The 72,089-nt window shown below is 38.6% G+C and overlaps 1 long non-coding RNA gene across 1 annotated transcript; it reads right to left on the bottom strand.

The window, feature by feature from the left end:
- Positions 1-22,839: 22,839 nt before the first annotated feature.
- LOC122703054 lies at positions 22,840-35,840 on the bottom strand. Its single transcript, XR_006343406.1, has 3 exons — positions 35,826-35,840; positions 29,530-29,532; positions 22,840-22,908 (listed from the first exon to the last, which is right to left on the bottom strand). It is a non-coding gene; the product is annotated as an uncharacterized LOC122703054 (long non-coding RNA).
- Positions 35,841-72,089: the final 36,249 nt, after the last annotated feature.

Genomic DNA, 72,089 nt, shown 5'->3' with positions numbered 1-72,089 from the left:
TGTCAGTGTAACCTCATGGCACAGAAAGTATTACAAATCCATTTTAAAACATATTAAATGTTCATATTAATGAGGATAATAGAGAACAAGTACCAGCAAACTAAATATTGTTAATGATTTTGAGCTATTAAATTCATTACCATTTTCTTTCATAATAAAGTGGTTACTTGCTAATTAGACCTTTTTTAACTCATCATTATTGAATTCATTACATTGTGTGCAGTTAACCCTTGGAGGTCTGTGGGTGTGTGTGCACAATTAAAATCACTTTAATACTATATTAAGGCAATATGGGAAGTTCTTATAGCTTTTCTAACAGTCATTCCATATACTTTCCTTATGTACATTTTCTTGGCAGGGTATGTCTGGCAGCTTCATAGCTGTCACTGCACTTTCACCAACATATAATACAGAAGCAGCCGGAATTCATTAGAGTTATTACTATTAGTATTTAAAATAAAAGTATATCCCACTTGCTTCATTATAAAAATGAGATGTACAAAGAATACACTAGAGCAAGTAGGCAATAATTTAAACTAGTTTTAGCGTAGCTTATGAGGTAAAGACCACAAGACAATTTTCTACCAATCTAAAGTCAACTAAAAATTAATATTGATCTGGGGAGAATTATAATCTCAGAAGTTTAGAACTTACTTTTCTGTTTAAAGACAATTTTACTACTCTTTTGCATATTACCCTTGTATAGTCTGAAAGATATATTTGTGTATATGTGTACATATATATGCACACATGTATAAATACCATATATATATACACCTACATGCACACATAAAAGATAAAGAATATACATACATATATCATAGGTATGATATACATATAAACATTGTATATATATACACATGCATGCATACACACACACATACCCTCACCTACCTATTAACTTCCTAGATGTGGTCATATTGATCCAGTTGCCTGAACTCTTTTATTGGTTTCTCTTGTGATCAAACATGCATATTTTATCCTGGCTGGTAACCTGAGGAGGACAAGTATAATCAAAGAACAAATTTTTTTTGTCTGTATATGCACTCAATGAAAGTTGCTTAGTTGTGTCAGACTGTTTGTGAGCCCATGGACTATACAGTCTGTGGAATTCTTTAGGCCAGAATACTGGAGTGGGTAGCCTTTCCCTTCTCCAGGGGATCTTCCCAACCCAGGGATCAAACCCAGTTCTCCCGCACTGGGTGGATTCTTACCAGCTAAGCTACAAGGGGAGCCCAAGAATACTGGAAAGAATCTGCTTGTGATGCAGGAGACCCCAGTTTGGTTCCTGGGTCAGGAATATCTGCTGGAGAAGGGAAAGGCTACCCACTGCAGTATTCACGCCTAGAGAATTCCATGGACTATATAGTCCATAGGGTGGCAAAGAGTCGGACATGACTGAACAACTTTCAATCATGCACTCAGCACTAAAATGTAAACTGTAATCCTCAGTACCAATAAGCTAAGTCTGAAAACAAAAGTTCTGTTGGGTGGATAGGTGTACGAATGAGGTAGATACTTAGTAACAGATAAACCTGTGTGTGTGTGTGTAATACAGATGAGCAAGGTGTAGTGATGAGTGAGGTTGTTGGGGTGAGTGGCACTGGCAGTGTGGTAACACACATTTTGAGACGTTGGTCAACCAACAGACTAGAGGTCAGGTGACAGAGCTCACTCTGGTAGCTTGTCTCTATGATGACTGCCATCAATTCCTCTGCTCACTAAACATACAGGCCACTCATTCATTGAGAAGGGGAGTTTACTCCTCCCCTTTCCTTGAATCTGGGCTGGCATTTGTAGTTTGCTTGACCAACAAACAGAATGCAGCAGATATGTGGTTCTAGGACTCCAAATCTAGGTCACAAGAAGCTTCTCAGTTTCCCCTTCAGCTTTTTGGAATACTTACTCTGGGGAAGTCAGCCTCCCAAAAAAAAAGAAGTCTGACTACCTTTAGTCTACAATCTGTAAGAAGATCCCAGGTCTCCACTTGAGGAGGTTCCTGGGAGAGATCAATGACAAATCAGCCTGAAACTCTTCCAGCCACCTCAGCAGCCCTGGTTCTGAGTGGAGAAGCCTTTGGATTACTCCAGCCTCAGCTGCTGTCTGACTGAAACCATATGGAAGGCCCCCAAATGAGAACCCCAGAGCTATAAGATAATAGTAAGTTGTTGCTTTAAGTCATGAATCAATAGATGACACAGCAATAACCATAGCATCACCCACTGTCCAGGTGGGTACTTCAAGCAAATTATTCTGTGAATATCTTATTTTCTTTTTCTCCTTTTGAAAATTTAAACAACAACAACAAACAGTGTGCAGAACCACCGGAATTGCACAACTCCCCTGGAATACAACTGAAATGTAATACCGTATGATTAGACCCTGGAGCATTTCATTCTCTGTGAATGGTGCCTTCTGAAGTCACAAAACACAATAGTCCTATCATGTCTGATATTTTTACAGAGCTGTACTATTAACAGATAACTTTATCCTTGCATCTCATTTCCTTTCATGACAAGCACTGGGAGTACTTTGGATAGAAAACAGAAGGTCAAAATGGACTAGTGATCTGCTCAAAGTCACATAGCTGGTAAGTTTCAGAGCTCAGACATAGACCAAGATCCAAAACACTTTGGCCTGCATAGCCTTGAAAGCCTGCCTGGAGTGAATTTCAGAGTTTTCTGTGAATCCCAGTGTGGTAACACCTTCCTTTCCCAGCTCTGTTCTTAAATCAATAGTTGATTGACGTTGGATAGTCTCTTAATCACATTTCACTTTCTATATCCCTATCATTAAAAGAGGTCTGGTAATACCTTTCTCAAAACCAATGAAATGAAAGCACACTCTATATTTTAAACCATTACACAAAGGTTGGATGATGCTACCAAGTAGACTCTTAAGCGCTGGAGTGAATCAGACGAGACGCTAGCCTAAGGGATAGTCACGTATCGTCATATTGGGTTTAGTGAGCAAATACTTAAACAAGGCCTGATTTCAGAGGAAGTCTTGCATGACAGCTAAACACACACATGTCCACACACAGATATACACCATCACCATCACTACCACCATCATTTCTACAAATTACTGAGAATAAAATGAGTAATCAAAACTACAGTGAAGTATCACCTCACACTGGTCAGAATGGCCTTCATCAAAAAATCTACAAACAATAAATGCTGGAGAGGTTGTGCAGAAAAGGGAACCCTCTACACTTTTGGTGGGAATGTAAATTGGTACAGCCACCATGAAGAACAGAATGGTGGTTCCTTAAAAATCTAAAAATAGAGTTACCATACAATCCAGCTATCCCACTCCTGGACATCTACCTGGAGAAAACCATAATTCGAAAAGATACAAGCACTCCTCCAATATTCACTGCAGCACTATTTATAATAGCCAGGACATGGAAGCAACTTAAATGTCTATCAACAGAGGAATGGATAAAATAGACATGGTACATGTTCAATGGAGTATTACTCAGCCATTAAAAAAGAACAAAGTAATGCCATTTGTAGAAACACGGATGGACCTAGTGATTGAATTAATCCAGAGAAAAACAAATATCATATGATATCACTTCTATTTGTTATCTAAAATATGGTACAAATGCACTTTTGTACACAACAGAAATAGAGTCACAGATGTAGAAAATAAATAGGGGAAAAAGGAGGAGAGGGATAAATGAGGAGATTGGGATTGAGCTATACATGCTGCTAATGGGAATACTCTAATATGGGAAAAGAATCCAAAAAGGAGTAGATATATGAGATATGTTTATGTATAACTGATTCACTTTGCTGTACAACAGAAACTAACAACATTGTAAATCAAATATACTCTAAGAAAAATTAATTAAAAATTAAATGAGTAATATCTTGTCTTATGTTTCATCATAGTAGACACTGTGTCCATCTTGTTGATCAGTTGTATTTGTTAAACAGTTTATAACGCTGCTGCTGCTAAGTCACTTCAGTCGTGTCTGACTCTGTGCGACCCCATAGACGGCAGCCCACCAGGCTCCCCCGTCCCTGGGATTCTACAGGCAAGAACACTCTTTTTAATAATACAACAATGTACAAGAATGACTGATTAGAGGAAAGTATACATTTTTATTCTGCACACTAAGAACAAATAAGTAAAAATACACTTTAGTACAGTCTTACCTTCTTCGTCCAAGAATATGTAATTTTTATTGAAGCACAACTATATAAACAATATATACCTGCTGAGAAGAATACATCCTTCTCAAAAATATTCCTTTTTATTTAAAAAAACTCTAGTGGGTGGAAACCCCAAGACTGATATGTATTCTCTTGTTATACATGTTTAGCAAAAAATATTGTTGCATACTCTCTCCATGTTTATGATGCTTGGAGAGTTAAGAGTAAATGTTGATACAATTAATGGCAAATAGAGGCTGTTTTTTCCTTCTTAAAGAACTGAAGCACAGAAAATATGAAAGTAAAGAAAGACTTGGGTTTTGCAAATCAATATACTGAAAGAATGTAGGTCAGGTTGCTAGTCTTCTGAACGTGCTAAATGCCTCTCAAAATTACTTTTTAAAGGATCTGGGGCATGAGTTCTGTCCCTCTGTGGCTGCCCTGATAAAAGGTTATCAACTCTGAATCAAGATGGCTGACTGAACAAACGACTTTCTTCTCCTCCCTCCTCAAATCCCACTGAAATGACAGAAGAAATATAAAAATAAATCTATATCAGTTCTAGGAAGCCCACTGGGGGGTCCTAGACGAATGATCAGTTAGGAAATCTGGAAGTTATTTAGCAGAAGGAAACGGATAGACCACAAAAGCCCCTAGAAAAGGGAATATGCACCATCCACTGACAAAAGGGCTCCAATAAGGAGTTTTTTCCAGTTTTATCCCCAACAAAATTTGAGATTGGAGGTTAGAATAAGGGGCAAATTGATAACTTACTACAGAGCAGGCAGCTATTCTTAAAGTGTCTGATTTCAGCACTTGCTCTTAGTTAAGACTTTGGGTGCAATCTTTTAAAGTTAGATTTTCTTGCACAGGAAAAGGGTTATTTGGGGGCCTCAGCTCAGTTTCTTAATAGGTAGTGCCATTAATGAGGTCAAGACTTTAAGTTATGAACCTAGTCAACTGGTGTTTACTTGCTAATATTTCAATCATTAAATAATTTGGCATGTGCCAGATATTGTGCATAAATCCATGGTCCAAACTATTGTCCTAATCTCTAAGGATTGACACAAATTATGTTTCAAGTTCCAGCTGCCACTTTTCATGTATAATGTTCACCATGGGAGTGACTGTGGTGTGGTTCCAATTGGAATACATGAGACCCACATCATCTTAAAGAACAGAGTGTCATTATGCAGAAGTCAGCTGGTACAAACAGAACCAGAGTCATGTATTTTTATAATCTCTGTTCGAAGAGTTAACAAGTCAGTTTTCAAAACATAAATTTTAACTAGCTCAAGATTTCTGAGACAACATCAACAATGAAGAGAACAATATGGTAGGGTGGGACTAGGGGATCTGTTGTCTAGTCGATCAATACATGTATCAAGAATAAATTTATCTCAGAACATACACACACACACATGCCTGCACCCCCACACACATAACCAGGTGTCTCTTCATTAAATGTGTAAATCTGCATTGGATTAAGAGCATTTCCATCCTATGGCAAGTTCAGATCTCATATCATAAAAATATGATAGTTTTATTAAAAATAGTTAGTTTTATTAAAAAATGTTAGTTTTATTAAAACTAACAACAAAAAAATCAACAATAAAGTCATCCTTATCAAAAGTTATAATTTGGGTAAATTTTACTGTTATTTCAGTGATAACAATCTCTTTGAACATTACATATTTGGAGTATGTCTTTAGATTTACTGCCAGAGCCCAGGGTGTTCTATTTAAACATTCTCAACAGTAACACATTTTTCCTTTTTAGAATGAATTTGATTCCTGGATATAGCAAAACATCATTTGGTAAAAAATCTGGTGAATAATATTGTTAGCTAAGCTGGGAATAATATTTTTGGTAAAAAGTGAGACAGATTTTACATGTGGATTAAAAAATGATTCTAGAGGAAAGGTTATTGTTGGTACCCACCTCTCCATCATGACTGCTGATACTCTAGACCTTTCTTTTTATTAATTTTATTTTTAAAATTAATGTATGTATTTTAATTGGAGGCTAATTACTTTACAATACTGTAGTGGTTTTTGCCATACATTGACATGAATCAGCCATGGGTGTACATGTGTTCCCCATCCTGAACCCCCGTCCTACCTCCCTCCCCATCCCATTCTTCAGTTGCCATTCACAATCTATGGTAGAGAGATGAGGAACTCTCAGATGGATCAGAGGACACAGTAATAAAGATGCCTTCATAATCAGAAGCTGGAAGGACTGTGTGACATTATTATTCTATTACAGAATTATATGTATTCAGGACTTTTAAGAATCTTGTCTTACAGCTATATGATATTAAAACAAAATCAAGGAACTTAAATCCCAGAGTCTCCCACTTCCAGCCTCCCAGTAGTGTTTGTGAAGAAGAATGTATCTTTCCAATGTTTTATCATAAATTCAGGACTTAATCACTTGTTTTCTTTCTCTCTGAATGTCATTCTCTTTAAATGTCTCTCTCTCCCACTTCCCCATCCCAACCATCTCTCTCTTTCACACACGTACTCACAGATATAAACAAACATACCTCATAGATATGCACACATTTCTACCAATTGTCTTCTTTTTTGCATTTTACTTGTTACTCACAAAGAAAGACATAAAGTTAGTTTTCTTTTATTCCTACTGCCCATTTCAGTGTTAATTTGCCTCTTTTAAATTTAATCTCCCATTTGAAGATGTTTAATGTGGACTTTTCTTTAAAACAGCAGCTTTTCCTTTAGTCATTGTATTCCAAAAAGTCTGTTTGGGGAAGCAAGTTATCTCCCTTTACAAGATATAGGAATAGAAATAGTGTATTTCAGCTTGGTTTTGTTTATCCTGAATATTTTTGTCTATAAGAACCTGTGAATCAAGTTCAAAATCTTTTGTTTGCATGTTTCCAAAGATTTAACCAAGTGCGCATGTTCACATTTTTGTGTTTATTTGTTTTGCTTCGTGATAAAATCTTTGGGCGGTAGGTGGCAGAGATCCTGGAAGATAATACAGGATTTTGATGCTTATTCTTGGTGTTCTTATAGCCTTTCCAACTTCTATAAATTCCTTCAGCCTTTTAAAAACTGAAACCCACCCTTTGAAAACACTGCCTATATAAGAACGGTGCTATCTAAGAGACCCTGTTCAAGAAAGTTCCTCTCTTTTAGGATCTTTTGTGTAAAAGTCCTATAAAGCAAGCAATGCAGCTTCCCACTAGCTGCAGCAGAAACCTACAAATGATTGTAAAGCAATTATTCTCCAATTAAAAACAGAAAAACAAAAAATTAAGCATACGCATTTAAATATAAATAAATATAGGATGAAGGCACCCAAGTTATTTACTATGGTAGACAACAGTTTTAAATTTGTACACTCGGTGTGTTATTTGAAACATTTAAATAAGCATGTATTACTTCCCTAATAAAAAAGTAATTATTCGTTGAAAAAAAGAGAAGACAAAGACCAAGGGGAAAAATAAGGGGTAGATGTTCATCTGGCTACAAATACCAAGCTTTCCAAGAGCTATTGCTGAGGGTTTATCTTTGAGAGAGAGCATACTTACATAAATCTAGTTACTCATCCTAGTGGGGGTGGGATTTATGTGGGCAATTCTTTCTGTGCAACATTAGAAACATAGCCTATTACCTCCTGACTTTCCAATTCCTTGTTCTTTTATTCCTAATGAATGATTCATGTATTAATAATGGTAAAAATAATAGCTTGCAATTATAGTATGCTCTTTTTCTCTCCAGGGTACTCAATGGACATTAAGTACATAATTATTTTTTCATTCAGACTGTCCTGGGGTGTGGTGGGAAGGCTTACTACTGGAAATACTAGCTTTATATTATCCTTTTTCTGCAAACATACATTTCTGTGCAAATGCCAATTTTTGCATCTTTAGGAAAAAGCTAAGATGGTTCTTTTCAAGATTCCAGAAAGCTGTGGCAATGCACATTGTTCAAGACCATTAGCTCATTAAAATTTTAGGTTAACAGGAACATGGGACTGACTTGTTAACTCCCCATGCTATCTGGTCTTGTACCTAACATATAAATACAAGAGTACCTTAAGCTTCAGTCCCAGGCCCTATTTCCTCTCTGTCTACACTCTGTGTTTTGATGATGTCATATAATACCAAAGCTTTACATGCAGTCTCTAGGCTGATTCAGTTCAGTTCAGTCACTCAGTCATGTCTGACTTTTTGTGACCCCTTGGACTGCAGCATGCCTGGCTTGCCTGTCCATTGCCAACTCTCAGAGCTTACTCAGACTCATGTTCATCGAGTCGATGATGCCATCCAACCGTCTCATCCTCTGTCATCCCTTTCTCCTCCTGCCTTCAATCTTTCCCAGCACCAGGGTCTTTTTCAATGAGTTAGTTCTTCGCATCAGGTGGTCAAAGTTTTGGAGTTTCAGCTTCATCCCCAAATTAACATTCTATAGTTCAATTTTTCCCCAGACTTAAACATCTAGCTTTCTGAATCACATCTCTTCTTGGCTGTGTGTAGGGCATCTCTCAACTTACCTGCATAATTCCACACTCCCACCCTTATATCTCCATATATATCCTTCATTTGTTCCTCCCCCAGTCTTCCTCATCCTAGGAAAAGGTACTAACATCTGCTTAAACTTAGGCATTCCTTACTCTTCCTTCTCCTCACTTGCCCTGCATTTTCTCCATCACAAGTTCTATCAGGTCTACTGCTAGCCTTCCACCCACTGTGGTTTACTCCATCACCTTTTAGCTTTACATCATCAGTTATTTAACTGGCCTCCTTGATCTATTCTTGCCATGATTCAGCCCATTTCCACAATAGTCACATTATATGTCCAAAGTGTGAAACTTTTCAATTTGACTCCTTTCTTAAGACTACTCTCTTGTAGGTACTCAGTTCCCCGTGAACACAGAAGACCATGAGCTGAAGAGTATAGTCAATAATATATAAACTTTGTAAGGTGACTGATAGTAACTAAACTTATTGTGGTGACCATTTCCCAGTGTATACACATGTTTAATCACTTCGCTGTATACCTGAAATTAATAAAGTATCATATGCCAGTTATATAGTCAGAAAGAGAGAGAAGAGCATAAGGACTGTTGAACCTCCTGTGTACTGGCCCCTGGCCCTTCTGATCTGACCTTGTGCTAACCTGCCCCTTGCTCACTGTGCTCAGCCACACCCACCACCTCTCTGTTTCTGAAGTTTAAAAACAAATCTCTTTCTGCCTCAGAGCATATGCACTTTCTATTTCCTTTACTTGGAATTCTCTACCTCCATGTCTTGATAAGAGTGACTTCTTCATATATTCTCATTTTTTAAATCCCGAATATCATCTCACAAAGACTTTCCTGCTGACCTCATCTGAAGTAACCTCATTTCCTTCATATATTCTTTCTCATCAACTTCTCATCAACTTCTTCATTTCCTTCAGTTTGATAATTCCTGTCTAAAATTAACTATTTTCTCTGCCTTCCCTCAAGGTCCCATGGGGCCTGTGAACTTTTGTACATTAATCTTCTCCCTATTTATATTTTCTCAAGTAGTTTATGGGTTATTGTAGGTGATGAACAAATATTAGATAAATAATATTTAATGAATGAATGTAGGTGATGGTAAAAATTCTTTATATTTCAATAATCTCTTTTTCTGTGAATTGACTACTCCCTTCTACAGGATGGGATCCTAGTAACTACACACACACACACACACACACACACACACACACCCACACACACACACACACACACACACACACACACACACACACACACCCCCACACACACACACACACACACACACACCCACCCACCCACACACCCACACACACCTTGATACCTTACTTATAGCCTAGTGGTTCTGGAATGGTCACCTGATCTAATTCAGGTCAGACTCTCTTTCCCTGAAATTTGGAATTGGAACTGATGAAAACCTAGTTTCTGGATCTGCCTAGAATTGAAGGAACATAAATTCTCAAACTTTGGGGCTGTTCCTCTTTAATAGCAACAGAGAATGTCCGTTTATATACTAAGAGAGTGAAAGTCAGGTATGCAGACAGAAACAGAAAAATGAAGAAAAATGAAGACTGCCTACTTTTCTGAAAACTATTCAGTTTTTTCTTAAAATACCCCAGATGCCTAGATGCCTTTCATTTCCTAGATATACTCTAGAACCCAGTAATCCAATATTCTTCCAACAAATTTCTCTTCTAATTTGTTTTCTACAACCTACAAAGAAAAAAAATGTACATATGATTTATACACACTTATAAAAATATAATATCAGAGAATTTATCCTATTTTTCTTATAAATAAATGATATGATTCACTGTTCTTGCCCGAGTACTTTAAATCAATAAATACTTACTGAGACAAAACCTGATATGTACCAAGGAAAATTCAAAGATTGTATAACATTTGGTACATGCCACAAAAAAGTATTAGAAACTGAGATCTAAAAAGTTAAATCACATAAATTTAATAATGATGTAATACAGAAGATGCCACAAGCCAGTGGTATACATGAGTCATTACAGAATAGTTCAGACAATAATACATTGAGTTCAGAGGCCAAGGAGAGCCCAGGGCTGAGTGGACAGGTAAACTTCAGTAAAGAATGAGGAGAGGGGTCACAGCTTGAAGAATGGTGAGAGTTTGCACAGCTGGACAGGAATGAGATGGGAGTGAGATTTCCTCCACTGAGAGTCCTCCCATCATCAAGAGCTGTTAGATAGGGGAATTACAGAGCCCAGAAGCCCGCTAATCTTGATCTAAGGAGGACGCAGGGTGAGTAGAAGTGACAGCAATGAATGCTCTGGTCTACAGGAAATAATTCAGCATTTTCTCCCAAATGAAAATGCCCTTTGGCTCCCCAAAAGAAAAGACATTTCATATGAACCTCTTTTTCACCTGCCTGTCTTTAAATTTACAAAGGCTTCCCTGGTGGCACAGTTGGTAAAGAATCTGACTGCAATGCAGGAGACCTGGGTTCGATCCCTGGGTCAGGAAGATCCCCTGGAGAAGGGAATGGCAACCCACTCCAGTATTCTTGCCTGGAGAATCCCATGGACAGAGGAGCCTGGCGGGCTACAGTCCATGGGGTCCCAAAGAGTCAGACACGACTGAGCAACTAACTCTTTCTTTCTTTCTGGCCAAAGGAGTTCTTAATCCAGTGTCAGTGACTGGTGACAACTCCCAGGTAAATTCCCAGTTCCCAGAAATGTTTTTGTTGTTTCCATGTAACTAACCATGAAAGAAACCACCTCCTCTCAATACACACTGCTAACGGAGGAGTGTGAACACTGGGAACTGTGCTGCACTTTCTGTACGCAGGACTGAACAGCTTGGAGAGCAGGAAGGAGCAAGCCAGGGACTTGGCAGCTCAGCCCCGTGAGGGTAAGCAGACCGGGAATGTGAACCATGTGGAGTACATCAGGGCCAAGATGGCTAAATCTGCGCTGGCCGGTGTCTGACCCTGGAAGAAGGAAACCTTCATAAGCTGAAGCCCAGCTTAGCTCCCAGACACATGTGTAAGCAATACCACCCCCAACCTGCTCCTCCAACACACAGGGTCAGTGTTCTCCTAACAGAATACAGATGGGGGAGTCTCCATTTCTTCAGCCAGGACATACCAGCTTGGGCCTCTGCTTCCTCTTTTGAAAAAGCAACACATTTTCTAATGAATCTTTTAAGACACCAACTGTAAACACAAACAAACCCCCAGTCTTGATCTGCTGCTGGAAGTTAGCATGCTTAAAACAAAAGAAAAAAAAAAGTCAGGCCTTCAAGATGGGTGTTTTAATTTCTACTCCCTACGTGTAATGTAACGCTCATTTTTAAAAGTTTTTTTTCCACCTACTTTGCAGAAGAAAAAGTTCTAATACTTAAGTGCATTTATTCAAACCAAACTCTAGTGTGAAAAGAATCTGCTTTGTCAGCATTTTTCTTCTTTTAGACACTTGGGTCATGTTTTATAGATACTTAAGACACACAATCACCAATTGTCCATGTCTTATCCAGACATCGGCACTGCTATTTCCATATGAATCTAGGTCAAGGCAATGTGAAATGTTTAAAAACCTGGAATGCCTGGAAAAAAGGCAAAGCAGCACAACTCAGACTCAGTTCCTGGCACAGCTCCCCAGCATCATGTTGGGAAAGTTAGATGTGACCCCAGAGTGAGTCCTCGCTGTGATGGGGCTGGCATTTAAAGAACACATGGACAGGTGGAAAGTCCGAATTCAAGTCAAGTTCCACTCTTCCAAATGCCATGAGTCTTTTCCTTCTCTTCTTTATACCCATTTACACATGGAAGGAACAAATGGAGAAAGAAAGAGACTCAGGCAAAGCTTTTTAGTACATAAAAATCAATGGAGCTACAAATTCTATTCCATATAATGAAAAATTAATATATCTAATTAATTTTGAACCTTAATTAATTAATGTTTGTAAAGCACTTTGAGATTCTCAGATGAAAGATGGCATAAGTGTATTTGGGTATTGTTTAATGATGTCATTCTGGCACTTTGAGCTAAGGTGCCATATGGTAATATTATTAACACAAATAATATAGCCACTGTCAGTAAAAGAATCTCAGATATAGTAAGGTCATTTAAATTTTTACATGTCAGTTTACATTCCACAGAATACAGTAGTTGTGTAGAGGTTAGGAAGCTGGGTACACTCTACAGTGCCCTAGTGGGAGCAAACTTATTATCATATCCAGGTACCTTTGAAATAACAGGAAATTTGTTAGCATATGAATCACTCTAGCTTAATTATCAGCTAATCCCATTACCTATTTCTCTTCCAGGTATACAAAATCATTCATTCTTTTTCATAACGCCCCATCCTTTCCTACTTGTGTGCCTTTGCTCTGGTTTTTCCCTGCATCCGGACTGACCTTGTTCCCATCTCCCCTTATCTAATCTAAGTCCTGTCCATTCATCAATGTCCATCTGAAGTGACACCCTGCCATGAAGCATCTCCCAAATCCCAGATATTAAGCTTCTTCAATTTTTTGAAGTACCTTAACTCTACATTCAGGTCATTGTATCCATCAGGATGGTCATGCTTATCCTGCAGTGACACCTCAAAATCTTTGTGACATAAAACAATGTTTATTTTCACTCATGGCAGGTCAACAAGGGAGATGAAGTAACTTGTCTAAGGTAGAAGCTAATATGCCACTAGTGTAAAGCTGGAACTGATTGGTGTTAGGTCTTTTGAGAATATTCTGTATTGACCAAATATGAAACCAAAATGCAGTCTGCAAGTTTAATTTCTCTGGGCTTATAACAGGAAAGTTATTTTTTTCTGCTTTGGAATTCTCCACTTTACTTCATCTTTTCTTCCTCTTTATTTGCTTTTATATTTAAAGATAACAACAATTATTTAAAGAAAATAATTACCCTTAAAAATTTCATATGGAGATTACTTTTTGTCTTAATAAAACTTTAATGCATAGAAATATACCTTAGGAAGTCGGCACATAAAACTATCTCTCTTAGTGGATTAAAAGATACAAATGGCAAATGAATGTTTTGTATGTTTGATTTGGCTCTTTATTTGCATTTCATGGATTTTAAAAAATAATCATCAGTGTAACCTTAGATTGTTGAACACTATTATGTGAAAACAGAAATGCATCCAGAAGGAAATTCATCACATGTGACCCTAATACAGAGTGATACCGTCTCCATCTCACTGGTATCATGACCCTTTCTCTGAATGCACACATCCCCAGTGACTTTTTCTTTTAAAGAACAACAGTCTTATAGTTTAGGGACCCTAAACTCATTTTAATTTAATTACTCCTTCAAAGATCCTATCTCAATTGGTTACATTCTGAAGTACTAGGATTTAGGACTTCCATCCTAAAGGAAATCAGTCCTGAATGTTCATGGGAAGGACCGATGGTGAAGCTGAAACTCCAATACTTTGGCCACCTGATGTGAAGAATTGACTCATTTGAAAAGACCCTGATGCTGGGAAAGATTGCAGGCTGGAGGAGAAGGGGACGACAGAGGATGAGATGGGTGGATGGCATCACCGACTCAATGGGCATGAGTTTAAGTAAACTCTGGGAGTTGGTGATGGACAGGGAAGCCTGGTGTGCTGCAGTCCATGGGATCACAGAGTCGGACACAACTGAGTGACTAAACTGAACTGATATAGATTTGGTGCAAACACAATTCAGTAGATAACAACTATGTAGCCCACTTCCAAAAATAATTTCAGGAACTCCTTTTTATGGAATTCCTTCCTTCCCTCTGTCTTCTCTTTTCTTTTTCTCCTGTTTGTCCTATCCCTCCTCTCTCCCTTCCTCCCCACCACCCCCCCCACCATCTATCTTTATGTAGAACCTAAATTAAAACAATAACAACAAGAGCAAGTACATGGAATGACATCTTCCACACTACAGGTGTGAAGACATAGAAGCACAGAGATCCACAGATTCTAAGTACCTTTCAAATTTGCTTGAGGAGCTTCTATTGCTGGTTGCTGTTTAAGAACAGAGAAAGTGAAAGGGGACAGTGAGCAGGCACAGTGTGGGGCACATGCTGGTCTTTGGAAACCTAACTGCAAGTACAGTTCTCATTTCCAAGATCATCCCAGCCTCAAGCACAATAACAGAATCAGTGACATTTCTGGAACCCAAATCCACACATTTGAATCAAGGAGCACTGGAAGTTTCTCCTAAGTGCTCTTCCATAATGGTCATTTTCATGCTCACCTCTTAGAATCTTTGTCTTGTACTCTGCCTCGTGAGATTAATACTTGAGTAACTGGGACACTGTGTATACCTTTGCAAAGTGATGAGAACAAAGAGAACTGGACTTCTTTTGGAGGAGGCTTTGAGGTAGTACAAGATGAAGATTCTAAGAGATGAGCATGAGAATGGCCATTATGGAAGAGCACTCAGGAGAAACCTCCAGTGCTAGTGGTAAAGAACCTGCTTGCCAATACAGGAGATGTAAAAGACTCGGGTTTGATCCCTGGGTTGAGAAGATCCCCTGGAGGAGGACATGGCAACCCACTCCAGTATTCTTGCCTGGAGAATCCCAAAGACAGAGAATCCTGGCAGGCTACAGTCCATAGTGTCATAAAGAACTGGACATGACTGAATCAACTTAGCATGCACACACTCATAAGATTATGATTATCATAGAATTCCTCTTTTCTGCTCAGATAGGCATCACAAGGAAGTGAGAGGAAATATACTCTCCCTAACTGATTAGACCACAAACAGAGGTGCTGGGGATCTCTGATTCTTGCAGATACAATTTGTATTTGACTGGCTGTTAATCACCATCACCACTCTATGTAGCAAAGTTCCTAGGAGTTTGGGCTTGAAAACAAAAGATTTATGTGAAACTGTACAATACCAGAATTGTTCTCCATCCAGCTACTCTCCCTTTTGCAAGTTTCAGGTAATCTGATGTCCTTCTCTCAGGATTGGGGGTGGTGGGTATCATTCCCTAAAGTCCCATCATCTTGGTTCTAAGAGGAGTTGTTGAATTTTGTTATTGTCCTCTCTGAAGACTATTAGGGGCTATGCAAACATGGTTTCATCCCTGAAAACATGTCTCTAAAAAAACTGAATTTGCAATTGAATCACATGTGGGACAGCACTGGAATCTTTCTATGCAAAGCCATTTATGGGCCACATCTCCATCTAGTACAAGGATAAACATGTGTAACCTAAAATATAGCTACCCTACATCATATCCAAGAAAGGTGGCAAAACACCCCAAAACACTGTTGAAACTTAGCTTCAGATATGTTGAGTGTTCAAGTTATTTATCCAGGTATTAATGTATACTTGTGAAATGTATATAACTCAATTAGGGTGCTTGGCTAACCATCATGAATACGAGCTCAAAATGCCATCATAGCATGGATTTCCTACTTGTATTTAACTGCACTGAGAACTTCATTCAACTACTTGTTATCTATGTGATTCAGATTGAAGCCCCCACCATCCCATAAATATGCCCTCTGGTGTGCTTCTGTCATAGTCTCTTCTTGCTGTGTCTGGTCCAGTTTTGAGAGTCAACCTGGCTGCTGGTTCAGTGGCTTGTTCATAGTACATGTTTAATTATATGTATGGAATAAATAACATGAGTGCAAGAGGAATACCAGGTTCAAAATAACATGACACCTCTTTATCTTGGAATACAATCAGTTATAAAGATATTACACCAGCCAGCTAACAGTATAAGACGGGATTTTCAATCTACCCAACTCCCACTAGAGTTAAAAAGGTATCCTAGTTCCTAATTTTATCTTCAGTTAAAGATGATGAATGAGATGGACTGGACTCCTCCAAAAGTCACATCCTTCACCTAGTTCTAAGGTACATCTGAGCCACTGTGGGTGGGGCTGAAGTCTGGAGGAGTAAGGCCAGGTGATGGGGGACAATGCAGAGGCGGGTCTCCATCACCTTTCTCTTTCCACCTTGAACCCCGGAGAGAGGGTTGTCAGCCTAGATGTTATGAACCCTTTGATTCATAGCTTTCTCATCTGACTGCACAATACTTTGGTGCTTTAATAAGACTCAGGTGAAAAGAGACTTCCTTCTTTTCACAAATTGAAAGAGAAAATCTGTTTGGACACTTTTAAGGGAAAGGGGGAAACTTCTAAGTTTTCTTGCTTTTTTTTTCTCTTTTAAAGTTGTTTCTGTCTCTTAGTAGCTCTCTACCTTGTATGTTTGTGTCAATTTACTGAATCTTTGGGGAATAAATAAGGAAAATAATGAGAAAATATTTATATTTCAGATTTTTAGGCTTGAAGGTCCAAGTGGAACACCACTGAACAGACATTTTTCAGCATGTATTTTTTTAAAATTAGGAAGAAGTTAACATTGCCTTTATGCTATTAGGGAAATCTCACCAAATGTTTACATATTTCTAAACTTTGTTTTGTTATGTTTAGATTATAGCTCAATTTTAAAAAGACAAAATAACTTTTTTTTTAATAGATCTTAACTTTTCAGTCCCATGATTTCTGACAGTTTTCTAAACCAATAAAAACTATCATCGAAACCAAGATATAGAACATTTTTATCACTGGAAAAAGAGCCCTTTCTATTCCTTCCTACTCAGTTTTCCCCATCCCTGAGTGGGACTTTCTTATCTCTATTAGTTTAGATTAGCTTTACCTGTTCCTTTTCTCATTAAAATGTAATACATCTTGTACTCTTCTATATTTGGCTTCTTTTGTTCAATAAACTGTTTTAGTGATCCATCCACTTTGCTATATCAATAGCATATTCATTTTCCTTGCTAAGTAGTACTCCATTGTGGGAATGCACCACAGTTTATCTAACTGTCTTCTTAGGGTGGTTTGCTCAGGTTTTGGCATTTATGAATGAGGCTGATTTGTATATTCTTAAGCTGTTCTTTGGTGAACACATCTATACTTCTCTGAATAAATATCTGGGAGTAAAATTGGTGAGACATAAGGAATGTGTATATTTAAATTAAAAAAAAAAAAACTGCCAAACAATTTTGAAAGTGGTATTACCTTTGATACACACTCCATTAGCAGTGTATGAGCATTCCAGTTTCTCCATATCTTCACCAACTTTTGGTATAGCCAGTATTTCTTATTAAAAAAAAAAAAAAAAACTACTTTCAAAGATATAAAATAATAGACTACTATAGTTTTGATTTATATTTCTCCAATGACTAATGATAGTGAGCAACAATTCCATATGTTAATCATTGTGTATTTTCTTTTGTAAAGTGTTCAAGTAGTTTACCCAATTTTTAAAATTAGCTGACTTGTATTTTTATTATTTAATGATAGGAGTTTTTATATATTCTGAATAAGGTTTTCCTTGAGATATATGTATTGGGAAAAATTGTTCCAAGTTTATGGCTTGCATTTCATTTTCTTAATGGTCTGTATATTGATTTACAGAAAGGTTTTAATTTTAATAATGTTCAATCTATAATTTTTATGGTTATGGTTTGTTGTGTTATGTTTAAATAGTATTTGGCTAACCCAACATCATGAACATACTCTCCTATTGGCTTTTAGAGGCTTTATAATCTTACCTTTTACACTTACAACTATATATCTCAATTTAATTTTTGTGTATGAATTAGATGTGTCTAGGTTCTATTTGTAGCCTTATGCATTGATATATATGCTGTTGTTCTACCACATTTCTTGTGATGGCTTCTTTCCTATATTTAAGATTTTATTTTGAGATAACTACAGTTTTAAATAACTATAGATTCACTTACAAAAGGATAGAGAGGGATCCATGTACTCTCTGCCATATTTCCCCTGATGGTAATATCTTACAAAGCTGTACTACAATATCACAATCAGAATGCTGACACTGATACAGTCAAGATTCAGAATACTTCCATTGTCACAGGATTCCACATTTTGCCTTCCTAGGGACACAGTCACTTCCACTCAGCACACTTATTCCCTGGAAACCACTCATCTGTTCTCCATTTCTACAACTGTGTCACTCCAGGAATGATATATACATAAAATCATGCAGTTTATAATCTTGGGATTGTCTTTTCCCTCTGCGTAATTCTCTGCAGATTCATCCAAGTTCAACCGTCACTTCTTGAGAGCCTCTGCTCTGAATATCCCCATCTCCAATGTCCACTTCAAGATCTTTTGTTAAATGTCATAAAGCTACTTCCCAATAATGTCCTCAGAAAATTCATTGAATAAAACATAATTCTCAACAACAACAAAACTACTTCTCAATAATGATTTATTTCAGCCTTTCTGTTCCCTCTTCCTGAAATTATCTTTTCCAGATTTTCATCTAGCTAACGTCTTCTCTGCTCAAAGGCTTTCTTCACCTTCTTCTATAAAATAGCTTTCTTATCCCCACACTTGCCACTCTGGATCCCATTCACTAATCTGCTTTCTTTGTAGCACTCATTTATATCTGAAATTATTTATTTTCTGTTACCTCTTATAGAGTAATGTTGATCAGACAGCATCCTTTTCTTCTTTGGGTCTCAGAACTTAAAACAGTCTTCATTTTTCTTAGGATCTCAATCAGTCCAATTCTGCAGACCCCTTAGTAAATAAGCCAATAGCAAAATTTATGCTATGAGAATTTTCATGTTCCTCCAAATTAATGATTGAGGAACATGAGTTCAAAGGGTTTTCTGACCCAAAGTCTGATGATAAACATTCTGAGTCAAAGAACATTAGAATCCAGATCTATGGTGTTCATCTCTAAAACATGCCTGAGGGAGCCAGAAAACTGGATTCAAACTATCACAGTTTGGTAATATATTGACTCATAGAGAAATGTGTATATTCCTAAATACAGATATTCAAGAAATGTGGGATAACTCTAAGAAACACATTAATAAATATGATAAATGTGATCATTTTTGATAAATAATAATTTATACAACAGAATATTGGGTCTATACTATCTAATTGAGCAAATTGGCAATGTGTCCAACCAGGATGGAAGTAATTTTGAGATCCTGATCTTTGTTATTTTCCATGATGTTAACTTTATTCTTCTCCTTAAGTATGAAAACAGAAAATTTGATTTCAAAAAATATAATTATGAAGTGACACTATAATTGAGGATAATAATTTTCCAATCTAAGCAGTGTGCTGGGAGCTTAGAGGCTGAGAGTCCTAGGCAACTTCAAAGCTTTCAGCTCCTTTCCTCGGTTTATCAGACTCCAATAAGGGACAGTTTATCAGCTGAATCAAGAAGAAGAATGGGTGTGGCACTGGCAACATGTAGTTTCAATGATAGATTTCAAGCTGAGTGCCTGACAAGCATTGACATTAGAGAGTCACCTCATCTTTAACTTTCAGATAAAGATTCTTGATTCTGAAAAGAAATGTGGTCTTAAGAGTACCTGCTGATCCCTAGGAAGTTTTTTTTTTTTTTTTTTTTTTAACTGTTAATACCTCAGATATGACAGGACCAAATGATACCTTACTCAACTACTTCATTATAACGATGACCAGTTAGTTTTGTCAAATGTAGACTCTCTGAACTCCAAGTTTCCCACTTGAGAAATGCAGCTCTTGCACATAGCCTCTTTTCCACATTTAATCTATGTTACAGAATTTCCACAAGAGCCAAGGAAATCCTGATATTCAACTGCAAGTCTCGGGTGTGCATCAGAATTCCAGGAATTTCTATTGCATTTGCTCTAGGGCTGTCTTAAAAATAACAAAGCACTAAGATACTTTTGCCACCTAATGCTAAGAGTTGACTCATTGGAAAGACCCTGATGCTGGGAGGGATTGGGGGCAGGAGGAGAATCGGATGACAGAGGATGAGATGGCTGGATGGCATCACTGACACGATGGACATAAGTTTGAGTAAACTCCGGGAGTTGGTGATGGACAGGGAGGCCTGGCGTGCTGCGATTCATGGGGTCGCAAAGAGTCGGAAATGACTGAGTGACTGAACTGAACTGAAGAGAAAAAAGAGAAACTTAGAATAATCCATACAGTCACTTCCTGTGAAGAGGAAAAGGAAGGAGGAAAAGGAGCAAAGAAGGAAGGGAAAGAGGAGAAAACCACTTATAGATACTTAGGACTTAAAGGGCCATTTGCTTGTGGAGAGTTATTGCCTTCCCCTTGCCTCTCTTGTATGTAGGTCAGGAAGCAACAGTTAGAACTGGACATGGAACAACAGACTGGCTCCAAATAGGAAAAGGAGTATATAAAGGCTGTATATTGTCACCCTGCTTATTTAACTTATATGCACAGTACATCATGAGAAACGCTGGGCTGGATGAAGCACAAGCTGGAATCAAGATTGCCAGGAGAAATATCAATCACCTCAGATATGCAGATGACACCACCCTTATGGCAGAAAGTGGAGAGGAACGAAAAAGCCTCTTGGTGAAAGTGAAAGAGGAGAGTGAAAAAGTTGGCTTAAAGCTTAACATTCAGAAAACTAAGATCATGGCATCTGGTCCCATCATCTCATGGGAAATAGATGGGGAAACACTGGAAACAGTGTCAGACTTTATTTTTCTGGGCTCCAAAATCACTGAAGATGGTGACTGCAGCCATGAAATTAAAAGACACTTACTCCTTGGAAGGAAAGTTATGACCAACCTAGATAGCATATTAAAAAGCAGACATTACTTTGCCAACAAAGGTCTGTCTGGTCAAGACTATGGTTTTTCCAGTGGTCATGTATGGATGTGAGAGTTGGACTGTGAAGAAAGCTGAGTACTGAAAAATTGATGCTTTTGAACTGTGGTTTTGGAGAAGACTCTGACTTCTCCTTGACTGCAAGGAGATCCAACCAGTCAATCCTGAAGGAGATAAGTCCTGGGTGTTCATTGGAAGGACTGATGCTGAAGCTGAAACTCCAATACTTTGGCCACCTCATGTGAAGAGTTGACTCATTGGAAAAGACCCTGATGCTGGGAGGGATTGGGGGCAGGAGGAGAAGGGGACGACAGAGGATGAGATGGCTGGATGGCATCACTGACTTGATGGCCATGAGTTTGAGTACACTCTGGGAGTTTGTGATGGACAGGGAGGCCTGGCGTGCTGCGATTCATGAGGTCGCAAAGAGTCCGACACGACTGAGTGACTGAACTGAACTTCCTCTCTTCTAAGATAAATAGGACTAAAGCCTAATTCGTATGTTTCTTACTTCAAGTGTCCTTGCCGCCCTCCAAACTTAGTAAATGTCTTGTGTGGTCCCTTATACTATTTATTATTACAGGAATTTTCTATTATTGAATCTCATTCTTTTCTGTTTTTTCTCCACTACTAGACATATTTGCACTGTCTTTCCTACAGTGGCGTGTAAAATGGTTCTGGGATGACAAAATGTTCTTCATAAAGATTTTCCTGTTCATTGTTGGATTAACTGATTGCCTTTCACACTGTGCATCCTATTATAGGATGTAGAGCCACTTTTGTTTCTAGGTGTTCTACTGCTGCACACCTCTTCTCCCAAGTCTCACTGAACTTAGATTCCCATTTAGACATCTCAGGAAAGGGTAGCCAAAAAAGTCTTTGTGTGTTTTTGATATACTGAAATATGTTCTCTAGAAATGTTTACCCAGCAAATCAAAATGCCCAAAATTCCCTCATTTAGTTTCAATGCTGAAGCTGTGAGGAAAAATTAAATTTTCCCCTAGTCATATACTTGTAATTCTTTTGAGGGGACTCTCGGTGTTCTAGGGAGACTTGTTTTAAGAAAGACACCTGTAGCTAGGTAAACTGTTTTCCTGTTGTTGTTATCAACATTCTTTAATCAGATCTTCTAGCTCTAATTTTTTGAGGCAAGAAAGGAAAAAGAAAGACTCCAGGTTGGGAGGAAGTTGAAAAGTACACATGTTTTTTCACAAGGGTTTGACTGCCTGACTCAGAAACTCGGTTTAAATCATACTTTCTCAATGAAAGTTTTTGACTGAAATAGATAGCCATACTATTTGTTTTTGGTGAAAGCATCTTAGTACTTTAAGAGCAAAGATTTATGATTGTCTATACTAATGACTGCTTTTTATTTTTCTTTTATTTTCAAACTTTAAACTTGTTATTTTGTATTGGAATATAACTGATTAACAATGTTGTGATAGTTTCAGGTGAACAGCAAGGGGACTCAGCCATGCATGTACATGTGTCCATCCAGGCTAGCACATAACATTGAGCAGAGTTCCCTGTGCTATACAATAGGTCTTTGTTGGTTATCCATTTTAAATATAGCAGTATGTACATGTCTTTCCTAAACTCCCTATCTATCCCTTCCCTGGTACTCATAAGTTCATTTTCTAATATGTGGAATCTAAAGAGAAATTATAAAAATGAGCTTACTCACAAAACAGAGACTCACAGACGTGGCTGCTTTTTAAATCAATCCATTATTCAGAATACTATGACATCCTTTCAATAAGCTGAAGTTGGCATCCTTGGGGTTTTTTTGTTTTTTTTTTTTTAATTTTTTTATTAGTTGGAGGCTAATTACTTCAAAACATTTCAGTGGGTTTTGTCATACATTGATATGAATCAGCCATAGATTTACACTTATTCCCCATCCCGATCCCCCCTCCCATCTCCCTCTCCACCCGATTCCTCTGGGTCTTCCCAGTGCACCAGGCCCGAGCACTTGTCTCATGCATCCTACCTGGGCTGGTGATCTGTTTCACCATAGATAGTATACATGCTGTTCTTTTGAAACATCCCACCCTCACCTTCTCCCACAGAGTTCAAAAGTCTGTTCTGTATTTCTGTGTCTCCTTTTCTGTTTTGCCTATAGGGTTATCATTACCATCTTTCTAAATTCCATATATATGTGTTAGTATGCTGTAATGTTCTTTATCTTTCTGGCTTACTTCACTCTGTATAAGGGGCTCCAGTTTCATCCATCTCATTAGGACTGGTTCAAATGAATTCTTTTTGACGGCTGAGTAAAATTCCATGGTGTATATGTACCACAGCTTCCTTATCCATTCATCTGCTGATGGGCATCTAGGTTCCTTGGGGGTATTTTGTGGTACCAAAATTTCAGTCTCCATCCTTAATCCTGTATATTTTTGTGACCCTCAGTTTACATAATTGCCCATGAATGGTTAGGCATGTTTGGTACAGCTCTTTTAATGAAAGGCCATGTGAATATCCAGTTTCTATCTTACTGAAATCAGTGAGGCAAAGCCCAGGTAAGGATGGCCTCAGAGGACATGTTACAAATAAGCACTCCTGGCAGTAGTGGAAGGACATAAAGGTATACAAATGACTTGTCTTCCTCTCCTGGGAATCCTGCCTATAGATCCTATATGACTGGGCTCTTCCAGGTTGGTTTATGACTTCTAGCCTTTGGAAGAAAGAACTGAGAAGTGAATCCCTATTTACCATATCTATAATTCTCAGCATTTCAGTGGTCCACTTTTTCCAGTTGTCCAAATCTTCACTCTTATGGTTCAGTTCAGTTCAGTCGCTCAGTTGTGTCCGACTCTTTGCAACCCTATGAATCGCAGCACGCCAGGCCTCCCTGTCCATCACAAACTCCCAGAGTGTACTCAAACTCATGCCCATCGAGTCGATGATGCCATCAAGCCATCTCATCCTCTGTCATCCCCTTCTCCTCCTGCCCCCAATCCCTCCCAGCATCAGGGTCTTTTCCAATGAGTCAACTCTACACATGAGGTGGCCAAAGTATTGGAGTTTCAGCTTCAGCATCAGTCCTTCCAATGAACACCCAGGGCTGATCTCCTTTAGGATGGACTGGTTGGCTCTCCTTGCAGTCCAGGGGACTCTCAAGAGCCTTCTCCAACACCATAGTTCAAAAGCATCAATTTTCTGGCACTCAGCTTTCCTTACAGTCCAACTCTCACATACACACATGACCACTGGATGTGGAAAAACCATAGCCTTGACCAGACGGACCTTTGTTGGCAAAGTAATGTCTCTGCTTTTTAATATGCTATCTAGGTTGGTCATAACTTTCCTTCCAAGGAGTAAGCCTCTTATTTTCATGGCTGCAGTCACCATCTTCAGTGATTTTGGAGCCCCTCAAAATAAAGTCTGACACTGTTTCCAGTGTTTCCTCATCTATTTCCCATGAGGTGATGGGACCAGATGCCATGATCTTAGTTTTCTGAATGTTAAGCTTTAAGCCAACTTTTTCACTCTCCTCTTTCACTTTCATCAGGAGGCTCTTTAGTTCCTCTTCACTTTCTGCCATAAGGGTGGTGTCATCAGCATTATCTGAGGTGATTGATATTTCTCCTGGCAATCTTGATTCTAGCTTGTGCTTCATCCAGCCCAGCGTTTCTCATGATGTACTGTGCATATAAGTTAAATAAGCAGGGTGACAATATACTGCCTTGACATACTCCTTTTCCTATTTGGAACCAGTCTGTTGTTCCATGTCCAGTCCCTAAAAAAGGCAATCCCAAAGAATGCTCAAACTACCTCTTAATTGCACTCATCTCACACGCTAGTAAAGTAATACTCAAAATTCTCCAAGCCAGGCTTTAGCAATATGTGAGCCGTGAACGTCCAGATGTTCAAGCTGGTTTTAAAAAAGGCAGAGGAACCAGATATGAAATTGCCAACATCCGCTGGATCATCTAAAAAGCAAGAGAGTTCCAGAAAAACATCTATTTCTGCTTTATTGACTATGCCAAAGCCTACAACTGTGTGGATCACAATAAACTGTGGAAAATTATTCAAGAGATGGGAATACCAGACCACCTGACCTGCCTCTTGAGAAACCTGTATGCAGGTCAGGAAGCAACAGTTAGAACTGGACATGGAACAACAACTCTTATGGTCATTTTTCCCTTGATGCGCAGTTATCTTTCTCCTCAGGTTGCTTATCAAGCCCAGGACACCTACCCTTCTCTCTCTGAGATCACCTCAAAGAGTAGTTTCAATTCTAACAATATGAAGCATTTGACTCACATTTAGCCTTCTCAACTTTCAAAAGGGTGTGTGCATTGTATGTGTAAAATTTGGTGTTGCTTTTACTTCAAAAGTAGCCTGAAAATGATGGCAGCCTAGCCCCACCTGTCTTCACAGACATAGTGTATTTATATAAAGGACATTATTATGTTAGTCACTGTGTTATCCACTTCTAAACTGCCTCCATTTTAAAAACACAACATAAATCTATGTGTGTGTGCTAAGACATGTCTGACTGTTTGCGACCCTATGGACTGTAGTCTGCCAGGCTCCTTTGTTCATGGGATTCTCCAGGGAAAAATAATGAGTGGGTTGCCATTTCCTTCACCAGGGTGTCCTTCTGACCCAGGGATCAAACCAGACCAAGCCTCCAGGATTATCAGGCAGATTCTTTACCACTAGCACTGCCTGGGAAGTCCAAACATAAATCTGACCTCTCCAATTTGTCTCTGGAAAAAAAAGAAAAAAATCTCTCTCAGCGTTTCTTACATTTTCATTTCCTCTATAAGATTTTGTCACCCTTGTTCCTAAAGGTCCCACCTCTCCTCCCTCACCAGGGTTCCCTGCTTCCTCTTCTCCCTGACTCAAGCATACATAAAGATTCTTGGATATTCTTCTCAGAAGAGAGGCATCCTCAGGCTGACCACAAAACTTTACCAGTACATGAATTATAAAACAGAAAAGAACATAATGACATAAAATACAGATAACCTAAAAAATAATCACATTTTAAGTTGCAGGATATAAAATTAACACACAGAAATCCCTTGCATTCCTATACACTAACAATGAGAAAACAGAAAGAGAAATTAAGGAAACAATACCATTCACCACTGCAACAAAAAGAATAAAATACTTAGGAGTATATCTATCTAAAGAAACAAAAGACCTATATATAGAGAACTATAAAACACTGATGAAAGAAATCAAAGAGGACACAAGAAATATACCGTGTTCATGGATTGGAAGAATCAATATTGTCAAAATGGCTATTCTACCCAAAGCAATCTATAGATTCAATGCAATCCCTATCAAGCTACCAACGGTATTCTTCACAGAACTAGAACAAATAATTTCACAATTTGTATGGAAATACAAAAAACCTCGAATAGCCAAAGTAATCTTGAGAAAGAAGAATGGAACTGGAGGAATCAACCTGCCTGACTTCAGACTCTACTACAAAGCCACAGTCATCAAGACAGTATGGTACTGGCACAAAGACAGAAATATAGATCAATGGAACAGAATAGATAGCCCAGAGATAAATCCATGAACCTATGGACACCTTATCTTCAACAAAGGAAGCAAGAATATGCAATGGAAAAAAGACAACCTCTTTAACAATTGGTGCTGGGAAATCTGGTCAACCACTTGTAAAAGAATGAAACTAGAACGCTTTCTAACACCATACACAAAAATAAACTCAAAATGGATTAAAGATCTAAATGTAAGACCAGAAACTATAAAACTCCCAGAGGAGAACATAGGCAAAACACTCTCAAACATAAATCACAGAAGATCCTCTATGACCCACCTCCCAGTATATTGGAAATAAGAGCAAAAATAAACAAATGGGACCTAATTAAACTTAATAGCTTGTTCGATGTGTAAGTTTTTTATTTCAAGGATTCCAATAAAAGGAGAGCAGGGCCTTATATCCTGGGTATAAGGAGCTCCTCCTTAGATAAAAATACATCATCTGGGGAATTGATGGTGTAACTCCAGAGTTGGATTATTCTTCCCTCTAAATTCCTGGGCCAATTGCCTTTAAATTTTATTTTATTTTCTGATCTTTTAGGGTGAGTCTATTTAAACTCTTCAAAATGGGACATTGTCCTGGTTCAGCCCTCCTGAATGGAATGTTACATATACCTTTTCCAATTGCCAGTCTGAAAAAAAACTCACCTTTAAATATAGCATAGTCTTTACTGATAATACAGGGATATAGGATAATGCCATAATTCAATTCCTAGCCATGTTATGTATTGGCTGTGTGGCTTTGAGTGTATTTACCTTTCTGTGCCTTGGTTTCCTATGTTATAAAATAAGAAAAATAACAGTATCTACTTCATAGTACTTTAAAAGAATTAAGTGAATTATTTCAAGTGGGTACTTAGAAAAGGCTTAGAGTCTTGTTATTGTTGTTATTGACACCCCAGAACACAGAAGAATGATCTATTCATCCCTAGCTCATTTTTAGACTTAAATGGAATAATTAATCATATTCTATCATATTTAACTCAGATGTATCCAAACTCATTGTCAGGGGAATTATCTTGCAATCAGGAACCTATGGTAGTTACATAACACAATGATTCCAGATCAGTCAAAACAGTTCATTCAGAAAACATTGGTTGGTCACATACTATGTTCCAAATACTGTGTCAGGTAAAGGTAAGGAGAAAAAAAACTGTAGGCACAAGCCCTACTCTCATGAAGAAGCAAGCATCAGTGTAGATGCTTAATGAAAATGTTTCTGCTTTATTGACTATGCCCAAGCCTTTGACTGTGTGGATCACAATAAACTGTGGAAAATTCTGAATACCAGATCACCTGACCTGCCTCTTGGGAAATCTGTATGCAGGTCAGGAAGCAACAGTCAGAACTGGACATGGAACAACAGACTGGTTCCAAATAGGAAAAGGAGTATATTAAGGCTGTATATCTTCACCCTGCTTATTTAACTTATATGCAGAGTACATCATGAGAAACACTGGGCTGGATGATGCACAAGCTGGAATCAAGATTGCCGGGAGAAATATCAATCACCTCAGATATGCTGATGACACCACCCTTATGGCAGAAAGTGGAGAGGAACGAAAAAGCCTCTTGATGAAAGTGAAAGAGGAGAGTGAAAAAGTTGGCTTAAAGCTTAACATTCAGAAAACTAAGATCATGGCATCTGGTCCCATCACTTCATGGCAAATAGATGGGGAAACAGTGTCAACAGTGGCTGACTTTATTTTTCTGGGCTCCAAAATCACTGAAGATGGTGACTGCAGCCATGAAATTAAAAGACAATTACTCCTTGGAAGGAAAGTTATTACCAAACTAGACAGCTTATTAAAAAGCAGAGACATTACTTTGTCCACAAAGGTCCATCTAGTCAAGGCTATTGTTTTTCCAGTGGTCATGTATGGATGTAAGAGTTGGACTATAAAGAAAGCTGAGCACCGAAGAATTGATGCTTTTGAACTGTGGTGTTGGAGAAGACTCTTGAGAGTCCCTTGGACTGCAAGGAGATCCAACCAGTCCATCTTAAAGGAGATCAGTCCTAGGTGTTCATTGGTAGGACTGATTTTGAAGCTGAAACTCCAATACTTTGGCCACCTGATGCGTAGAGCTGACTCGTTTGAAAAGACCGTGATGCTGGGAAAGATTGAGGGCAGGAGGAGAAGGGGATGACAGAGGATGAGATGGTTGGATGCCATCACCAACTTGATGATCATGGGTTTGGGTGGACTCCGGGATTTGGTGATGAACAGGGAGACCTGGCCTGCTGCAGTTCATGGGGTCGCAAAGAGTCAGATACAACTGAGCAACTGAACTGAACTGAATGAAAATGTTGTCTGCCTTGGAATCATACAGGATAGTAGTTACTTTCCAAAGATTGCCCCCATCCAAATGTGCCCTTAGGTATTTATGCCCTTGTGCAGGCATCCCATTCACCATATTGGGTCTAGGGGTGGCCATGTTTTGTTTTTTGTTTCTGTTTCAGGGGGATTTTAATTTATTTTTAAGTGAAGGATAATTGCTTTACACTATTGTGTTGGTTTCTACCATACATCAACATGAATCAGCCATAGGTAAACTTATGTCCCCTCCCTCTCGAACCTCCCTCCCACCCCTCAAGGTTGTTACAGAGTTCTGCTTTGAGTTTCATGAGTCATACAGCAAATTCCCATTGGCTGTCTGTTTGACATATGGTAGTGTATATGTTTCCATGCTACTCTCTCAATTCGCCCACCCTCTCCTTCCCCCCTCCCCCACCATGTCCATAAGTCTGTTCTACATGTCTGTATCTCCATTGCTGGGGTGGCCACGTTTTAACCAATAGGATGTGGTAGGTATAATACAATGCCAGTTTCAGGTCTAAGCCTTACAAAGGCCTGACAGGTTCTCTTTTGTGCTTTTGGGGAGTCTTGAGCTACTGCATTAGTGATCCAGCTACCCTGCTAGAGATATCCCATGGAAAGGGGATGTGGAGAGGAAGAGGTTCTGCAGTGATGTGGAGGGAGAATCACAGTCATTCTCATAGCCCAGCTGAGTTCAGCCTTCTAGTCAACCCTACCGAAACCCTGGATGAGTGAGGGAGGGGTCCTGAATGTTCCTATTCAACTTGCCTGTGGATTCACCTAATGTCAGTGGAGCCCAGGCAACTCACAGAATCATGACGGGCTATAAAATTGTTTTTCATTTAAGACATAGATTTTCAGGATAGTTTGTTAGAAAGACTATGTCAGAACATTTTCTTTGCCATTTATAGAGGGATAAACTTGGTGAAATTATTTAACTTTTATGAGGTTTAGATTTCTCAACTCTAAAATGGAACAACAGTAATACTTCACAGAGGGGCCATAAGTGTCAGATATAATACATGTAAAACTTCTGGCAACTAGTGTTGATAAAAGGTAGCAATTATAAGTGATCAGATGCTGTTAGTTTTATGACCCCTCCCAGGAACATTTTCATTTTAAGTCAGGATACTGAAGACCATGTGTCTACCCTCAAGTTGCTATTCATATTTGACTAAAGACTGCTTCTTCCCTGTATGTGGATAAAGTCAGGGCTGCATGGGAACAGCTTTCACTCCATACATGCAAGTCAGGAGATAAATGCCTGTGTGGAATAAAAGTTGTATTTTTAAAATAACCTTCTGGCTTACTTTTATATAAGCAAGATATGCATTCAGTTGTTGTGCCAAAATAAAGTAATTAAAATTATTGCTAAACATGGCAACACAAAGTTGTCACCCTTGCCTCCAAGTTAATGCTTCCTGAGAATGTTTGAAGACTTGTAAAATATAGGATGTTTGAGGTTTGGCAAATCTTCTATATTTTTCCCATCATCACTCACCTGGTATATAATACCTGCTCCATGAATACTGAAATATTAAAGATGTTTTCAAAATAATATTAGCTATGGAAAGACCTCTTGAATTTCTCATCTGATTAGTTTCAGTCTATATCCCCATCCACAGAGTTTCTGTATATGTGTATTTTTTAATCTTGAGCTTCTTGTACCCTTGTTTCTGCCACGAGTTGCCCATCCAGTATACAGCCACAGAGAACTTGAAAAGAGTTCCTGGCATTCTAAGAGACACATAGGATTAAAGAACAAGGAGGCAAAAGATAAAAGTAGTTGTAACTATTCATTAGTTTTTGGTACATCAGATAATTTGTGCAATGACTCTGGGGCTTTAATTGAATCATTTTCCCACCTTGTCTTAATTTTAATTATGCAGCAATCATTTTTACCAACCTGTGCAAAGGAACCATATAAAAATATGACATATGACAATATACATTTATCTAAGCTCCAGAACTACAGTGACCTATAGGTAATTAGCTACTGCCTCCAGCACTGAAGTGACCAATTAAAGAGTTAACGAAATGCCCTCCAAATAACCTACATGTTCAGGATTTTTGGACTGCCAGGAACATTGCACTTCAACTGATATAATTTTTGACTGACTGATTTAGTAAGTCTACATCTGCTAAAATTCCAGACTCATGCCTGTAAAACTGAAGAGTCAGGTTTTATAAGGTGCTTTCACTGTCATTAAAGATGATCCCACCTTAGCCCTTTTCCTAACAAGACAATCTTGCAGCCATCATTAAGAGGTGTGATCCTAGCTTGTCATCATGGGAAAAAAATGGCTTCCTAGGTCAATGAAAATGGTACTGAGTTCATCTCAAGGGTGTAAGACATTCATTCTTGTGGCTATAAGAAATTAAATATAAAGAAGGAAGAAAGGAAGGAAAGTTAGTAGAAAAGAAAGGAGGGAGGGGAGGGAAGAAAGGAATCTGATATTTCAAAATATCTCTTAAAATTTAATGTTTAGATTTAAATATTTTTAAGGTTTAGCAGCAGCTCTTCTATAATTCAGATATTGAATAAACTAATCAGAAATGGAAGCAACCATCACTATTGTGACTAATTTTTAATTGTACCAGGCTTTGCCTGTGATTCTCTCTCTCTAAATGCAGAATTCATACTGAGTTTTGTAGGTTATAGTCTCCTGAAACTAAAGCATGATATAAGGATTCATTCAATATGTGATTCCACAAAGATATGCAAGTGGAGTGAAGACACAGACAGGAAGGGAAGGATGCTAATGTGGTGTAGATTTCCACTGTGGTCAACTGTGTGGTCAACTGGAGTTCAGTCCTACTGGAGACAACTGGATGCCAGTGTGGACCATGCTGAGCTGTCCCACCTGAGGGCTAAAAGAGCCACTGTGCTTATCTACCAACTCATGTTGGTCACTGGCCAAGAGTGCACTTAGGTATTGGCTCCACAGCATTCTTGCCTTCCCCATAAAGAAGGCTGGACATACTCCAACAGCCAAAGAAAGCCCCCCAGTCAAGTTGGGGTGCTTACAGCAGAAAGCCCTCAGCATGCACAGAATAGTGAGTACTGAGCATAGAGTGGTTGCTTTAAAAGATGATCCAAAATTAACTGAGTCTGAGCAATACCAAGTTTGTTGTGGGGCTTACTTCATCTAGTCAAGTCCATACAGTGCATTTGTTATATCTTGCACGTAAAAGTGATTGTATCTGCCCATTGTTATCCAATTTAATCTCTAAGAGCTGTTCTTGGTGTCGTACACCTCTGAGCATCACCTTTGCCCTCTGGAACCCACAATGTGAGTGGAAAAGTGAGGCACAAGAAGCAACATATGCTCTATCGGAGAGCTCATTAATTCTCTACATCACATATTTGATTTGGCTGGGGCACCTGACTGGGGTAACAATACGGGAAATATGCTTGTCAGATTAAACTGGGACAGAAGATCTATTAACTAAATACGCTTATAAGAGGCAAGGAACATAACAGAAAAAGCTGAAATTTACGAAAACTAGACCAAATGAAACCAGTGACCAAAATCTTTCTCTAAACTACTTTTGCTGGGACCTAGACATGCACATTAAACACCACAAGGATAAAGACAGAAAAATTGAGAACCACATGGACTATGCTGTATCTTGCTTTTGGATGAAAGCCCAAATCATGCAACCTAAAAGGAGCTCTCGACTCCTGTTGTTATTCTTAGCTGAAGAGTCAGTTCTAAAGAGAGATCCAGATACCACAGGAAGAGAAAGATCCTTTTCCAGAAGGCTTCTCCTTCCTGATTTCTTGGCTGTACCCCCCTGGGATGCTGTCCATCAGTTCGTCAAAATGTATGGAGCACTTGTAGCAATTCAATGCATATCGCTTCAGTACCTACTACATGAAAGCAGTAGGCCCCAGTCTGAGGTCTAGAGGAGCTTAATGAACTGCAGGGTTCTGAGTTCCACACCTGCTGGAGATGGACTGATGGACAGATTGGTTAAGTGACTGAACTAAGTGAATAAGTGGAGTTCCACAGCCCAGCTCCTTTGTGGACAGTAACCTTGTCTTCTCTACCCTGTAAAACCCATACCACCTCTGATGCTTCACGCAGGCTGTGGACACTCCATAAATGATTGCTGATGTTGATGGCATGAAATTAAAACAGTGCAAAGATTTGTCAGTATGCCATGGTAAGATCTGTAGCTCTTAAAGTGCTGCAACAGTTTTCTGGGTTAAGGGAACACACAGATGAACAGAACTCCTTACCACTCCCTAGGGCCACTCTTTGGATAGGGGCTGAAGTCCTGACTTATAAAGCTTAGATAGTTCCACCTCACTGGGAAGACTTTCTAGATTATGAAAAAAGTAGTTTTTCTCTCACTTTTATTTCCTCTCCCTTGTTTCCCTCCTGTCATTCCAGGTAATCTTCTGCTCACAAGAGGAAGTTTTGACTTCTTTCTTCAAATTTTCTTCATATTTACCTCCATACTTTAATATTCTGATTATTATATTTTTGCTAATAAAGTCTTCTCACTGTACTTCTGTTGTCTTTTATACATCTTAAGATGTGAGTCTTGAGAGTATTCACTCAGGTCCAAATTGGTGCAATCAACAGGTATATGCATTAGGCATATTACTGATCAGTTATATTTTAGATCTGAAATTTTGAAATAACTTAGAATTTAGTACATTCTTTGAACTTGAACAAATATAAATAATTTCATGAATAGGTCCACATCTATATAGTTGTTATGGATTGAGAACATAGTTTACCATTAGAGTAAAAGTCTGTTACCATGTCTCAAGGTCAGAAGGCTTTGAAGTTACACTGCCCAGGTGCCCTGTGACACAGCCACATCTCCTCTAATTAACAATGAGAACAAACTGGTTTAACATCATGTAAGAGCTTGCACCACAGTTGGAAAATATGCTTAAACTATTAATACCTTGTGATTAAATAATATATTAACATTTATTTGTAAGTATAAAGTTGTCAGACAGCTCTCTTAGACTCCATGAAACTGTTTTTGTGTAACAGTCCTTCAGTGCTTAGAATAAGCTAGAAAATAAGGAAAATTTAAAGCACCAATGCCACACGGTTATTTATATGTGCTTGTGATTGTGTGCACGTGAATGCATGTGATTATGCCTCAGTGTGTATGTGGGTAATAGGGCATTAACACCATCTCACAGAAGCTGCTCTGCTTTATGAGTTGGGATTTGTTTTTTAAGAAAATCAAGCCATATTTTTTTTCTTCCCATTCTCAAAGATGAAGCAGTTTACAGATGCTGAGTCCTTTTTTAGGAATAATTCTCAAAGCATCATTCAAATATCCTTTGAGCTGAGCACACGATATGCACATCATGAATACATATAATCACTGCATGGTCCTTTGTGAAGATTTTGAAAATAGCATCTAAAAGAGCCAACCGTGGGGCTTCATCTGAGGACATGCACTTGGTGAATGTGGCCAAGCCAATTCTGGCCACTTATTTCCTCTTTCATGGGCCCTGCTCCATTCCTATGGTCCTTGTAGAACATTTCAGTGGTCCTGATAGTTAAACAGTAAGTCACAATTTCTGGACCGCTGTATGAATTGTATGCATTAGCCTGATCAATGCAGATGACAGTTGTCAATTTGCAACACATGCCATACACATAGATGCTTTTTTTTTTTTTTTAACACATTGTCACCTTGAAACTAACTACTTTCATTCTCTTCTGCTGGCTTGGGGCTGATGGGACTAAAATTCCAGACCCTAATGTTGTGGGCTTTAGAACTGCTATTTATCTACCAAAAACATTTATAAATAGCCAACATACAATTTAACAAAAGCAATTCAATAATAAAAATCCTTTCATGCTTTCACTGTTATTCATCACTGACATGTTTTTAAACTTCTTCTTCAGAAGGATAAAACAAAGATTTTAGGAAATTCGTGGTTGAAACTATGAAATTCATAGTTTGAAACTCAGAAAACTTAGCCTAGAAGGCCATGTAACCTTTTCTCTTTTCCCATTTGAGATATGGGAAGATCTGAAACTATTTGCTTCTTTCTCCCATTTTTACTCTTTTATTGCATCTCCCTATCATGAAAATCTAGGATAAAAAACACCAGATCCATAAGGTAAAAATCTTACTTTCTTCAGTTTTGGGGCACCTAAGATTTTTGGGTAAACTCTTTCATGTGAACCTGAAGCTCCCTTACCCAAGGTGGCACCCCAAATGACTTTAACTACTCCCAATCCCTTTTTCAGACCTGATGGTTTTCAGGTGAAGTAACAGATATCCAAAGTCATGTTTTATTTGAAATATAAAGGAGAACATGAAATGTTTGCATCTTATTACCATTTTATAAACATTGTCTTTGAGATTCAGTTTCCATGGGGGATTGGTTCAAGATTTGCATGGCTACCAAATCTAGAGATGCTCAACTCCTTAGACTGCCCTCCAAATCCATGGGTCTCACCTTGGATTCTGCCAAACAAGAATCATAAACATAGGACTACATGACTGATGGCTGGTTGAATCTGTACGTGTGGAGCTCACAGATATGGAGGGTCAACTGTATCATGCTCTGGGTCACTGCAATATAGCTATATAGGATTCTCTGCCTGGACAGTGCTTCTCAACATTTTGGGGACTGATTAATTGCCACTTTGGATTTAATCTTTAATGTGGCACCTTCAGTGTTCCCAAGTTGGACTAGTCATTCCCCAACTATGCACCTCCATTTCAACCTATATTGACCATTCCAAGTATATATAACCTTTCTTTAAGAAAATTAATCAGCACATGGGAAACACTTAGAGTAGTGTCTAGCATATCACACTCAAGATACATTAGCCATTATTATTCTCAGTATTAAATTTTCTGATTCCTCAATAGTCTTCCTCAGCAAAATCTGAACTAGTTTCTGTCTTGCTCCACCATGCTGCCCTTTACCTATGGCTGTGCCAGGCACATGGTGAGTGGCAATGGACACTGGATGAAAGAAAATATCATAGCTATTACACATATGCATTGATATTTAGATTCCATACTTTCTACCCTTCTCAATATAATTTCCCAGCAAACCCCAATAAAGATTCTCTTTTTCAAAAAATTTTTTAAACAATTGAAAATGAAGGAATAGGAGAGAGAGGGTAAGAGAAAACCTGGTGCAAATAAAGAACTATCAGACATTCCATTACTATAAGTGATGGCTGGATAGTTAGGATTATGCAGGGCCTCTAATGGGTTTTTTGTGTGTATGTGACTTTTTAAAAACTGCTGCAGCTTTTAGAATATTGCCAGGATCTGAGTACTTGTTGGTGTTTCGCAAAAGGGAATATCATACTTTAAAAACACATTTAGGCCTATAATTTAGATAGAATGCTCTTCATTTTCCTTTAGAATTACTGTTTAAGAGTTTCCTATCATGTTGTAGGACTGATCTGTAGACTAGGAAAATGGGGGCAAGAAAGGGAGTTCACTCTAAGGAAATTACACTGTGAGTTTACACAGCATTCTGTTACAAGGTGAGTTTCATTATCATTGAATTTCTGGCTTTTCTGTTGGTACTCATGCTTTTCTTGTTCTGGTGAAACACACATACATAATCATATTTCTACTCGTATCCACATTCTAAAGTTCACATCTTCCTGTCCTCACTAACCCATACTTCCAGTGTAATCCCAAATTTGTCCCCATGGAGAACAAACCCTAAAGCTTGGTAGGGAATATCCTTGGTCCAGTGATTAAGACTTCACCTTCCAATGCAGGAGGTGGGAGTTCGATCTGTGATCTGGGAGTTAAGATCCCATATGTCTTGTGGCCAAAAAACAAACAAGCAAAAAACCCATAAAACATAAAGCTTGCAGATATAAAGGGGTTACCACTCACTCCAAAGCATCTGTAGCCTTTCTCTCAACAGCAAAGTAAGTAGACTTCCTTCTAATTATGCTCAGTCTCTCTGCGTTCATTTGCTATCGTTTGCCAACTGGCTATAAGTACATGATCCATCTTGTTCACACTTTAATTTTTAACTTAATTTTCAGCTTCTCTAGAACATATAAGTGGCTCCCTCCCTTGGGAAAGAGCAAAAAGTTTAGTAATTTTATGATGATAACACCTTTGTTGGCAATATCTGATGATCTACAACCCATGTAAAGAAGGTTATTTTCCTGAAGGAAGATTTTCTCAAGTTCAGCTATGACAGAAAGTAAGAAACAAACTTTTCAACACTTATAGCCCCTATAGCTTGAACATAATATTTTTCCCAAATAGAATTGAAATTTTGAGAACCAATAATATCCATATCATATATCATTGAGATATATGTGTCTTGTTCTTTCATTTTCTAAGCTAATTCTTTACTTTTATAAAGTAAATTTTTCATCATCAGTTTCTTCTACTACTATATTTTGTAAAGATCCCAAGAAGAGACATTTCTTTCAGGAAGTGACTGTTAGGACAGAATTATAAACAGCCAAATACACTCAGATTAATATAAATGTCCTGCATAGGAGAGTTTGCCCTCACCACAAGTGATTCTTTAATAAGATTGAGCAATTTACCTGAGAAAAGCACTTGACAGAGACAGAACCTGTGTCACTTGTCCAAAGGGGGACTCAGACAAATATTTTCATCTGACTGTTGCTCATTACCTGACTCGAAGCTACACATCATCCATATTTTTATCTGCCACACTTTAAGCATTGCTGTAATTTGAGCAGACTACAAAGTTCAAGAGCATGTGTGCCATTCCACCTAGTGGACAGTTGATTAGATGGACTTCCAAGGCATGGATGAATGAATTAATCTGGTTCCAGAAGAAAAGGAGTCAGAAGAAAAGTAATGCTATCAAGTACCAGGAGTACTAGGATGAGTAGCACAGTCTTTTTCTAAATCTTGGAATCAGGCCGGGGTCACTAATTCTGATTAGCCACAGACCAGCTCCTTATCCCACACAGGTCCTATGGAGCTGAAGAAGATGAACCTGATCTGCCAAGACAGAGCTTGCATTTAATCTAGGGAGGGAAATGGGGACACCTACACTCAGCCAAACCTTCCTCTGGGTTCTCTCTTGGGAACCAAACAGAGGGCAAGAGTAGGGGAAATAAAACACAATGAGAAAGACAGAAGATAAATTATGAAGATAGACAAGACTGCAGGAGAGCAGATGAGGAAACCAAGGAAGAAGGAGGTAGGGGTGTATCAGAAAGCCCAAAGTGATGAAATTAAAGACAACTTTTCAAGGTACATCAGTTTGTTCCATCTCATTTTCCTGGGCCTACTTATTTAATGGCAATCTAAAAATCATTTAATCACTACATATTTACTAAGACCTACAATAGACCAGGCACTGTATGACAAACTTTGCTTACACAATTTTGTTTAATCTTCGTAGCAATATTGTGTGGTGGGCTATTTTACACATAATGATTATAAGGTTTAGAAAAAAATTAAATTCCTCCTCTACTTTGTGGCAAAGTCATAATTCAGTTCCAGGTTTGCCCAACTCCAAAGCTTAGGCACTTTCTGTTACTCCAGTAGAGTAAAAATAGTAAGAGGGGCTCATTAACTTCTGCAAGGGGGTATTTCTTTTAAATCAATAATTTTAATAGAAAGACCAGTGCTGGAACAATGTATTGCTTTAGGGAAAAAACCCCACAGAGATGAAGGTCCAGGAAAAGACATTGCTCATTTTAATATTTCTCGTGAAAACTTCCAACAGGGGAAGCTTTGGGACTATATTTCTTAAAAGTTTCATGTGATAAAGCACCTGGAAATAGAAACTTTCGTTGTAAAGCAACCATGAAAAACTGACATAGAAAATGTAAAGTAAGTGTGTAAAATGCATACTGTGTGCCAAATTAGACATCATTACATATCATGCCCTAGCTAGCAAGCACCCTTTCTAATGAACATTTGCAAAAGAAAAACTTAAAATTGAGAAAGTAATGTGTTGAGTATTATTTTCCTGTAGTGTCTCCATGAATATCTTCTCTGTGCCATTTTGGGATGCCAGGTTTCCATGCAGAATTTGAGAACCCACACTTTGGGCAATGGGTTGTCTCATAATGGGCTTGGAGTTTTGAAATATAATTCAAATATGATTTGAAATATATACGGTTATAAAAATTGTGAAACCTCTCAGAGGGTTTGTCAAAGTTACTGATTTTATCACTTTGGGCTTTCTGGTACACTCCTATCTCCTTCTTCCTTTTTTCCCCACCTGCTCACCTGCAGCCTTGTGTTTTTCATACTTTACTCCCATCCTTATCTGATTACAAGTATAAGAAGCTTGAGATTCTCATAGAGAAGCTCAAATCCTAACTTGGTTGGACAGATAGAAATCTAGGTGTACAAGAAGTCATAGAGGGTACTTCCCTGGTGGCCCAGTGGCTAAGACTCCATGCTCCCAATGCAGAGAGCCAAGATTTGTTTGCTGATCAGGAAACTGGATCCCACATGCTGCAACTAAGGGTTCACATCCTACAATTAAAGATTCCACATGCTGCCAGGATGATCTAAGATCCCACATACTGCAATTAAGACTTGGCGCAGCCAAATAAAATAAATACTAAAAAAAAATCATAGATGATTCACTAGAAGCAGAATATAATAGAGCATGGAAAGAATGGAGTGGAACAACTAGAAAAATTCATTTTGCTTATATCTCTTATATTCCATATTTGCTTGGAGTTCCCCGTATATTTCAGAGACTCGTTTTATCTCACCCTTTTAAAACACATTCCTTTTGGTGTACCTAAACATGCTAATTCCAACTTTAACCCAGCCCCCAACATTCATGACAACCATCACCTTCCTTTCAGCGCATGCTCCCTCAAATCAGTAATAACTGAAGTTTGAGTTTTCTTTCTGAGCATCTCTGTGTGCAGTGAGACATTATAAAGGCTTCTCTTTTGCAGATTGAGTTACAAAGGCATATCTATTGTATCGTCATTGTGCCCAATGGACTCCATTTCCCTCTAAACCTTTCTCGCCTCTGTTCCACATCCCAAAGCCTGGCCTCCTTGGACCATCTCACTGGGCTGTCTCACCCATTCTCTGATGCACTTTGGCCAATGGGAGACAGCAGTGAGAGACAGCAGGCAGGAGGACAGGTTATGTGTTCTGTTGTCCCTGCTCCCTCCCCATGAGCTGTGTTGGCCACAGTGCTGGCAGTGGCTGTCACCTGGAAGCCCACATCCAGTGAGGTGTTAGTTTCCTAGTGGTGCCATCACAAATCGCCTCAAACTGGAAGGCTAACAACAACAGAGATTGATTCTCTCCCAGCTCTGGGAGGTCAGAAGTCCAAAATCAAAATGTCAGCAGTGCATGTTCCCTCTGATGGCTCTAGGAGAGAATTCTTTGCTTCTCTCAACTTCTCGTGACTCCAGGCATTCCTTGGTCTGTGGCTGCCAAGAAGTTCAGTCTATTCCTCTGTCTTCACATGGCTTTCTCTGCTTCTCCCCTCTGTTTGTGTCTCCTCTTCTGTAAGAAGCCCTACTATTAGATTTGGGTATAACTGGACCATCTAGCATGATCTCATCTTGAACTCTGTAATTACATCTGCAAAGACCTTTTCTAAGTAAGGTTACATGAACAGGTTCAGGTGGGCACACATGAGGGACCATCTTTCAGCTCAAACAGATGAATCTAGCTCTGAGACGTTCTGCTCCTCCTTTTCTCCTTCAGGCTTCACCATCCCTTGAGGGGATCCTCTTAACCCTGCCCAAGCTACCATTGCACTTGCTTCCATTATCCTTTTAAACATGCATGGACCCTAAGATAGTTATATAAATTACATATCATAGTGTGTAGGATGCTTTAAAAAGAAACCTAAACATGACCTTATCAACCAAGATTCTGATGTGAATTCCCGACCTCAGCTAGATTCCTTTACCCTCGGTGGAATCTATCTTCCCTGATTCATTCAGCAAGATTAACCACTGAAAACTTGGAAACACACTTGCATAGAGCCATATGGGCAGAAGAGCTAATTCTCCATGATTCTGCCAGGTTACAGTTAGATATTGTCTAATTTTGGAACTCGGTATGCAGAAAGGAGTAATCCTTATAATGAAACTCTCCCCACTCTCCACTAAAACATAATGAACTTCCCTGAACATGTTGATACATTTAAAAAATTCCCCCAAATAACAATAGTTCAGTGAACCAGACTGTAGTAAAACTGATTGATGTCTTATAAATCAATCACCTAATTTATAATAACCTAGTGGCCTTGACAATTTTTAAACAATTTCTTCAATAGTATACAAACAGCAACCTCCTTTCTGATGTTTAAACATTATTCTCTCTCACTGCTTGTCCATCTCTATATGAACAGATTAAATCACAACTTTGTCAAATTAAAGAGAATTCTGGCAAAATATCTGGAGATAAATTCTTTTAAATACCCATTTTCTTATTTGTAGAATAATTGTGTTGCCCGGAGATGGTATGATCTTTAAGGCTGCTTTCTGGAGTGTCCTGGAATTTGCATAAAATGGGCTGTGGAACTCAGGCACTCTATCATGTCATCACCATGATGTCACAAGGAATTGTAAGGCCCTGAGGGCGTTCATTGAATAAAGCAAAGTTGTTTAACTTTCCAACTAAATTTGGAAAGTGTTCTACGGGTCTGGATTAAATTCTATTCATGGAATCTGCCTCCTGCTGATAAAGGCCAAAACTAGTCTAAAACTCCCTGCAGCCACTGCCTTCAGCAAGTTCAACTGAAACATCTGACCACACGAGTACAACAAAGAGCAAACACATGGAAATAGGTCCTATTGCTTCCCCTGATCTCCCCTGTTCTATGGGGTGTCTAACCCTAGCAAAGTTTGTTTGCTTCACAAGTCAGTACAGGAGTCTTCCTGCCAGAAGTGTATACCTAAAGAAACTGAAGGCAGGTAGTATATTTAAACCACACTGTTAACAGAAGGTCTAAGTCATCATTCATTCATTCATTCATTCTTTTGTTCATGACAAATCTCCCATTTATATCTTCAAAAACAAAGCCTGCTATTGGCTAGACAAACTGCAAATATGAGATCATCTCTTAAAAATACCTGAAGTGACTCTTCCCTGCATGGTGTTCACATAACAGTTTAAGGGAAGTAGTGAAAGAAAAATGATATTTAGCAAGTGGAGGAAATGCATATACAAATGTGCATAGATGCATATACATATGCATATGTGAAATATGTGTGTATATGTTTAAAATTATGGTTTGAAAGGCGTTTGCCAAAACTCAGGACTTCGTGTAAAAATAGCTCCATGTCTGTATCAGTTAGTTTCTCTTGGAAACTTTAAAAAAATATAATATTTTTTGATGGCTTTACCCTGCGCTGCCCAGCTATATTAAGATAACAGTAAACTACATTCTTATGGCTGTCATAACATTTAGCTTGGTGCTGCCTGCAATGTGAGTAATCTATTAAGATATATAAGGTGCAAAATGCTGCCTTTGTGTCTTGGAGTTCCAGCTATCAGCTGTAACAACCCAGGGCAATTACTGCCAGTGTGGGGCCTGGCTGCTTCCCACCAAGGCCCTCATCGGCCTGAGAGTTTGCAGCAGTGACCCTTGGCAGCCTCAGCCACTGCCCCTGGGGCTGCCCAGGGCTCCTTCTCCGGGTCTCTGTTCCCTTGACTCTCTCTCCTCTTCTCTTTCTTGCCTGCCATCAATCTTACTAAAATGACAGCAGACAGATGTTAGCCTTTGCAAAGATCAAATGAAATCCATGGTTCTGGGGTTGTTCACCAAGGAGCAGATCGGTCTACACCCGATGCAGGCACACACACTGGCAACAGTCCACCTAGAAGCCGTTTGCCAGCCACTGCAAGTATCTCTCAAAAGGCATGGGCCACTCAGACAGGGATTTTGACAAAATTTAATCCTTCATTATTTTTCAGAGAGGTCTGCTGATATTGTGTGGGGGAATTTCTCACGAGTGGGTATGTGTGTGTAAATGGGTATGCATTTGAAAACAATTACTAATGTTCAACTTAGGGGAGATAGTATTTACTTTGGCCACAAACTTATGATTTTTAACCCCTTCTTCCAAAAATTGAGTTGCACCAATGGCCTCCCCTCCCTGCCCCCTGCCCTTCAATTTTCAGATTTTTCTCACTGAACAAACATTACTCCACAGCATAACTATGCTGAATATGCCCTTGTCTCATACAATTTCTTTACATCAATGTACAGGACTATTTATCCCCCATAGAAATGTTTACTTAATCTGGAAAACGTCAGGCCATATGGTGTACATTGTATGAATTTCATCCATCCTTTTTAACTCTTTCTGAAAGTCTTTCCCCCTCCCCTGCTACCCATTTGCTGTGGACCAGGCAGAAATGATTAAAGGGGATGGAAATCAGAAGAGAGGGGCAGCTTGGGGAGGAAGCAGAAAGCAGCACAGATGGGGTACGGGAGAGACTTCTTTGCTGAACACGACATCCTATAAACCAAAGGCCAAAGAAATCTCAGGATCAAGGCAACCTTTGTACAAAGTTAGAATAAATCCAGAATTAAAAGAAGCAAACCATATGAACAATGACCTAAAGATGAATATGATGCATTATTAATAATATCCCCATGGGCTACCTGAAGTGCAGAAAGACCAAATCACCTTTAGGCTCTTATTTCCCTCATCACTTCCTAGAAATAATGAAGTCTTAACTGCATGAAGAAAAGAGCAACCAACCCTCCGGTACTTTGAGCTGAAGCAAATGTTTCTGTAATGTATCTTTCTACAGTATCTTAGTAAAAGATAGATAGCTATTTAAAATAAGCAGTATCAAGGAAGAATAAACTATTATGTTTGTGCCAATGCTTATTCATGGTTTTATAACAAGACATATCTGTTTTCTTCATATAAATCTTGACTCTATATTTAGAGTTTGCAAACAATGATTCTAGTTTTTGGCTGCCTGCCACTTCTGATGGAAAGCTGCGATAGCCGTGCTACATTACTATAACATTAAAAAAAAAAAAATTCCCAAAATTCCATGTGGAGAACTTCCTAACAGGCAAGAGAAAAATACAAAGTGTTCATATATGAACAGAAGAGAAAAGAGGGCAAAGGCTTACCAATTTCAGAGAGGGGCCTGAGCCAATACTACATTTTTGGTCAATCTCCCTAAATTAAAGGTATCTAATGTGGCTGTAGAAATGGTACCATCTTAGGGCTTTTCTGGTGTTTTTGCTTCTAATCCAAAAACTCCCACTCTGTCTTAGCCACCCAGTCAATTCTTAAACAATGTCTGAGCAACCACCAAATGCTTTAGCTAATGGTAATATTTTTAACAGTATCAATAGACAGCATCGGGTCACTGATACATTTGGGAAGCTCAAGCTCCCAGAAGAAAGGTTCTTGTTTTTTATCTCTTTTTATAATATCTAAAGAGTGCTGAAAACACTAGTGGGTACCGGAAAATTGTCATTAGCTTAATTTATTTTGGTCCTAGAGAAATGAGAAAAGAAAGCAACAATCTCTAACACAAGCAATTCCATGGAATCTATAATCTAGTAGTATTTTGGAAGTTGAGGCATTTGCTCAGAAGGATTCATTCATTCAATTATAGTATGTTCATTCATACATTCACTCAACCAAAAAACACATCCAACTGTTTCCAAGCACTCTGCTTGGAAGTACTGAGTAGTGGAAGCTCAGGACAGGCTCATTCCAATAAAGGTCTTGCAATCCAGTGCAGAAGGCTGCCAAGGAAACAGGTCATTACAGTTCAGTGTGATAGGGACACACAGACTCTATGCTCTCAGTGAGCGAGGAAACCCATCTCTGCCCTGGGGTATCAGGGAAGGATACCAGAAGGAGACATCTCAGTTCACAGACAGAGGCTTGAGAGAACACATGAGTACTTTAATATGGTCACAAGCTACAAAAGCTGGTTTGTGTGTGTTTGGAGCAGAGAAGGGACAGAGGAATGTAGCAGATGAGGCCAAAGAGGCAGGTGGTTAAATCCTAAAGAGCACGGGGCATTCAGAATACTGTGACCTCTGGGGAAAGACTTCAATAGTTGTGAGGCTGCCACTAAATTCCAAGTGTTGTTATTGTTGTTTTTTAGTCTCTAAGGCCTGTCCAACTCTTTTGAGACCCTATAGATTGTAGCCCACCAGGCTCCTCTGTCCATGGGATTTCCCAGGCAAGAATATTGGAGTGGGTTGCCATTTCCTTCTCCAGGGACTCTTCCTCACCAAGAGATCAAACCAGCTTTTCCTGCATCTCCTGCATTGCAGGTGGATTCTTTAACACTGCGCCACCAGGGAAGCCCCAAAATTCCAAGTAGGAAAAGATATGGAAAGCATTGAAAGATCTTTCTTAACCTAAAAAAGGGATATATATAGAGTGGGGGGGGGGGCAGTGAGGGAGAGGGAAGGAGAGAGAGGAGAAGCAAGGGAAATAAGATGGGGGGAAAGGGGGAAGAAAAGCAAAGGGAGACAGAGTGAGAGAACAAACTAAATAAATGTAAGTGACTAAAATGTAGCACAGTTCCAAGACTCAAAACTATGCCCATAATTCTGACACTACATAAAAGGGAAAGATGCCCAGCAGCTCAGAGTCCTAAGATTAATTCAGGAAAACATCACTGATCCAGCAAAAGAGAAAGATTTTAGAAAAGTAAGCAAAAAGGAAAGGGGCACGGGGGTGGGGGAGATAAGAGGTCATGGTGAGCCAGATTTTGGTAAAACTGTTATATCAATCTAAATGAATTTTGGTCACTAAATTGAATATATTACTAGCAAACTGTTTCTTACAGGAAAAGAAAAGGGAAGCAAGGACAGCTGACATAGACATAGACACTCTAGCTAGAGTTTGAATAACCAACTTAGGTAATTTCAGGCATCACAATTTAAAAATCACATCTAGAAAATAAAATCAATTGCATTAGTTCCATTTACAACCAACGTTATTCAGCATATCAATTAAAAACACAAAGTGCTTTTTCCACATTGCTTCTACCCAGTTTTCAAATATTTATCAGTGTATTATATTGAACATTTCATCACAGTTAGTGTAGAAGTGATACAAGTGATACAAAGAACACACTGAACTTTTCATTATAAAAGAGGTTTAAGCAGGACAAAGATTAAATTGTTAATATCTTAAAAGCAAGAAAATTAATTATTAAACAGAAGTTGTAATATATAGAGTTATCTATGAGAAGCAAAGCATGCTATTTAGCCAGTTTTTTAAATTCCTCTATTTGTAAATTTCTAATAATAGCCTTATTATGTTTTATCGATAGTTGAGAAATATATTGGTAAGTCAGATGTCATAAACAAACATAATTGACAATAAGCCTGTAAAACTTGGAATCAGAACCCCACTTGGGTTACCCTGATCTCTATTTTATACAAGTCAAATTGAGGCACAGTTGAAAATAAAGGATAATCTGTAGTATGCTTTTAAATGCTCATCTTAATAGACAGGTAGAATCAAAAGATACATGGTAGGGGGATTTCCTTGGTGGTCCAGTGGCTGCGACACCATGCTCCAGAGGCAGGGGGCCCACGTTTGATCCCTGGACAGGGGACTAGGTCCCACATGCCACAACTTGGAGTTCACATGCTGCAGTGAAGATCCTGCATGCCACAAATGAGACTTGGTACAGCCAAATAACAAATTAAATACTGTTTTTTAGATCTTAAAAAAGAGATACATAGTAAGGAGGTAGAAAGACGAAAGAAAGAAGAAAAGGAGAGAGAAAGGGACAGAAAGACGGAGGGAGGGGGTAGGAAGGAAGGAAGGCTCTATATTTGGATACTCTCAGCTCACAAATCAACTTGCCATGAAAATGTCTATTATAGAACCATCAAAATAGACAAAAAGACTCATAGGATTTCCCCCCCCTAAAGTTCAGTGATGCTGTTCTTCATCTCTTAGATGAATATTTAAGGACCACATGTTAATGTTAAGTAAGATAAAACCCATACTTCTAAAATCCTTTTTGTCTATCCAGAAACTCAATAGGATGCTCAGCAGTCTCTCAGGAAAAAATATGCAAGATTGTAAATTATGTCCTTTCAGATAAATGTTTCCTAGTGATTCTTCTTCCTGACCCACCCCCACCCCCACCGCCGCCCTTTCCCCAGCTGTCTGACTTCCAACTGTTGATATTTGCTCCTTGTTAGAGCAGAGACCAGAAGCGGAGGGAGGAAGTTGGGGAGGTAGAAAAGGCTTTCCTATCATGTACACATTCAAACTATAAGCATCTAGACATTTGTATAATGGAAAGGAACACATACTGAAATCTCAACCTTGGATAAATCATACTACCCTAGACAATTTCTTTTTCCAACTTCAATTTAATTCTAGGCTCATTTTTCTAATATGCTGCACATCAAAGTGATTGCAAGTTATTTGACTGAATTTACCTCCATAGACTATTCTAAAATTTACTCAATTGAGGTGTTTTGAGACTCGAAGGTTTTTTCAATCTAAAGTCCTTACAGTTTGAAAATGATTTCAAAATTATACACTCTAGTAATGGATTAAACATTGCCACCTATAGCTGAGGTTAGGTTTTCTAAAAATAGCATGCAAAATAGCATTCATACCTCCAGGGAAAAAATAGCAAAAATTTCCCTTGCAGATTCTTCTTGGTTGGCATGTCAACAAAATAATAATAATAATAATTAGTAAATAACAACAATTATGGGAGAAGTATTTATTGAGCCAGACTCTTCATACATATTATCTCATTTAATTCTCAAAGCTTGCATGAGATGGGTGCTACACTCTCGACTTTGTAAATAAGAACTGGGATGTCAGGTGCATTAACAATTAGCACATAACTGCATTAATAAATATAAATTATTAAATAAATGCATTAATAAATTGCACATAAGCAATGGGGTTGTCATTCAGATCCAACTCTACCAAATTACAGAATTCATGCTCTTAAACACTATCTTCTCCTGCCTCTCCCAATTATCAGGCTTGCAGATCCCGTTTAAACAATCAGTATGAACACTTGACTCATCTTTACTGCAGAATAACACAGGAATGTAGCCTGTAAATCCCAAACCTCAGCTTTCTCAGCAAAAGACTGGCTCTTGGCTGTTCCTTTCTTCCCAGAGCCCTCTAAGGCACAGGATCAGCCCCTCCTATGGATTCAGGGACATCTTGAAGCTGCATATATCTTCTAGGGTAGAACAAGGTCCCTTCTTGACTCTGGGCTCTGCACTGGAGCCCCTCAGGGGTTAATCCATGCCATCTCAAAGTTCAGTGAAGGGACAATCAGAACTGAACAGCAGGGATTTTAGAATGTTAATCACTGGCTCTCCTCCGATTGGCCCAGAACAAATGCAGGGTACAGTAAATTGTCCTTGTCAGCTCAGTTCACATGATGATATGCTTTATTTCTAGACATGCCTTGAATCTGTCCCTTGAATTTATGTTCAGAAAATAAACACTTCCAGACGGCAATAAAGCATTCAGTTGTGGCTCGCAGTTGCAGAGCCTCAGATTCACCAAAGCTCTTTTTGTGGGGAGGTTTTTAAGAGTTTGAATAGTCCAGGTTCCCAAAGTGTATTTCCTCCACTTACCAGCCTGGCACACGAGGATGCTGTTACAAACCAGAACCCTGATTTCATTCTTGTCCCTGCTTTTTGCTCTTGTATCCCTACTCTCTTTTTTCTCCACTTTCACCTTTAGCATTTTTCACTGCAAAGACTTTTAATTGGGGCTTTGTTCAGGCAAAAGTTTCTTTTTCATCAATTGCCAAATGAAAAGGAAGTTAGCCTATTTAATCCCTGTCATAAACCAAGATAGATTATGACGAGAATATTACTATGCTTCCCAAAATTTAGGTAGTCACTTACCACACTCAGAATTTTGTGGTGATCTGAGTAGTATTTGTATTATTGAAGAAGGAAATGACAACCCACTCCAGTATTCTTGCCTGGAAAATCCCATGGACGGAGGAGCCTGGTAGGGCTACAGTCCATGGGGTCGCAAAGAGTTGGACATGACTGAGCGACTTCACTTCACTTACTCTATCATAAAATATACTTTAAGTCAACTCCTATTTCATTGCTTAATTTTGTTCTAAGCAATAAATTAGGGATTTGAGAACTGTACATATGTTTTTTTTTTAACACATCTAAAAATAAATAGACTACTCTTACATTATTTTAAATTCATAAAAGAAACTCTTATAATCATTATCCATACTACCATGGACCATGCATGTCATACACTTGGAGAAACACAATGCTGGAACACAATGATCCCGAAGAAGATCAAAACAATATAAATAAATAAATTGCAATAGTAATAAAGATATCAAAGTTTCGGGATATGACTTTCTTTCATGAAAGCTAAATTAAACAGCTGTTTCATTTTCACATGAGGTGGCCAATGGGACAACTTGTACTTAGGTGATTTTCTGATTAGATTGTGTTACGGTCTCCAGGTGTTGCTGATAAATACACAGCCAGCCTGCAGTGTTAGTTTGCACCTTGTAATTTTTATGGTCACACTCTGACTCTACCTATCCTTGGATGACATCGCTTTGCAACACGAGGCTACTGAGACCTTGGCAAAATGAAACAGAGGAGGACCAACCTGTGAAAGAGCTGATAGGCAGAATATTGCCAAAGGGAAATTAGTTGGATCTCATTTCAGATTCCAGATTTCAGGGATTGAGCTGGGATATACAAGTCTCTTTTAACCTACAGAAGGAAATTCAGTGACCTATTCCATTTCTAGGTGAAACTCTATAGAAGAATATGGAGCCATGGTCAATAATTGAAGCAGTATGGTTGGACAGATAATACATTGCATTAAGTATTAGCAATTCAGCTACTAGTACATAGTTTCACTAAACTGGGGGGAGTTATTTCCCCCCAGGGCTTCTCTCTTTTATTGTAGTGACACTTCATGCTCTCCCTTCTTCAGGGGAGGACTGTGGAAACCCATCAGAAAGTATTCTTAGAACTTTCTCATATTCTGTATCAAAATACTATAACATCACTCCAACTCATATGTAGAACAATTTTAGTGTAAATATTGAGTTGGGATCTTACTCGAAATACATGGTTAAGACCCACTTTCCTCCAATGAAATTTTCTCTTTTGTCTCTGATTTTATTTAATATTTTTAATGTAATACCACTTTCTTTAGTTTTACCTAAACTTCTCATTTCACAAAGCTTAAAAAGCTCTTATATTTTCTCAGTCTGACCTCCATAAGTGAATATCTTCCTTCTAAGATATGAGCAAAATTTGAGTCATAGAAAATGAACTTTAAGTTAGAAAGGTTAAGAGGAAAGCTAATATAAGCTGTAAATGGTGACAGCTATACAAATTAGAGTAGGAGCCAGAAGAATTTTATTATTCTTTATTCAGTTAACTAATACTTACTGAGCACCAGCCACACATCAGGTACAGGCAATGCAGCAGTGCACAAAACAGAGAAAGTCCCCACCCTCCTGGAGATTATGTCCCAAATAGAGGTGAAAGGCAAAGAAATTACAAAAAAAAAAAAAAGAAATACAAGGACAATCACAAAATCAGTATAAATTAGAAATTAAAAGGAATATCTATAGTGTGGCTAAAAATCTTTCCCTAAGGAAATCTAAGACCTAAAGGAATATTCTAGACAGAGGCAATTTGTGTAAAGACCATGAGCAGAAAAGAGACTGGCAGATTGGAGGATCTGAGGTGAGGCCGGGGTGGCAGTAGGGCAGGAGAGCAGAAGGGCACAAGTGAAATGAAGAGTCATAAGGGCCGGTTCCTTGCAGGACCTTGACAGCTTGGGGATGAGTTCAGATTTTCTTTTCTACGTGTAGTGACCGTCATTGAATAATTTTAATCAAGAGATAAATTTTGCAACTGAATTTTAACAAAATTACAGTGGTTGCTTCATGGAAGGTGGGTGAGTAGGATGAGGGCACAAGTTGGAAGGTGTGTTGGAGGCTCTTGCTATATTCCAAATGAGATGAAGGAGGCAAGCTGACATGATGGAGTGGAAAAGACAAGAAAGTGATTCAAATGTTAGAGGTGGACTTGATAAATTTGCTGAAGGATGAAAGGTGAGAATTTTAAGGAAAAAATAGGGATCAAAGATAATTTCTAAATTTGTAACTTGAACCACTGGAAGCATAGTTGTATTTGCTGACATGTGGAAGGCAGGGAGGAAGTGGGTGAGGGAAACAATAGACTGAATCAAAAATTTAATTTTGAACAAGTCATGGTTGTTTCAACTGTGAGCCACCTGGTTATGATGTTAAGAAGTTGGATGAGCAAGCCCAGAGTTCACTCAGAAAATTCAAGCCAAAGCCTAACTCCAAAGTCCATGCTCTTTCCATTCCACTACAAAACCAGTAAAATAAGGCCTTCTGAGAACACTTAAGGTTTATTGCTTCTAACATTAATTTAACAATTAAACATAAAATTGCTTATAATTCATCTTTTTTAATTCCATCATATTGCTACATGTATTCTTACAGACTTCTTTGTAAGCTCCTGTGTTAAATCCAGGTTTTTGTTTTACTTTTCCAAAGGAAGTAGGAAAGTAAGCCTTAAACTTCCAATCTGCCTTAGAGTACCTAGCACAGTGTGTTCCACATGTAGATAACCAGTAAATGGGTAGTTTGATTGGCAATTCATGTTGGCAAATTGTATTTAATATTAAGTTATATCCCATAATGCCTTGCCTGTTAATAATGTTTAAACGTCTTTTTTAATAAAGAAGAAATCTTTGGGAAATATTTTATTTGCATTTATGCAAAATGGTGGTCATGAGGGCTGAGATTAAAAAAAAAAAGGCTCTAGAATCTTGTTTGGATATTATATAGGTTACATTTTCATAATAACTGTAACTTTTTATTTTCACCAAATAAGCAGAGTTTAATTCTTTTTGGTAACTTTAAAAAAAAACCATTGGATTTCAGGAGCATTAGATTGGAAACTGGTTAAAAGAAAGAATGCTGAAAGAAATCACTAGTTATCAGCTCAAAAATTAGTTGATGGCCTCTGGATCAAAGTGGCACTAGTGTTCCAAAAGTTCATTAACAACCTGAAAGCTGGGGTGAATAGCAGGAAGGCAAATTTATCAAAACTGCATAATTATTCATACACTAAATATAGATGTAGTCAAGAATAAGGAGAGAGAAGAACTTCAGAAAGACCAAAAGCAGTTTAGTAATCAAGCTCCACAATGGTGAATGGAATTGAGTGTAGCAAGTTCAAGGTAAGACCTCGCAGAAGAAGCAATTCAGACTACTCATACACAGTACACTAATGGCATCTGAATTACCCACAGCCTCTCAAGAAAGAAATTGAAACGCCACCATCAATAGCTCAAAAAGTATGTTGACTTGACATATAGGAAAAGATTTAAAAAAAATAAACAGGATGTTAGGTTGTATTAAGAAGAAAATTGAGGACAATGTGAAAAATGATACATCTTTGTTATATATTAAAACATCTTAATAGTCATTCAGGAAACACAGAATTAAAAAGTCACCTTTAATGTTTCCTCTAGTTATGAAGACTTCATATTTTTAAGAAGGTAAAAAGGAAACATGGTGGGGGGCGGGAATCTAAGAACAGTAAAACTATCCAAAAAATTGTTAGAATTCCATACTGAAAACACAACAGATTTCATGTCTTCAGCAAAGCAGGCAAAACAGTAAGTGAGAAAAGATTGTGAATGGGAGAAAGAAAGTGAACGTGAATTTTTCATTGTTTTCTAAGTATATGTGGATGTACAAGTATTCTGGCATAAAAAGATATGACATGGTGAATGGATTTTTACAATAGGCCTTATTTAGGCAGACTGGAAGCTGAGCTGGAGATCAGAACATACACATCGCCTTACATGACACTCCTTATCCAAGCCTTGTTATCCATTGTAATGTCTTTGTTATGTGTTCTAAAAAGAAAGGGCATTTTTAGTTACAGAGCATTTTTAACCATTAAGATCCTACTGAAATATCTTCATATCGAGAAATGATGAAAAAATATATGAACACACATTTGCAACAGAAGAGTCTGTTATAAGGTTATTTTATCAGTTGGGCCATCACTGCAACTATCCGAATCCAGTGGGGTTTAGAAGATTTGTTAACTATTAACATTAACAGGTGTTCATTCAGGATTGAAGGGAAGAAGCATGGTATATCAGACAGCCATTGTGAGAAAGAGTCCACTCTTAATGTGAGAATTTGAACAGTATTTTTAAAAGGAGTTATTTGAAATTTGTGTTAAGGAAGCCACGAAAGAGCAGTATGAGCCTAGTAACAGCAGTTTCTCTACCACCCCTTGGCCTAAAGAGGTTAGGGGGAGGAGCAGATGTCAGAACCTAGAAAGAGTAGCTTTGTGAAGGCAATTCCTGATAGGATGCAGTTCTTCAGCAGTAGAACACAGCCACATAGAGCAACCTGGCAGAGACAGGGGGCTGGGGGCAAAAAGTACCCCAAGCTTTACCTCCCTCCAGTGTATCTCATTGGCTCAGAGCTCAAAAGAGCTCATTAATAATGTTTACAAAGATTAGGCTTCCATGTATAGAACAAGGAAAAGAAAAGCAAAGGGTGACTCTGGAAGGGTAGCAGAGATGACTGGCACATGTCCTTGTCAATCTTTTACTCTCCAAGATTTAGGAGTATCTGGCATACAGTAAATGATCAACCACACTTCAGTGAATGAATGAAGAAAAGATAAAAGCACTAAGTTGTGAGAAAAAAGTGAAAGTGTTAGTTGCGCAGTCACGTCTGACTCTTTGTGACCCCATGGACTGTAGCCCACCAGGCTCCTCTGTCCATGGAATTCTCCAGGCAAGAATACTGGAGTGGGTAGCTATTCCCTTCTCCAGAGGATCTTCCGCATCCCCGGATTGAACCTGGGTCTCCTGCATTGTAGGCAGCCTCTTTACCATCTGAACCACCAGGGAAGCCCCAGCAGTAGAGGATACTCTGATAATTGGAGAGTATGTGGACATTATGATTTTTATGATATCAACACAGTCATTATGATAGGAGGAATTAAGTAGGGGTGTGAAATGGATTTTTCCCCCAAAGAGGTATTTAATATAGTTGAAATAAACAATTAGCAATTATCAAGAATCTAGACATTCTCATAGAACAGAAAAAAATATATCTGGCTGAAGATCAAATTAATTTTGATCAAATTAAATTTGACTTAGTTCTTTAAAATAGCTATTTGCTATCAACTGAGCACGTCCTTATTCCCTTTCTTCATGTACTTAAAGTTACAATAATTTGGAGTGAATTATTGGTTTGCAGTGATTACTGTGTGGAGGAACTCTCAAGAAATGATTGATGACATTGATGATGTACTTTAAATGAAAGGTATCTATCTAGGTTGCTTCCCATTTTAGCAGAGTGTTGTTTTTGATAGTTTTATTCACCAAATTTTAGAACATAATGTTTTTTGTAAAAAATTTCCAAAGCTTGAAACTCCAGCATGTCCCTCTACACAGAAAATAAGCCCCTTCTTTCAATCTATATTTCTGTCTACTTCAATCCCAGTGCCTTTGAATCCTGTGCGGTGGCTCAGCATTGAGGCTTTACATTTCCAAACAACACTGCCTCTGAGTTTATACCCCTTCTCACCTTTGTTATACGTGAATTTTTTTACTTGAAACACTTGAAGAGAAATTCTCTCAGGCACAGGGTACACTTTCAGTGCACAAATAAATACTAATACAACAACAGGCAATTTGGAACATATATTTTTATAATAAACAACCAAACAACCTGTGCTGTTAGAACACTAGAGAAAGTGCTATTTCATCTTAAGTTCAACACCTTCTTTGGCCAAGTGGTCATTGCTCTTGATGATTTGAAAGGCAAGTGCCCTCTTGTCTCATGTGATTTCTCTTTGTTTCTGTTTCCTTTACAGAGCTTCAGGTGTCTACTCTACCCTAGGTCTTCTTCTTTGCGCACTTTCTTTATCTTCATGAGTAGATGACGAAGTCCTCTAAGCCCGAAGATGGACCTCACCCATTTTGTTGTCCCTGCAACACCCACAGTAGCACTTCCTTAGCATTTATAAATTTTAAAACTTTGCATAATCACCCCCATTGATCTCTCTTTCTCACTCTCTTCCTTGCTCTCTCCCACTCTCTTATCTTTCCCTGAAAAGTTTAGTGGCTGCTACAACTGCAAAGATAATTAATTCAGGGAAAAAAAAAAACACTAAAAAGTATTAATACATGCTGCTTATAAAGCTTAAATCATTTGTCTGCTCCAAATCAGCTGCTAACTATAAATATTCCCAGGAAACCTCTTGCCAAACAACCTCTGGCTTGGAATCACAAAGGAATGAAGTCCATGAAGAATAAGGGGCTTGTCTCAGGGTTTCTCACAGGATACATTGGATTTCCTGATGCCACAAGCACAGGGAATGAGATTTTGCAGAGAAGAAACCAAATGGAGAGATGTTTTCTTGTTTTACTAAAGTTCCATAAAGGCAAGGATAACAAGGATGACAAAGACAACAGAAACAACAGCGAACATTCATTGATCATTCACTATTTGCCAAACTCTATTCTAAGTGAACACCTTATTAGCTCATTTATTCCTCACAACAACCTCTGGCTTCTTTCTGTTATTACTGGCTGTAAATCCAGCACCTATCACAGTACGCAGAAAATAGCTTTGGAAAAGAAAAACAAAAAAAAAAACCCTCGCTAAATTCACAGTGCTAAGTTTATTTTTGCTAAGTAAATAGCTATATAGATGGATTATTTAAATATTCTGAAATAAACGATCACCTAGAGATTGAGTAATGCCATTAAACACATGAAGTTTATGACCATTTCTGCACAAACAACAGGCAATTTTGGCCAGGCCATTTTGCCTTTTTGGACTTTTAATCTTCTCTCCTATAAAATCAGGAAATTAGATTATTTTGAAGATATGGTCTAACTCAATAAATGGTATGATTATGAGTTAATCTGAGTTAAACTTTTCAGGATGGGTTTTGAAATAACCTAACCTAGAGGGCCCATAGGGATATGCTTTTTCTTTGTAAAATTATTTATTTTATATGCATTGAGGCTCAGTAATGGTCACTAAAACTATCTTTACTATATTTTCTAGTTCAAATGAAAGATGGAGATATGATATCACCTCTATGGATGTCACAGAGCTAGAGTCAACTTGTTGTTTCTTTTCCAGAAACCTTCTGCTCCTACCCTCAAGCAGTCCTGTTCTCTACTCCCATGGGCTAGTAGCTGAACATGTGCCTTACAGAAAAAGCAAGTCTGGATTCAAAACTTTCACGCCAGCATGTCAGTTTACTTCCTTCCTGCCTAAACTTCAAGCTCTACATATCCTTTTTCAACTCACAGCATAGGGTATCAACGTTTCAAATATTCATCAGACAATTCAATCATAAATTGAGTGTGAGCCACTACTGGTCTAAAGCTGGTTGGAGACATCTGATATGTGAGAAATGCTTCCAAATGGTTATGAACAACCATTGCTTCCCAATCTCTAAACTCTATCTCTGTGTTAACCCATAACAACACAAAGATCTGTATCTGAGCCACATAACCCCATCTTCCCTCCCTTCTACTGAATTAAGATTTATATTGATTCTTCAATGTTGTAATTCAGAGAAATAAGATCCATCAGAACATTGAACTTAAATAATAGCAGAAATTTTGTCTGCTTCATTAACAAGCATTCCTTAAAGACAAACTTGTAGGTCTTAGGTCTTTGGGGGGAAAAAACTTAGAGAGGATCTAGTCATATTTCAAGGAGGTAAAAGAACATGGCACAGAACTGTCTCTGGATAGTGGGATCTTCTTTCTGAAAGATGTTATCAGTTGACATATGTGGGGAAACCCAACTAGCTATTCTCAAGTCACAGTTCCTTTTCCTTCTGGGAACCAGCAACATTACATTTTCTGGCTTCCCTTGTGGCTGGGTGTGGCCAGTGGCATTTGTGCAGAGGTGATTTGCTTCTTCTGTGCCCTACGTGGTCCATACTTTTCCTTCTCTTGACTACACCCAGATTCAGATGGTTCAGCAGAAAATTCTGCTATAGTTATATACTATTATTCAATAATTCAAGAACTCTATGGTTAAATAAGTTTAGGCAAGTCTAGGCCAAGTAAAATTAAAGTGCTTTGGATAATTTTAAAATTCAAATATAATGTCCTGAGTCTCTAGGAAGGCACTAAGCCATTAAGAATTCCTCAAATTTTAGTCTCAGAAATGTTGTTTTCTGGAAAAAAAAACAAAACAAAAAACTATCACCTATCAGGCAAACAGAAATTAAAGTAAAAGTGGAATTAGCAGAGGCATGGGAATGAGGTGGAGGGATATTCACTTCTGATGCCCTTCAATTAAACCATGAGTCACATCCAAAATGATTCAAAGGCAATAATAAATACAAACACAAATGCATCCATTAGGGGCAGGTTCCTAGCAACTGCCATTTTTAAGGAGTGATCTTCAGTGATTTCAATGGTGAACTCAAAATTTCAAGATTCCTCACCTAGTTTTTCTACAGAATAGTAACTAACAATTATTGTATTTTCATTATGCGTACTACATAACACCAGTCTTGATACTGTAATAATTTCTGAGCACACTTGTTCTCTATATTGCTCAAAAATACAGATGCACCTGTATAGTGTGGTGTGCTGGGAAAAGTGATGAAACATGAGGCTGGGTAGATGGATTTACCCCAGCATGTATGGGAAACCACCATAGTACTTAACTATTCCATCACCGCATCCTTTAAAATGAGTTCTATAATCCACTTAGTGCTAATATGGAGCATCACACTATCAAATGTGTATTCAGAACGTGAATCTTACCTTACTGGACAAGATGCTAAATCCAATATATCATGTCCATAAGGCAGAGTTGGAGAGAAAAAAAAAAAAAAACTGCCTTCATTTCACAACCACTAGTAGATGGAATAGTATGAGACACAGTCTTGCCAAAGCTGTATTAGCTACATTACTAACACATCATTCACATAAAAAAGTCAGTCTCAGAGCTCCTTTTAAACAATCCATTTTTTGTGTGACCTCAGTGCCCAACTGAATGGAATTATGTGATATTTCACAAATAAATCTTCATGTCTAAAATCCATCTCTTTTTTTCTCCTCTTCTGTGAATGGCAAATTATTTTGTTCAAATTATCACACTGACTTCTTCAACTTGCTAATCCTTCACCTCATTGTGATCGGTCAAAGAAGCAAGGTGATGATGGTGATGATGACAATAGCAACGACAAAAACAACTATATCTATAGGACTCTTAAGATGTGCTAGATGTACTTTGTGTATGTAGCATCACCTCACTGAATCCTCATGACAATCCTACTAGGTTTATTATCTCCATATTTACAGGTAAGGAACCTGAGATATAGAGCAATCAGGGACTGTCTGAAGCTTGCATAGCCGATATGGAAAAGACTTGAGACAGAGGCTCACATTTTGACAGAGACAGACATATTTCCTGGCATCAGAATAGGTTTTAATTTGGTTCTACATTTTATGGCCCTTTGACCTTGGGCAAGATATTTGATTGTTCTGACTTTCAGCTTTTTATGTGGAATGTGGAAAGAATAATCCAGGTCTTACGGGGTTTGCTTCTTTATTTTTTTGGTATTGGTGAGAAATAAATAAGATACAGTCTATAGAACACATGACATCAATTATTGTGTGTTAGTTGCTTAGTCATGTCCAACTCTTTGCAACCCTATGCACTATAGCCCACCAGGCTCCTCTGTCTCTGTCTATGGAATTCTCCAGGCAAGAATACTGGAGTGGGTTGTCATTTCCCCACTCCAGGGGATCTTCCCAACCCAGGGGTTGAACACAGGTCTCCCACATTGGGTGCAGATTGTTTGCTGTCTGCCACCTGGGAAGCCCAACGAAGCACATCAATTAAGTACTTAATAAATGATAGCTGTTATTACTAACTATGGTTTCCTAATGGTAGGAAATAGTCCCGTGAAAAGTAATAATGAGGAGAGTAGCAGGCAAAGCCTGGAATGGGGAGGAGGGGAGAGAGAGCATTCAATCCAAGGAAAGGCTGGCTTTGCTTTCAAAATCGACTTGCACAGCTCCCAGGAAGCTGACACCTGGATGTCCAAGCTCAGGATCCACGATGCCCCCTGGTGGTCTGAGGGTCCTCTGGACCTGGGGATTAAGAACAGCTTTATCTCATTGTATAGGTGGGTCTCCAGAGCTACTTAGAGAAAGGGGCTAAATGGGAAGCTGCCCCTCAGCAGGCAGCTGCCTGGGTGCCCTGCTTCTATTCAACACTAACTTTATTAAGATATCAGAGTTGGAGCAGGTAGCTGGCTGCAGGGAAAACCGTGAGTGGGCAAAAAGGTGGGGGGAGGCACTTAATAAAAGATATTTCTTTTCCTTTTTTTAATCTAAGTCTGGCAGGAACACCATTAAAAGGTGATTGAAAGTTGGTGGTTTTTTTTTTTTTTAAAGAAAAAGCACTTTCTCCTTCTAAAGAGAAAAGAAAGATGCCCATTTTCCCCAATTCACTCAGTGCACAGAATGTTTTCCTCTAGGTATTCATCCAATTAACTGGTCAGACAGCTGGAATCTGATACAGGGAATAAACAATTCTTCAAAGAGAAGCCACTCAGCGCTTTTCTTTGAGGAACTCTCTCCCCCCAAAATGCACCCCTCCTCGCTCCCTCTTTCCTTTTTTCCCCTTGTTTCCTATAATCCCAGGTCTGGCCTGGATGTCACAGCTTCAGAACTGAGAACTGTCATCTGTGGTCTGCCGCTCTCCCCACCGTGCCAGGAATGACACTTTAGTTCTGTGTTAATTGCCCTACTGCAGCTCGGCTATCAGCCAGGGCCTGTCTCAGATTTACTGATTGCAGACGTGAGTGGAGTGAGTGAGCAAGCGTGCAGGGGTCGGGGCTCTGAGGGACCAAGTTCAAGGGCACCGAATGGTACAGACACATAAACAAGGGAATGGTATGTAAGCAATAAAGACATAAAGGTTAGGATCAGGGCTGGCAGTACAATAAACAGCTGTGATAACCCAGTTTGTTTATAGATAAAGAATTTACAGTAAAATCCTCAACTTGCAGCCTACATTTAACACTTTAAGAGACATATAACTTCTTTATATATTTGCTAGCTCCATCATCACACTCTGCAAACATCTGTGGCCATCTCAGGGATTTTTCTCCCCTTTCTTTCCAACATTAGAAGTGTACAGTCATCACAAGATCTAGAAATAGAAGCCAAATCCAAAATCTCAGTGTTTGCTAGCAGCAGCGACAAATTCCAAAAGACAGCTACTTCTAGCTGCTACTGTTCTGGTGTCCCATTCAAAATCTCTATTTTTCAAGCTGCAAAGTGTTCTTTTGCACTCCATTTTTCCCAATATTATTTTAATATACATAAGTAGAATAAGTAAAATTTCATTACAATGCCTATAAATTTGACTCTATGTATGTTGTCCTAATTCTGTTTTTAAAAGAAATGGGTTTTCATAGAATAGCCAAGCATTTGGTGAAAGTACCACAGCCAGTGCTTCTTGACTGTCCTAGGAGGCCCCCATCAGAAGTACAATATATTGTACTGTAACTATTGATCCAAATGGCTACATTTCTAAAGCAGAAAATGATTGTGTAGTGAGAGCAGTGCAGAGGGGCAGTAAAATGCCCTCCAGTATATAAAGACATAAAGATTAAAGTCACCCTGTAGATTCCCTTTAACTCCTCCAAATCCGCTGTGTAACGTGTTCTTTTAGGATAAATCAGAACTTGGTACAAATTAACATGACAGGGATGGCGTTCGTAAATAAAAATGCTTCACAGCACTGTCCAGACCCGACCAAGTTCATTTTGCTTTAAATACATGGCGAGACTGTTAATTAAAACCCCAGATGTCAAAAAAGGAACATCTGACTATCTTGAAGGCAAAACAACACCCCCCAAATTTGTCAGACAGAACACGTATTCTGGGTAAGGAACTGAGACATTTGTACACAGGATGCCCTACAGTGCTAATACCAACAGTTTTCGAGGCTATGGTTAGTCTTCAAATTCTATAAAGTTAGAATGCTTTCCGAAGGACAGGTGGAATCTGATGAATGAGATTTTAAATTGTGCTTTGCTGAAGGGAGCTTCTTGTTTAACCCTTTGTTGTCTCTGCCTTCTGCTAGAGTAAGCTGTCACTTAAATGGTTTTTAGATGAATCATATTTAAATAATACGCCATACAGTTTGGTTTTTAAGAGCTATAACCAAATTAGCATTTAAGTTATTGTGTGATTGGAAAAAGGAGTCTTTCTGGCTTTGATCTGGTTTCATGCTAGAAAGAGCACAAAGGACATCCATATTTTAAAATAGCCTCAGAACACAGGTGACTGAGCCAAAACTTGCACTAAACATATTGAAGTTTAAGGATATTATTTGTTATCACTTTAATTAATAAGATATCTTGTTTTCACTAGTGTTCCCCTGTGTGTTGAAGTGCCAGTTTGTGTCAAAAGGAATCTATACATTGACTGTACTTACAACGATCTGAATGAAAGAATTTAATGACTCTGCGGGTACCAGTCTTGGCCTTAAAAGTAGCAAGCAGAATTGCCATTTATAGTTCAAAACATTCCAAGACCTTGTGAAGGCCTGTGATCTGCAGAGGAAAATGTTACATGGAGTTGGAGGTACTCTGTGTTCTCCCACCTCCGTCACTCACCTCCGAGCAGATGCTCTGGGTGAACCAGGTTGCGGTGAGAGCTGGCAGGCTGGATTCTCTCTGAGGAAAGAGGCAGAAGGAAGCATGGCTGGAGGGAGCTTCCCAGGCCACAGGGAGACCACCAGGGCCTAGAGCTGGCCCTGACCCAACAGTATTTCAGCACTTAGAAGAAACGAAGAACTGTAGCAGAAAAGAGACAGAGACAGAGAGATAAGAGCTCAGGAGAAGGGAGGGAAATAAAGTTGGAAAAGGAGAGTAAGGCAGGCAGCATGTCCCTCCTTCTCCCTCAAGGCAGTTGCACAAGAAATTCCATCCTCCTTTGAAATGAAATATGCCATTGCATGATGTGATTATTTAGGTGTTCACTAGATTCTCTGATAAACACAAACAAACAAGATGTGCTTACCAGTTATGCATTTGAATACTGGACAAACCCTTCTTTGAAAAACTCTCTGGGGCGGGGGGCACCAAAGAATCTACATTGAGTAGCACTCTGGCATTCTTCCTTCCCTCTTTTCTTGGGTCAATCAGAGCCATTGTGAAGACTTGAGACCTGGGATGGTAACCATATAGCTGAGAACTTTACAGCTGAGGTTTGAAAATGATGGTCCTCTGACCCAGTGAGTAATGTATTACTACAGACGTTTGTATTCTATTAAAATACAATAAATGACCAATATCTGGACTATTCCCCTGCCAGGGTTCATTTTCATTACAGGTTCCTGCTATTTCCCCAATGCCTTTTGCTCTGCCCTTCTTGCTACATATGGAAAACCTATATCAAGATGGTTGTCATGGCAATGAAAAGATTTGCATGTGTCTTATCTATCTATTTAAATGCCTTCTTATGGTTTATAACTACTATAATACCTCCCTCCAGCTCCACTCATCACTAATTTAGAGTTAGCTTGGTGTATCTGAGGTCACTGATACCATCTGAAGCATGTTGTCTAGACAACTCTGAAGTCACTGACCATGGGGGTAATTGCTTTATGCAAATAAAAAAGGTATACTAGTGATCCATGCCATGGTCAGCCTTGAAATCTAAATGGATAGCTATGACCATGTCCCTTCTAAAGATATTTATTTCAGGATAAGGAAAATACAAAAGAGAAAAGAACTTTGAGTTTCTTTTCTCATGCTCAGTGCTTTTCTTCTTTGTCTCCTTCCTTGCCAAACTCTACTACTTTCTGAAGTTGAATCCTTTTCAAGGTTTTGACTATAAACGCACTCAGTATAAAATGTTGTAGAGAGTTTGTCTTGATGTAAAAATTGCAGGTCCAGTAAGATTCTGATTTATTTGTGCAAGATCCTCAAGGTTCTTTTCTTTAGTCTTCCCACCTAGTAAGTCCCGCTTCTTTTTCCTTAGCACAATTTCTTGTCATTTGGCAAACTAAGGAAGTACAATCTTAATTATAAAAAGCACAGGACTTCCCTGGAGTTTCAGTGGTAAAAAAATCTACCTGCCAGTGCAGAGGACATGGATTTGATCCCTGGTCCAGGAAGATCCCACATGCTGCAGAACAACTAAGACCGTGTACCACAACTACTGAGCCTGAGCTCTAGAACCCAGGAGTGACAACTACTGAGCTCACGTGCTGCAAATCCTGAAGCCCATGCACCCTGGAGCCTGTGCTCCACAACAAGAGAGGCCACCACATGAGAGGCCCATGAGCCACAAGGAAGAGTAATCCCCACTCACTGCAACTAGAGGAAAAAAACCTGCATGCAGCAATGAAGACCTAGTGCAGCCAAAATGAAATAAATACAAATTTTAAAAAAGCATAGCTCATATTAGTACTGGGTTTTCCAGGTGGCACTAGTGGTAAAGAAGTTGCCTGCCAATGCAGAAGACATAAGAGATGTGGATTTAATCCCCGGCTTGGGGAGATCCCCTGGAGAAGGGCATGGCAACCCACTCCAATACTGTTGCCTGGAGAGTCCCATGGACAGAGGAGCCTGGTGGGCTACAGTCCATGGGGTCGCAAAGAGTCGGACAGGACTGAAGTGACTTAGCACAGCATGCACATTAGTAGTAAAACACCATTAAATAATCCTTTTCTGAAGGGACAATACATAAACCTAAAGGAGACCCCACCTCTATACCCTTCAGCACAGTGCACTGGGTGTGAGACCAACTTAACCACATTTGATCTCGTCCCATCAAAGATGTGGCTCCTATAGGCCTCTTTGGATAAAACCTACTTTTAAAGGTTTCCTAAGACCTGCTCATTAACATTCTTCTAGTAAAGTGAGGTTCAGAGCTCATAGAGATTAAAAAAACAAAAACAAACAAAAAAAAACTTACCTAGAAAGTCTAGTGATTTGGTAATACAACAATTTTCCATTTGCCTTTGAATTCTGTGCCATGCTCACAAGCAAGGAATTCTTACAGATATTTGTAGGCCTAGGTAATGTTACCCTGCCCTTGGAGTAGCACATTAAGGGCCATTTTACCCTGACAATAAAGTGAGACTGTGTTTACATATTGGACTACAATCACTGTTTGACTAATCTGTAAAGGGTAGATTTTTCTATTGCATTTCAATAGCTCATCTACTTCAAACTGTTGTGAACTTTCTAAAGATGTGTTTTCATTTATAATAGCAGATCTTGCAGTGTGGTAATCTGGAATTGAAGTTTCAGTGACAGATTCATTCAACTAGCACTTTGCATGAGGCATTACAGCAAACATTATTTTTTTTTTATAAAAAAAAAAAATATAAAAGTGACAAAACCTTCCAAAGATAATTTCTGCAATTTAGTAAACTAAGGACTTCAAGTCAGGCATCAGTTTCCGGGTGTTTTTCATAATGGATTTCACAGCAGATGACCTGACAGGCAATCTCATGATCTGAGCAGCGCTTTGCGGCACATATACAAACTGCCGTCAGAAGCGCTGGGAGTCACCCTTCCTTTCACATGACATGCCTGCAAGTTAAGCACAGCAAATGTCCAGAGGTCCAGACTGACCCCTTCACCTCCCGTCTGGGAAACATTCCTGCTCTGAGCCATTCATTCCTGACAACAAACAGAGCAGGGGCATGGTGCTTGCTTTCAAAGGCCAGCAGAAGCAGGGATGAATGAAGCATATCTAGCACCACGATCGCTGGCAAGGACTGTGAATCAAATTGCAACCCTGTGCCCGAGAAGGGGAGAGTAGAGAAGAGAAGAAAGAGGAAGATGAAAGGGAGGAATAGGAAGGCAGCAATGCCAGATAAAACAACTCTACCTTTTGTTTCCTCTGATTTGTTGCCTTCTCTCCTCCAGCTTCTGCCTTACCCATGTCTACCACACCCATCACAAGTCTATTATACTGTATACAAGAATATGATGTATGCAGCACTGTTCAACTTGATGGTTTAAGTGACAAAAACACCAATTTCTATAGAAGTTTTGAAGTATGGCTATCCATATCACAGCAATGAATTCGAACACCCAGTTCTTCCTCCAAAAACAATTATTTCTTTGTATTTCCTTACACTTTATAATATTTTCCATTTATTGCATTATAATTTTGAGGCTTTATCCTTAGCTTTCCTATCACTCAGCAGTATCTGAGACTGCATAAAGGTTGGACACTGCATTTTTCCTAAACTAGAACTGTTTGTATTTATCTGTTGTTGAACAAATGAATCTATTTCTGTGTCATGGGTAGATGCAAGTCATTTCTGCCCTTGCAAAATAAAACACAGAATTGACTAAGTTGATAATACAATTTTACCTAAAAGTATATGGTCCTGTATGTTATTGGCAATCTTTCTCTAGCCAATGGGCAATCATTTTAATCAAATAGAACCAGTCAATGTGCTGTTCATTTGCATCATGAGAATGGCCTGGAATGTCAGGAAAAAGAAAAATGTCCTAGTGAACGATTCAGGAGAAGAAGACTGTTGTTCTAGCCTTGGCACTTATTAATATCACTATGATCTCTAACTCTTGGATAGTTCACTTATTCTCTCTTGATGACACTTGTATGTGGAAATGTTTTGAAAATGGTTAAATACCATATTAAACGCATGGCAATAACCATCAGAACAGTTCATCACCACTCAACTATTGTAGACCACTCAACTACCAGATTGACAGTTACAAAATACAAATAAATAAAAAACACTTGATTTTATGACTATCTAGTTATAACATTTAAATAGGGAGATATTACTATTAATAGTAGTTATCTTAGAAATAGACAAATATTTAAATATCCCAGGTTAAATAATGAGAGTAGGAAATATTAAGTTCAAAACCAGAGTAAATTAATATTTTTTTTTCAAAGACATCATTCAGAATTCAGAGAGGGAGCCATAAGCTCAACTTAATTTTTCAAAAATCTTGAGAAAATAAAATAGTAATGTAGCCTATTTTGGTTTACATTGTAAGTCTTCTGGAAAAAGAAAATCAGACCACTCTCAGTCTATTCTGCTGAATCATTTTATGCTACTTGGAAGTTTTAAGTCATCTGAATACTTTCCTATCCAGATTAGTGCCTAGGCCAAAAATTTTGTTTTACAACTGTCTACTTATACAATTGATATACATTCTTCTGATAATTATTCCCAAAGTAATCTTTGGGTTTACTTTATTAAGCTATTTCCAAAGACCTCTGAGAAAGGAATAGAAAACAAAAATGTTAGCTATCCTTTAGAACAACACATTTATTTGAAATTAAATCATCAAAAACTGCTCTTGTGAAAAGTGTTTTGGAGAACTTAAGCAATTAGCTCCACATAGTCAATAGGACTTCAACTGTATTTCAATCCCATTAGTATGGAGATTTCAGAAAAAAATTAAATCCCTGGTTAACAGACCTTGCTTGGTGTTTCATAAATTGTCAAATAAGGAATTGGAATCCTTGGGATCCCAGTGAGTCCTAGATTCAGTGGCAAAATCAATGTCTACAGGCACCGTTCTCTTCCTATACAACAGTTTATGATTTGATTCAAAATACATTAAACTGTAGATGGGCAGGGTTGCAATAGCAAATACTGCCCAGTGTTGATGAGGGCATAGAACAAAATAATCTCCCCAAAGAAGGAGACTAAATGTTCTCAATGTATTTAGAAAAGTTTGGTACTACCTGGTAAAGTTAATTTTGTGTACATCCTTCAATTGTTTAATTCCACTTTTAAATAGAAAAAATCTCGGTCACTAAGAGATATTTCCCAGAATTATTTATAGTAAAATTGTTCATAACAGTCAAAATATTAGAAAATAAATATCCATAGGCCATAAAATGAATGCATTTACTGTTTTATACTTATAAAATGAAGTACTAAATAATGGTAAAAATGAATGAAATGCAGCTACAAGCATTGGCATGTATGAATCTTTAAAAACTGACAGTAAATGAAAGAAACAAGTCACCAAAGCATATATAAAATATGATTCCATATGTATAAACTTCAAAAAATAACATTATTTAGGGATCTAAACCAATGTAGGAACATTAAAAAGAAAAGAAAATATTTATAGAAAAAGTCAAGTATTAATAGCAGTTATCTTAAGATGTGGAAAGAAATCATTGGTAAAAGATGATTGATAAGAATAAATTAAAAAATCTCAGAAAGACCAAAATTTATGTGTTGAAATATTAATCCCTAGCACCTCAAAAAGTAGGCTGTATTTGAATGCAGGACCTTTAAAGAGGTGATAAGTTCAAAGGCCATTAAGATGGGCCCTACTCCAATATGACTGGTGTTCTTATGAGAAGGGGAAATTTGGACACACATAGCCTTCAGGGATGTGTGCAAAGAGGAAAGACCAGGTGAGGACACAGTGAAAAGACAGCCATCTGCAAGCCAAGGAAAGAGGTCTGAGGAGAAATCAAACCTGCTGACACCTTAACCGTGGACTGTTTAGCTTCCAGAACTGTAAAAAATACATTTCTGTAATTTATGCCACTCAGTCTGTGATATTTTGTAAAATACACAGAAGTAAACAAAAGTAGGAGAACTATAGAGAGGAAGAAAACAATTATACAAAATTTAAGTAGCAGTTATATCTTGATGGGGAAGGGAAGCATTAGTAAACATGTAATTGATGACACAGAGTATATGAAAAACTCCCCAAAGATCATGCAACATGAGAAGCACTAAATCCACCAGTCCCTATAAGGCTGGTGGTGTCGGGGGAGGGAGTTGTTGGGGGCAGGCATAAGAAGAGGATAAAGGACAAAGAACACTGAGAAAAAGACAATTAAAAGTTAGGAAAACCAGGGAAGTGAGTTGAATTTTAGAGGCAAGAAGTGTGAATCAAATGGCCGAGGATGAAAAATGATGACAACTGGATGATACTGATTAAGTAGTAATCAGGGAGTCATGGGGGCAAGTGTTAGGGTCAATTCAATAAACTAGCAAGGGCAGAATCTGATCAACATGGGCTGCATAAGAAATGAGAGGTAAGGAAGAAGAGAACAAGTGTTGCAGACTCTGAAGAACATGACTGTAAAGATAAGATGTGAGCTAGAGCAGTAACTGGTAGGGAACTTTGGACTACAGAGACTTTGTCCATTTCTGTTTTAAGATTAAGAGCTCCTAGAACTTGCATTTAATGACAAGAAAAATCAGTGGAGAATAGAACTGAAAATATAGAAGGGAGAAGTCTTCATCAAAACATAAAAATGAATTCCCTCTCTAGTTGATGTTCAACTTCAACTATTTGATTAAAACTTCAGCTGAAGTTTTAATGAACAAACTCTCACAGAGATTAGAGTGATACAACTTCACCTTTTAAAAGAATGCCAGATATCACTCACCCAATGAGTAAGTCTTGAGAGTCCGGAAGATCATGACAGTCTAAGTTGGTTTTCTACTTGCTATAACCCTCCAGAAAACAACTGACTCCTATCTCCCATCATTTTTTAGAATGATTAAAAAATAATCATCTATTTCTGAAGGCAAAGCTAATAGCAAGTTATTTTGCTTAAATTGTGTGGGCCCTCAGGGAACATGACTCCACCAGGAAAAAATTAAAAACAAACGCAAGCCTATGGACAGCTCCTACCACCTTCACATATTTTGGAGAAAGTGAAGATTCTCAGTGCAGAAGAGAGCTAGAGCTAGAAGCTACACACTCCAGAGTCTTACACTGAAGTGTCCTGAGAAAGATGCCAAGATAGTGCAGAGGGCAAGGAAGGGGGGGTGGTCAACATCTGAGCAGCCCATGGGCCCCTTTCTGAGCAGCACTGTCTCGGCCTTGGCCAATCAAGATGGCAATTCTGTGAGCAGTCCCTGCGTATGGAACAATAACTGCAGGGAAAAAAAACTGATACGCGGCGCAATGAAGAGGGCTTCATCTTTTGGGGGGATTTTCTGTGGAGGAAGACCTTTTATTGAGAAGAGCCAGGTAATCACTGGCTAACCTCCCCCATGTACCAATTACCCACACATTCTCTGAACTTATAACCTCAATTACTCTCTGATAATTCAAACAAAGTATAGGTTTAGTCAATCTATAGCTTTGTAACAAAATTGTATCATCTTTTCACTAATTTGGGAACAAAAGCATCTTCATATTCAGAGTACAGCCCATTAGCTCCAAAGGAAATCCTTGTTTCAATGTAGGATTTAATGGAGGGCCCCAATATCACGAGGAGGATTTTTATTAAGAATCATTATCAATTCAGCTCAACCTGAAATGGTAACTTCAGCTTCATAAAGGTACATGTGTGTGGACACAGTTGTGGAAAGCAGAATTCTAAGATGACCTCTTATGATCCACACTCTTGTGTAATCACCTGTTCTTGAGAGCAGACAGGACATGCCACTTGCTTCTAACCACTAGACTATGGCAAAGATGATGGATGTTACTCTTGTGGAAGGATTTTACTGATATAATTAAAGCACTATATAGGCTTTAAATAAATCAAAAGGTAGATTATCTTAGGTAGGCCCGGCCAAATCAGGTGAGCTATTGACAAGAATGTCCAAAGGTTAGAGGCACCATCCTGCTGGACATAATGAAACATGCCACCATGAATTCTACGGCTGCAAAAGATGAATTCTGCTAACAAACTGAGGGAGCTTAGAAGCAAATTCTTCTTAAGTCGAGTCTCTGATGAGAATACAACTCAGCCATCATCTTGGCCTACAACATTTTGAGATTCTGAGCAGAGGGTCCAGATACACCATGCCTTGATGCATGACCCATGGAGACTATGAGATAATAAATGTTTATTGCTTTAAGCCACTAAGTTTTTGTTAATGTGTTAAATAGCAATTAAAAACTAATGCTATAGCCAAATCACTCCTGGGTCTACCTGTGGCTTTATATTACTCAAGGTGTTATAAGTAACAGAAGTCAACTCTGGTTAATTTATTAGCCAGAGGTTATGGGCTTCCCTGGTGGCTCAGATGGTAAAAAATCTGCCTGTAATGTGGGAGACCCGGGTTCAATCTCTGAGTCGGGAAGACCCCCTGGAGAAGGGCATGCAACCCACTCCAGTATTCTTATCTGGAGAATCCCATGGACAGAGGAGCTGGGCAGGCTACAGTCCTTGGGGTCGCAGAGTCAGACACGACTGAGCAACTAACACTTGCATATCATAGCTCACATAAACTCCAAAAGGGTTGGGGAAACCAGTTGCAAAACCTATGTAGTTAGAAACAGTCCTCTGAATCACACAGGAGGAATGGCCCTATGACGATACCATGGCTGGAGCCACTGGGTCTCACTGACTCCAGCTCATACAATCAGCATCACCCAAGCTGGACATGGGAGTCTACTCTTAAAGCTACTGCTGCTTCTGGAAAGCACACGTAGCCACTGACTATTGCCAGACACATGAGGATCTCTGTTTTTCCATTAATATGCTACTAGCTTCAAAATCAATTCTTGGAGTCAGCAGGTCTGGCTATAATAGAAGGTCTTGTGCCTAAGGTAGAGGCCCTCCACTTAGTTGCAAGGACACTTAAGAAAGCTGTTGTTGTTCAGTTGCTCATCATGTCCAACTCTTTGTGACTCCATAGACTGCCCCATGCCAGGCTTCCCTGTTCTTCACCATCTCCGAGAGCTTGCTCAAACTCGTTCAGTGAGTCAGTGATGCCATCCAACCATCTCATCCTCTGCTGGCTTCTTCTCCTCCTGTCTTTAGTCTTTCCCAGCATCAGAGTATTTTCTAATCAGTTGGCTCTTCACATGAGGTTGCCAAAGTTTTGGAGCTTCACTTTCAGCATCAGTCCTTCCAATGAATATTCAGGATTTATTTTCTTTAGGATTGACTGGTTTGATCTCCTTGCAGTCCAAGTGACTGGAATTCTGAGATGTCCTATTAGGAGGCAGACTTTGTTAAATAAGATGGCTATTCTCTAACATAGGTTTCCCAGGTGGCACAGTGGTAAACAACCCACCTACCAATGCAAGAGATCCCTGGGTCAAGAAGATCCCCTGGAGTGAGAAATGGCAACTTCCTCCAGTGTTCTTGCTTGGAAAATCCCATGGACAGTGATACTTGGTGGCTTACAGTCCATGAGTTCAAAAGAGCCAGACATGACTGAGCAAACATACTCTCTAATACAAGAAAATGGCTTCAGATGCTAGGAGGCCAAAATGAATGTTTATTTCTCCTGCATTCCTGTCTCCAAAAATGTTTACATTATCTTCCAAAAATGTGGGACTGGAGCTCACTTTGAGTAGTTTCACAGGTTAGTTTTAATAAATGACCCTCTCCAACCTCCGTCCTCAAATTATTAGTCCTGAGGATATTTAAATAAATAATTACACCACAGGACAGGGCAAACATAGATCCCTTTTATCAGTCAGATTTTTGTCTTATTTGGTTTTCTGCTACTGTTAAATTACTGCATAAGACCTGTAGTGATTTTCATGGAATATATTTTATTAATCTGGTGATCATATTGAATGTTTGTTGTCTGGAGATACTTGCCAGGATTCTAGGCTGAAGATACTTATCCATGACTATTATCCCATCACAAATCTTCGTTGATAAACATTGAAAATATTAATCAGCTTCCATCTGATCACAGTCCCCCGTTTAATTGCAGCAAAATCTCTGTTGTTTATGTACTGGCTTCTTTCCTCCTCCTTTTCCTCCTTCATTCATTTTGCTCATTTAAAGTCTCTCTTCCTGGTCTCTAAGCTCCAAACAGATTCTGACAAATGTGGCAGGCGGGGATATATCCTATGGTTTAAATTGCACTGACATTGAGTAAGATACAACAAAGAAGACTGGAAACATTGCACCAATCCAATTCCCAAGATAAAACATCATAGGGAATATGTCTGTGCTATTAATTCTACTCTCAGAGGAGGTCAAGA

Source organism: Cervus elaphus, chromosome 11, assembly GCF_910594005.1.
Source record: "Cervus elaphus chromosome 11, mCerEla1.1, whole genome shotgun sequence".
NCBI classification, from domain to species: domain Eukaryota; kingdom Metazoa; phylum Chordata; class Mammalia; order Artiodactyla; family Cervidae; genus Cervus; species Cervus elaphus.
This window is presented reverse-complemented; position numbering and strand designations above follow the sequence as displayed.